The sequence below is a fragment of the Akebia trifoliata genome, chromosome 6 (assembly GCF_017979445.1).
Source record: "Akebia trifoliata isolate Shusen 1 chromosome 6, ASM1797944v1, whole genome shotgun sequence".
NCBI classification, from domain to species: Eukaryota; Viridiplantae; Streptophyta; class Magnoliopsida; order Ranunculales; family Lardizabalaceae; genus Akebia; species Akebia trifoliata.
Window position 1 is genome coordinate 14773533 of NC_141380.1, and position 57579 is coordinate 14831111.

Genomic DNA, 57579 nt, shown 5'->3' on the forward strand with positions numbered 1-57579 from the left:
ATGAGGGTATGTTGAATATGAACACCATTTTACCTTTTATCAGAATGGATTGCACTAGAATAAATCAGAACTTACTGTCAAAAGTGAACTTCAAAGCCAAAGATCATCAAGAATGATGTAATTAAACCGTCGATAAAGATGCCAAGATTTGCAAGAAGGGATTCCTCATAAAGGATAAAGGATTTTCTCGGAGTTTTAGAAGAAGTGAACAGTCGAATGCGGAAAACTTAATCATATTCAATTTTACAAAAGAAGATTGAAAGCGGTTTATTCTCAAAAGAAGATCTTGCTCGACAAAGTAATCAAGACATCGAGTTCCCAGAACCATGACCAGATCAAGTAACTTTCACTAAATGAGGCCTTCTTTGGTCGAACCCTTCTCTTATCTTACCAAAAAAAAAATCTTTCTTTAGCCCCTCGCAGCCTTTAAAAAAAAATAAAAATAAATAGCCTCTTCTTTCTAAATCACACCGACCAACCTTGGGAGGGAATCTTAGTATGAACTACGTTTTGACCTGATCCCAAAAGAAAAAGAAATATTTGGGGTACGTAGGCAACCTGAGAAGTTACTTCAGGCCCGGTCACGCAAAGAATAAGTGTATTCTCTTAAGAAAAGTGTCATCTAAAAGGAAAATCCCCTATCGAAAGGTTCAAAAGAAAAGAATGTCAAACTAAGGGCATTAGAAAAAAGAATCAAAAGAATTGATAAAAATAAAATAATGCCAAACTAGGTGCATTTAAAAAAAATCAAAATAATTGACAGAAAAGAGAGAATATCAAACTAGGGGTATTTTGGGAAGTTGAGCCTTATATCTTTTCTTTCTAAACCATATCCTGAACCCACCTATTAAGTCCTCCTGAATGCTAATTAATTCGGTTAAGGTGCAAGGAACCAAGAAGTTGTCGAGTTGATTTTTCAAGATCATAAAAAAAAAAAAAGTCCGCTAAGTCGAAAACCCGGAAATGAGACTTAGGCAAAATTTAGGGCATAACCATAAAAAAGAAAGTCTGCTAGGTTGAAAATCTGAAAAGACGACCTAGGCAAAAATCAAGGCATCATCAGAAAAAGAAAAATAAAGTCCGCTAGATTAAAAACCTGAAGAGGCGATCTAGGCAAAAATTAGGGCATCATCAAATGGGAGGAAAGGTCCCATCAAGAAGAAAAATTCAGAAGGAAGCTTGTGCAGAAACTAGAAAATGCAGAACCATTCAAGCCACAATATACACTTTTTAGCCAAGAGCTCACATCCGACGAAGATAATGTTGAAGTCGAAAAAATCAGAAGTCATCTTGAACATTGTAGGATTTTCAAAAGTATGTTTACTTGTTCAAGTGTTCGCTAATGGAAGATGTAGAATCATCAATCACTTTGAAGAAAAAGATCTTCTATTCTAATATTTATCAAGATTTTTTAAGTCTAGCTCAAGCATTTTTCAAAAGAAATTCAAAAGAAAATGATCAATCCCTTATTGCACATATGATAACCTTAAGAGTCTTAAATTTAAGGGAATGTCAGTTCTTCTATCTATCATACATCAGAGTCCATATTTTTCAAGCGTAATCCATTCCATCAGTCTCGTAGTCAAGTTCCAGTTAAAACCAACCTTGAAACTAGGAGCATTTATTGAAAGTTATTTAATTCCAAAGTTTTGTTCTTAATCACATGATGAAAAAGAAAATCTTATTTAAAAGTCCGATGAATTCCAATGACAATTATGAATCCAGATGCATGATAAGCCAATAAAGGCCCGATCTTTCAAACTTTGAGCTCGATTAATAGGATTGTTTGAGTTCTTATAAATCTAAGCCCGAGAAACGAGGCTTAGTAAGTTCAAGTCCGAGAAACGAGACTCCAACTTTTTGAATTATAGAATGAATAGGCTTTTTGAAGTGCCTGCAAACCTAAGTTTGAGTCCGAGAAACGAGACTCCAACTTTTTGAATCATAGAATGAATAGACTTTTTGAAGTACTTATAAACCTAAGTTTGAGTCCGAGAAACGAGACTCCAACTTTTTGAAGTGCCTAAAAACCTAAGTTCGAGTTAGAGAAACAAGACTCCAACTTTTTGAATCATAGAATGAGTAGGCTTTTTGAAATGCCTAGAAACTTAAGTTCGAGTCCGAGAAATGAGACTCCAACTTTTTGAATCATAGAATGAGTAGGCTTTTTGAAGTGCCTATAAACCTAAGTTCGAGTTCGAGAAACAAGACTCCAACTTTTTGAATCATAGAATGAGTAGGCTTTTTGAAGTGCCTATTAACCTTAGTTCGAATCTGAGAAACGAGATTCCAATTTTAATAAGATTGTTTAAGTTTCTGTAAACCTTAGTCAAAGTCCAAGAAACAAGACTCCAACTTTGTTTGAATCATATTGAATTAACAGGATTGTTTAAGTTCTTTAGCCCGAGAAGCGTGGCTACAATAGGTTCGAGTCCTATAAACGAGACTCATACTTTTTCGAACTCTAAAAAAGAATTTCAAATAGGATTTAACGAAGTTCCTACATTGTTATGACTCCAATTACCTCATTGTTCAACCTTGTCATGATTGCTTTTGTTGCATAATCACATTTCAATTTTGAATCATTATTGTCAGTGAGAGAAGATCTCTAAGACCTGACACATTTTTACTCAGTTTCACACAGTACACACACTCACACTTGCACTTTTTAGTCAAGGAGAATTCTTTAAAATTCAAGAATCTGACACTGTCAATGAGAGTTCTTGCTCAATGACCTGACAACCTTTTAGTTCGAAAAGAGTTTTATGCTCAAGGATCTGAACACCCCGACGAATTGCTAAATCAGGCTGCAAAATGAACTATCACTAGCTTTGGCATTCGGACATCGCACTATCTACCAAAATAGATTTGCTATCTAGTTTGCTTCAACCCTCTGCCAAAGAGGGGCATCTGTAGACACCCCATTTTTGCACTCGCCTGATTAATTAACTCATCAACCCGATTGCAACGGTTCCCAATGATAGATGTTTATTCCAATGTTTTATTTTGTTAGCAGATATGTTTCAGAAATCCGGATGAGGTGTCTCAAATTGACAAAACCTTAAAAATCACGTTACGCTAGGAAAATATGACCCTAGAAACATAAAAATCATCATCTTGTAGACTAAAAATAAGCTTCACGATAAAAATCACTAAAAATGACCAAATTACCAAAATACCCCTAACATCAAAACAACCCTAGAGCCTACGTTACGATTAGAAAAACTCATTCAAACACATAAAATAACAAATCGAAATCAAATAAATTATTTCACCAATTTTCACAAAATTCGACAAAATTACAAAAATGCCCCTCATAAAGTTCACGACCATTTCATATAAAAAACTTCATAAATGACAAAACCAACATTCCCATTGAATTCCTTGTGAAAAACGGATTTCAAAACATTCTGAAACATTGAAAAATGATTTAAAACGTAAAAAAACCTCTCCAAGGGTAAAACGGTAATTTTATAATTTTAATAATTAAAATTTTCAAAATTAATAAATAAAATATTAAATAATATAAAGTGAAACATTAATAAAATTAATTTAAAATTTGGAACCAAAAAATCGATCAATTAAGCTTTCAGGCAAAATTGTTGATGGTTGCTAGGATATTTATTCAAAGACCCCTTTATCTGAGAACCCAAAGAATTAAATATATAATAAAAGGGGATTCTTCAAAAATTAAAGTCAATCAAGTAAGACTAAAGTCAAAATTAAAGTCAATATATTAAAAGTCAACTAAGTAAGATTAAAGTCCAAATCTTAAAGTCAATCAAATAAGACCAAAAGTCAAAATCCTAATAGAGTTCTAATTAAATAATAACTCTATTTAATAGAATTCTAACTAAACTATAACTTTACTTAAAATAATTCTAATTAAAATATAACTCTACCTAAAATAATTATAATTAAAATACAACTCTAACTAAAAGAATTATAATAAAACACTAATTTTATCTAAACCAACCCTTAAAAAATCTATAAATAAGGGTCCTCACACCCTATTTTCGTATCAAAGAAAAAATCCTAGAAAAAGTAGGTCAAGAAGCCTCTACAACCTTCCCAAAATCCTAATTTTGAAATCCCAACTCCTTACCTAACACCCATACTTTAATTTTAGCTTGAAAAATACCTAGAAGTCCTTCAAAAACACCCTAAAAATCCATAACAAATTCAAAGAATCCAGATCCAAGAAGGAGATACCTTGCCTCGGAGATCAAAAATCAGATCCGGAGACAGAACGAAGCAAGGAGTATGGTACAAGGAGCAGTTTTATCAGATTTGAGGGAATAGAATCTTTGCATATCGAAGGTAAAATTTCTGTTATTTTTTATCTACGTTTTGTCATTAGCAATGTAGTCTTATTTAGGGATAAGTAGAAATCGGCATTGGCCGGGCGGGGTTGGTGTCTAACCCCTTCCAACCCCGTAACGTGATCCCCGGATTCAGTTTTTCTGTAGTAGATTAATTTTTTTATCCGTTTAGAGTCATTATTCAGTTCTTATACCGTAATAACTAGGTGGCGACTCCCAAACCTCAAGGGTCAAAAGTGGATCCGCGCACCCCGCGAATCGATGGCGCTTTCGGGAACATCTAGTTGGTCATATAGATAATTAGAGTCCACTACCTAGTGAGCACTGGGGTTATGCTTAGTCGCATCAATCCGTATAGGTTGTATATAGATTTTGGATCGAGAGTTAAGACTTTGTTAGCGAGTGGACATTTTTGTAAATCGTATATATTGTTACACCTTCCACACTCTGATTTACATTTCGTGTTCGTTGTACATTTGACTTCTGCTACTATTCTGTTCGTTTATATATACAGGATGTTTTCTATAAGATTTAGCAAGTAGTAGTTGTGTCATGGAATGCTAACATAAGTAGAAAAAATCATGTCAAAGTCTCGAGGCGCCACCTAGTACCTTGGGATTTGACATGAGGATTTGTGTTAGCGTTGCGGGGCACCACAAGTTGTAATTAGGTTTTTTGAATCAAAATAAAACCGAATGGGACCATTGATAAATATCATGCTAGGCTTGTAACAAAAGGATTTCATCAACAATATGGGCTAAATTATGAAAAGACCTTTAGTCCTGTAGTTAAACCAAGCACAATTCGTTTGGTTCTTTCCATTGCAATATCTAAAAACTGATCAATACAACAATTAGATGTCCAAAGTGCATTCCAAATGGAAAATTGAAAAAGGAAATCTATATGGCTCAATCCAACAATTAGATGTCCAAAGTGCATTTCAAATGGAAAATTGGAAGAGGAAATCTATATGGCTCAATCCCTTGGATTTGTCAATCAAGATTTTTCAACTCGTGTATGTCATCCACATCGCTCTATTTAGGGTCTCAAACAGGCTCCTCGAGCTTGGTATCATCGATTAGGCATTTTTTTCTGTCATATTGGCTTCATCATATCCAAATCAGACAACTCTTTATTTATCGTGCAGACCTCGCATGTAGTTGTGTACATTCTTGTTTATGTTGATGATATCATTATCACAGGATCAAGTACAAAAGTTATACGCTCCATCATGGCAAAACTTCTTTTAGATTTTCCTATGAAAGATCTTGGCCCTTTCTCCAACTTTTTGGGAATTGAAACTTTAAGAAAACGGAATGGGTTCTTTCTTTACCAACATAAATATATTGTAGACTTGTTAACCAAGTACAAAATGGATGGTGCTAAACTAGCTTCAACCCTTATGGTAACCAAAACAAAACTCTCAAATCATTCACTCGGCCTGACATAGCATTTTTAGTAAAAAAAAGTTTGTCAATTTATGCAAAGTCCAACTGATGATCACTGGATTGCAGTCAAACGAATTCTACGTTACCTAAAGGGCATACCAACTTATCGTATATGGATTCATCCATCTTCGTCAATTACTTTGCATGAATTTGCTGATGAAGATTGGGTTGGTTGTCCAGATGATAGTAGATCCACAAGTGGCGTATGTACTTTCTTTGGTCTTAATCTCATCATCATTTGGAGCTTCAAAAAGCAGGCACTGTCTCTCTTGGTCGAGCACAAAATCTAAATATCGTGGTATTGCACTAGCTACATCAGAAGTTACTTGGATCTAATCTCTCTTAAAAGAATCTAACATTCCTCTTACATCTGCCCCAATCTTATGGTGTGATAATCTTGGGGCTACTTATCTTTTCTGTGAATCCGATATTCCATGCGCGCACGAAACATGTTGAAATAGATTTTCACTTTGTACGAGAGAAGGTTGCACGCAAAGATCTCAGGGTTCATTTTATCTCTTCCAACGAACAAATTGCAGATATTCTCACCAGAGGTTGAGTATGTCTCGCTTTCAACAACTTTGTAGGGGTATATCAAAGATTCTCAAGATTTTGTGATGGATCACACGGCTTTTGTTTCTCAATAAACTCAATCAACCGTGTACACTACAACTCCTTAATCTTAGCGAAGATTATCTTATCTAAATCTCTCCTACTTGAAGTTAATCTCTTATAGTTATAGATGGATAAAATTTGTTGTAAATACATCATAAAAAATAAAAAAAATAATTGTATAAAACCTCTCATGAATATTAATGTGAGTTCTCAATATTTTTAAAGAGTCATTACAAGCCAAGATAGAATTTAACCGACTAGAAAGTTATGGATGGCAAAACATTCGAGATAATAGGATTTTGCAGCATATAAAGGAAGGCCGCCTATGATCTTTATCTAAGTATGTCCCAGTCACATGATACGAACTTAATAAATTCACTGCGCCAAAAGAGTTCCGCGCACATAAATTATGCCCCACCAAAATCCAAAGCAAACGGTCACATCGAGTGATTCAAATTAGGGAATCCACGTGTCTCTTAAATGCCTACAGCCTACTGGACCCCGACACTAACGGTCAATTTTTTCACACTTTAAGCGTATTTTTTTTTTTTATATAATTTCAAAAGGCTTAAAAGTTAAAACCCAAATCAATAATTTATTAATTAATTAATGCAAGTAATATCAAAATTACATTACCAACTTTCTCTAGTGGGAAAGTAGTGCGTACGTTACAGCCACGCCGGATAATCTAGAGAATCTGGTCGGAATATGATGGAAGGCGTCGGAAAAAGTTGATGGAAACTGATGGCATGTCGTCACGAAATCTTGGGTGGCGCAAGTAATAGAACCCCATGCCAAGCACAAATGCCCTGAATGGCACCACATAGAATATCAAGGATGCAAAAAAGCAAAACACCACAAATATTCCAGTCGCACGTGGGTCTCTCCAATTGAATAAAGCCTCCACACGCTCACCCTGAGCTGCCACATCACCAAGCAATGTCTGGGCCCTCCCAGCTAGGGCCCGCAATCGATCATACCTCGTTCGGATCTGTTCTAACGATCGTGTGGTTGGAAAACCATCGAATTCCTCATCAAGTTCATCTGGGCCCACAGCATCAACATAAGACAATCTTGGGTCCATGTTGGTTGGTAATCTAGGTCGATTTCGAAACCTCATGCCAATAATGAAGAACAAATACATGAACAAAGTTGGGAGTATTAAATGTGGGCATAAAACAATGGACACGAGTAGCAAATGGACTAGCACGGTTGTGGATGGATGTACCCACGTGCGAATCTCATCAAGCCACCGTGCGAAAGAAGCCGCACGTGATAAGCAACCCACAACTCTAAACCAATTGGCCTTACTTCTCCTCATGCTCCACACGTGTGTATCCGTGTCTAACATGAACTGAACCACTTCTTGTCCCATTGGTGGCTCAGATCTCGATAACCGAATTGTTACCATTCGCATTGCTGTGTGTCGTAAGATGTCTTGCTGTGCGGGGCCCAGTGGTCGCACGTAGTGCATTCGAGGGAGCATTGGGCTATTGTACGCCTGGAGTAGGCTAACCCATGATGAACATGAGAATCTCACAGCAAGCTCGATCTCACCCATCTTCTTGGGCCCACTAGGGTTCAACACAGTGAGTGAATACGAATTCATGTACACTCGGTTTGTATCAAGCGTAGATAACCGTATACGTACTTTCCCTATACGTACATCTTTCCCTTGTTTACCAACTTCGTCTCGCTTGTACCTGCCATTATCGAATACGCCTATGGTGAGTACCGTACAAGGATCGTATACGTCCCACGTGTACTGCTCGTGCCAGTGTGGATTAAATCGATCAAGGATGGTACGTGTGCGGACCCACTTGGGTCCATACTTGGCAACCACATAAGCATCAGTTGTGCCACGTGTCCCATCTTTGGTTTTAACGGGAAGCAAATTGGTGGCCCCACGAATACCTACTTCAAGTAAGCCAATTGGTGGCTTAGCTAGCTGCTTCGCTGCGGCTCGAACATCACTTGTCACGTGTGCTGCCTCATCCAGCACGTGATACCCTCCCTCTAAACAAACGCGAACGTGGATTCTCCCTGCGTACGGTCGATTCTCGTCTCCGATTAAATTATACCATTTGGATCGGACCTCCATCTGATTATCTATGCGCCTATCAACACTTGCCACGTGTACTTTCGCATGGCCCACTGACTGACTACTAGATACATCTTCCACGCTTATTACCAAAAACGGCTCAAACGGCTCGGCTGCGACAAACACGAGATCTTCGTTCCAACTTGGGTTAGTCGAGCTGGAAGAGCCGATCGAGATTCTAGTCGTTTTGAAAATCTGAGCGCCAAGCTGAGCCTTCACATAAAGTTCTGGAGACCGAACCTTAGGCTTGGTTTCCGAACCAAGCTGCAAATCTTGGGTTTGGATGACCGTTAGCCTTAGATACCACAGCTTCGGAGAAAGGTACACTTTTGCTCGTGTTTCCGGTATCAAACCCCCGGAATCTGACTGCCACGCCTCCTGAAAAGCCTCGTCAGCCTGAGTTCCGATCCAAACAGCTAACATGACATCAGTTCCATTTGAATTTTCCGGCGATCCTTCAAGAGTATACCATTGTGGAGCAAGAGGACTGTCTGGTGGTACTCGCTTGGGTACTTCTTGCAGATCAAATGACACCGTACCCAGAGAAGTTTCCTTGATTGTATTCGTATCCGTACCCGTATCTTCAACGGTATCTTTGTTTTCTATAGATACGGATACCTCCAAAGCAGTTGAGTTCAGTCCCTCCTTGTCAAAGGCGAAGACTTGATCCCAATTCTTATCTGCTACACTCTTCGTACGGACACTGTGAGTGCCGATAACGAGCTTGGCGTAAATAGAAGATGAATCGAGATCCGTATCTGTACGCTTTGCTTTGAGTACGCGTACGTAGAGAAACGGCATACGGTCTACAAGATCGTATGTGCTACGGCTGCGATCGCCACTACCAAGTGATCGGATCTCCAGATCTCTAACAAGCTGTTTTCCAGTCGAAATCTTATCTTTCTGCACCTTTGGTTTCATTTCATGAGCGATCGGAGGATTCTTCACCGGTTCTTCCGGTGGCGCAGCCACCAAAACTTCCTCCAATTTCGAATTTTCTTGCGATTCTGTTTTCGGATTTTCTTCTTCTTTTGTTTCTGGTTTTTCTTCCTCTTTTTTCTCTTCTTCGATCTTCTCCTCTTCTTTCTCCTCAGATTTCTTCTCCGATTCTGGATTTGGCGCTTCAGATTTCTCTAGTACGGTCGCTTCAGCTGGCGGCGCTGGCAGACCATCATCTACGTAACAGACTTTCAAGCCAATCTCGCCTTTGATCTGCGAAAAAACGCTCCTTTTCTCTAAAGGGTAGTAAATTAGGGTTTCAGATCCAGATTTCGCGAAACTACTACCAGAGATCTTAACTTTACCAAGAAAAGTGGTTCGTTTTCCAGTCTTCTTGTCGTTATAGATGTTGAGTTCTAGGGTTTCAGAAACCATGGATTCTGGATCGTTAACTAGAAATTCGAGCTTCTCGTCCCACTGTGGATTCAGATCTCTACATTTCGTCTTCGTTCGTCGCCTCTGTCCATCGAAATCGACAAGAACGTAAGGGCTCGAAGTTCCTTGTCCGTCCTTCGGCATTAGATTTCTCGCATTGCAGACTTCAACAACAACCTTTCGATTCAAATTCTCCATGATTTTCACCTCAAGAAACTGAAATTTCGGAATTCGAAGTAGATTTTCAAGAGAGAAATCAAAATTATCTGAAAAAAAAAAAATAATTTAGGGAAAAATAACTGAGAAAATTTGAGGTCTGAAACTTTGAAGTGTTAGATGTCGTTTAAAACGAAGACTGTTCTTTATATAAAGGAGGAGGAGCCTATTGCCACGTCATTAAGAACACGTCAGATCACATGCCATGTGGAAGACATGAATCTCGAACAGTACATTTAGCGAAATAGATCTTAATATTCTATTACGAAAGTGCCATTTGTAACGGCCCCTTTGATCACGATAAACGTATGACTGAAGGATTAAATGTACAAACATGTAACTTTCGTGTCCAACAAAACGTTAAGGGTATATCTGTCATTTCCTAATATGTACGTCTAGTTATTCCTTTTTAGCGAAATATTACCGTTGGTTGGACTATATGACATGTTAATTGCCTATAAAAAATTTGATTTCTAGAAATAAAGATCATTTTGGTAAGCTTGCAAAATTGGTTGAGCTTTGGCTATCCCCCTAATGATAGGAAATAATCTGATATTTATGGTGCTATTCTTATATTATAGCTAAATCTATTTGTTTGGATCAACTCAAATGATGGACCTATCAAAGTGATTGCTTAATTCTATAACAGCCCGATTAGCTGATCAAAAGCATCTGAATAATACAATCTTGACCGATGGTGATTCTTGGACAATCAAAGGAAAGCAATCGAACGGTGATCAAAGGTGGTTAAAAGTTTGTAATTACTGAAAACAATGACTTGGTTAGAAACCTGCCAAAGGAAAAAAAAAAATAGCATTTAGATCATCATATCAATGGAGGCTTGTAATACATAGGCATGATGTACAAGTATTATTCAAAGTTAGACTTTTTTTTTTTTTTCTTTTTAATCAATAAGCTTATTTTTAATGAGATTAATAATTTGAAACCAACAGAAATTAAACATAGGTATAGGGATACGGATGGTATCATCATCTATAAACTTTACCAGTTAAGCTTCTTTGCATGTATGTATCATCCATTAGATATCTCCACTCTGAATATTTTGATTGAAAGGGCTCACAATGGTTGATTTTTTTGGGATCCATACAACTTGTTATTTGTATCACAATTTGTCCAAATATTAGTCTTTTTCTCCACCTTGAACTTATACATGTCAAATACACACCAATGTTCAAATTAATAATATTTTTATAGTTCAATATAAATTGATAGACTATCTTCTTAATATTAAACCCTTTTAGTTAATGACTTAGCCTTTACTGTCTAGTATGTTTACTTTCCAAGGAAGGTACTGGATAGCTTAGTTGGTAAAGCCTATGAGTACTGATAGCATGACCTAGGTACAATTCCTTTCATCTGCGAGTTATTGGTCTCATTGAAGTAAACTTACGTGCTCGGTGAGGTTCCTCTAGATCCTTTTCTATTTTATAATTGATTTATCGTCTGAAAAAATCTGAAGTAAATTATCAATAATTATCCCTAAACAATATATTTTGTGTTTCCCCTCTTTCATCTTGAATCTCCCCAAAGTAATGGTCGTCTTAAGGTGACTCTTAAGTCCAATACAAGGAGCTACAAAAAAAAAACACTCAATAGATATGTACCAAGGTGAAATGTGAGTAGACACATCCCAAGGACAAACATTTTCCTATAATTTTTTAACTGGATTAAGGGCTATGTCTTACCCAACTCTAAAATCAAGTGAACTGCAAAGTTTCTCTAATAATTATGACTCAATTGAGTAAATCAAGTAAAAAGAGTTTGGACATTTTATTGGGTCCTTGATTTGGATTTCTACTAATTTTAGAGCCCATTTTGTCTCATAAGGGGTTATGCCCTGGTTCCTCTGTAATTCACTTTTATCATTTATTTAATTCATTTACTTGCTTAGCAAAAAAAAAAAAAATAGTAATAATAATTAAAAATTCTAAAAGTTAAGGAAAGATCTTATCAAATACTATGAGGTATCATCTCTGTAGATCGTTGGAATATAATCAACTTGTATCCTTTCCACAAGGAGATCAATCTCAACAATTAGTGACCCATATCATAAGGTATGTATGAAAATCAAAATTTACTTAAATTGAGTAATTTTTTTGAAGGGTGTCTTTGTAATAATAAGTTTGTAAAAAGGCATTTTTGGTAACTAAATAATTGAGAATGCAAAGAGAATATATGTGCATAACTTAATAAGTTGGTTTTGGGCTCAGTCTCGCTTGGCCTTCTAAGAGGGGACAAATGACCACTTGTCTGCGCATATGAACGTTGGCTTGTTCATGTTCTTAAAGTTGGTGGGGTAAGATTTAAAAAATAGCAAAGGTGAACTTTCATTTTGTATAAGGGCGATCTTAATAAATATGTAAATTTATGACTCATACAAAGGGTGTCAGTATATTATAATGAACTTCGCAGTGGGCAGTAAGGTGTTTGGTAAGGAAATTTCAAATTAATGTATGTTTTTTATTTTTCTTTTATTATTTTATAATTATTAAAGGGGCACTTACGTCATTACAGTGATAAAGGGTAATCTAATCACTTAAGTTGTCAAAAGGTTCAAATATGATAACTCATGGGATCTCCCATCCGTCAACCGTAGTATAGTATGAATCGCAATTAATATAACAAATTCTAAATATGGGTCGGGAACCATATTTATGAAATACAACGGGTAAGATTTATTGCATCCAGATAATATAAATCTCATGAATATTTATTTCGAGAATAAATCTCAACCGTTAGATTTTATGTACATTGTTGGGATCATGAGGTTGGGAGTTTGCAAGATTGGGGTACCTCTACTCGATCGTAGACCTACCCAACTTGTGAAATGTGATTCCTTTAGGAAAGTTCAATACCTTTATAGCTCCATTCCTTAACTATCCATGAAAATTCAGGGGATACATATTCGCATATCCCATAAACTACAGAAAAGAGATCGTGGAGGATATGACGATTATCGAAGGAGGATGACCATAAATAAATAGGACGATTATCCTTTTGTGTTCCTAGGGATAGGATGATTTCTACTTGAATCTCTTTAGGAATTATTTTCTGTTTCGAGGTCAATGACCTTTGCTTTCTTGATTAAAAGTTGAGCCCAACCCTTATCTTCTTGTTCAAGAAAGAAATCTATCCTTGACGCCAGATTAATAGTTAACTCGTTAATGCGCTCGAAGTATTCAAAAATTTCATTTATTCAAATGAGAGGACAGACGTTGTTCTAGACTTGGCAAACGAACTCGACTCATAGAAAAGAGTAGACTCAATCTAAAGAAGTCATGACTTTGCTGAAAAAAAGAACTCGAGCTAACCCAAATTACTCATGAAAACTCAAGATAACTACCCACAATGGGCTTGATTAAGACTGAGACATTGCTTACAATCGACAGGATTGAAGCACGATGATCTTCAGGGAACAACTGTGTAATTTTGAAAATTTCTGAGGTCATTTCTGACAATTCATTTGGTGTTGATGTTCGTTCTAACTGACCGGACTAGTGACCCTAACAAAATGACGAACGATTGAGCTTAGATACAATGATAACCCCATCAAAAGTGAATTCCAGTGTTACCCCCTTGATAACATTTTAATAAATCCTGAGATTTTATTGAATTTGTGCACCAATCCATTAAACAATCCATTCATGCAATTCTATTGCACTCTTGAAAATTATTAACAAATAATGTTTTTAAACTTTCACAAATCTGATTATTTTTTGCAATCATTTTCTTTTTAGGAAAATATATTTTATTAATTTTTCAAGGTCCATGCAAAAAAAAAATAGATTTTTTGTAAAATTTTTTTCTTTTTCTTTAGAAAAATAATATTTTAGAAAATTTTCAAGGTCCATGTAAATCATTTTTCCTTGAAAAAAATAGATCTTTTGGAAAATATTTTCTTCTGAAAAATATTTTTTTATTTGGAAAACATTTTCTCTTGGAAAATCTTGTTCTTATAAAAAAAAAATTTTGGAAAACATTTTTCTGAAAAATACTTTTTTCTAGAGAACACTTGTTCTAGAAAATATTTTTCTGGAAAATACTTTCATTTTGTAAACCATTTTTCTTCTTTGAAAATGGGTTGAAACCCGAATTTAGAAAAGAATTTGATTTCCATTTTGATTTAAATGGTCCGGCCCATCATGATTGTTGGATCGAGATAGACTGGGTCATTATGAATTATTACAAAAAATGGATTATTTATTGGGTTGGTGCACCCATTTTAATTAGGTAAAATAAAAAACTTTAATCCTTGAGGACAACCATACATTCTGATCTCATCATTCACATACATGCATCCTGATCTCATCATTCATATGCATTCATCATTCACAAGATCTCATTCAATAAACAATTCGGGAACACCCACGATAAGTTCGAGTCGTGACCTATAGGGGAGGTTTCTAGACTCTAAGCTTACTATATGCTATGCATTTTTATCTGGTCACATTTGCCCAAGTACACCTATATACCTCTCGAGCGTACTCAATCAGACGGTACATGGTGACTTGGTTTGATATACCATATAGATGAGAATCTAAAATTTCAACTCACTTCTCTGAAGCAAAAAACAACCAGTTTAATCCCCAAATCAGAGGTGGCACGCGATGTTTGAGCAAAGGCACTTTTAAATTACCTCTTTTCTAGAATAGACTTAGTCTATCCTCCTAGTACCGTAATATATCGAAGCAGGATCTCACTTAGGCACTGGTTTTGACCAAGAAGTGCAACTGATATACTTGGATCATCTTTGATATACCTATGGGTAAGAGTCAAGAGTTGTAGCTTTCATAAATGGTTTGACATCCCATGAGGGGACTGACCAGTTACTAGTACTACGTTGGCAAACGGGACATGTGACTGTGTGACTTACAATATATCAAAGGCTCAGGTCACTCTAGCTTGGGTGCATCGATATACCTTTCAAAGTCACCTGATTAGACGGTACTGATGCCCTAGTTTAATATACCCTAAAGTACGTGACTGGAGTTGTGGTTTTCATGAATGAAGTCGCATTTCTGAAGAGACCGGGCCACGCACTAGTGCCACGTTGGCTATTAGGGACATGCAAGCGTGCAAAGCAGTAAACATGCTAGTAGTGTGTGCAAAACAGGATGGGGTGTGCCCGGAGCCTTTTTCAAACAAATGGGCCCATGGGCTTGATCATACTATCACAATATGGATTTCAAATATTGAACAAAATATAAACAACATCCATTCAATTCGAGATCAAAGCATGCACATCATCAGATCAGGGTGTATTAGATGAGTAATCATAGAATATTTAATCAGATCTAACATTCAAATCAAAATAAAATTAATCAAAATAAAATTTTTATTTTATGGTCCAATCATTGATCACTTTTGGATGATCCAAAATTCCCCACGAATATTGAATTGAGGACATATTGGTATTGGTGGAGATAAGGAGTGATGAAACTTTTTTTTTTTTTTTTTTGTGAAAAAAAAAGAAAAAAAAAATTAAATTTGGTATTCAACAAACTTCTCAATGAGCACTGGGGTTATTTTGACTAACACATTAAGATTTCAAATTTTACGAATAGTCATTAAGCCAACGTGATCGATAATCCAATGTCACGGCCTTCTAAATTTCAAGGAAAATGTTTTGATCCAAAATAATATTAAAAAATAATGAGCTTAGATCCAAATTCTTGAAAATTTATAGCTATTAACTTTCAACCAAAGTCCTAATATTTTATATTAAAAGAGAAAGAAAAAAAAAATTCTTTCAAAATTCATCGAATCGGTGACATTGGATCATGTCACGTGAGAGCTTAACGACCCATAGCAAAAGTAAAACCTTACTAAGTGAGTTAGATTATACTGTTGTGATGAAAAATCCTTAGTAAGGAATGTGATTTCCAAAAATTTGAGGTGGGGCCCACGGTATTGTAAATAATTAAATACTTATTAAAGACCATATTTGAAGGATTTTTAATCTTAAAAAACATATTCGAAGGATTTTTAATTTTAAAAACGAACAAGTGGGTCCTATCCAAAGTTTGTTTGGAGTAACAAAAAAAAAACTTTTTTTTTAAAGAAAGAAGAAAGAAGAAAGAAGAAAAAAAAATGCCAAATGGCGATATTATGAATGATCCACACACGAGAGAGATGTTTGTGATCAACACCATAGTTTACTATGAACTTTACTAACAGAATCACCATCCATCATATTCTTGTAGTGGCCACCCTTACCAATCCACTCACAACAATAGCAGAATCCATGATTTCAAACAAAATCATCAAATTTGGATGTTTCTTTGAACGACTAACACCATCTCACTAGCCCATCAACCGACCATTAAATCACCTCCATCTCAATCATGCAAAGAAACCCCATAAAACCCACGTTCCTTTTAATCTCCTTGGCTTCTCTTCTCTCACCTCACTAGTCAACAATTGTCGAATTTCAACCTTTTTCTCATTATCAGACGACTTGACTGCGTGCGCACGATCTCACCAGTGGAAGTATAGCAAACACAGATAAAGAGAATAGCCTTGTTGTTCTACAATGCACGCTTCATTGGATCTACATCCATCGATACTATGATCGACCGAGAGAGAGAGAGAAAGACGTCACTCCGTTTATTTCTTGTTTCTTCTTCACAGATAGATGGAAAATAATTTAAAAAAAAACTTTTACTAACCGCACACCAAAAAAAAACTTGTTGCTGTAGCTATAGCACGCTATGGACAACAATGTATGAAAACTCTTTTTTTTTTTTAAGGAAAAAAAAAATGAATTCCACTTTTTTTAAAAATAGAAAAATCGAACTCTGTTTTATAAAAAAATAAAAAATAAAAAATAAAAATTGAATTCGGGTTAAAAAAAAATAAAATTAAATTAAAAGAGAAAAATCGAATTTTGTTTTTATATTTTTTTCACATCAGCCCATGGATTGTTTCTCTCTCTCTCTGTTTTGATTTTTTTTTTTAACAAAACATGTGAAATTCAATCAGTGAGTGATATTTGGGCGCTAAGGGCAATCCATTTAACCAATTGGGTATCTCAATATCGTCCATCAAAAACCAAGATTTATAGAACCAGAACAAGAATGATCAAGATTGAGAAAATAGCGTTGGATCTAATATAGTTCTTTTAACAGAAAATTTCCAAGAATAAACAAGTTGTTTATCGAATTCAAACCGTAGATTGAAGTATTGGATTTAAGAGTTCTTGTGATTTGAAACTTGAAGCACAAATCTTGAGAGAGAGAGAGAGAGAGAGAAAGAGATAACGTTTTTTTTATTTGCTGTTTTTCATTTTTTTTTCTATTGGAGAAGGAGATAAAAAATAGCAGAAACGGATTTTTGCTAATGGCACACCACGTGTAAAAAAAAAAACTTTTGCGATTTTTTTTCTTGAAATTTTCTCCTCGACACGAACAACATTAAAAAACGTACTTTTTTGTTTCTTAGCGCATTACTGACAAATAATTTATTTTCACAACTTGACGCATATGCCTAGTAACGCATTAAAAAAAATTCATCCAAGATTTTTTTCTTTAAAAAAAAATCATACCTCTCATCGTCCTCAATTTATGTCAATTTGAATCTATCATTATTTAAGGTTATCCCAAAATGACCCTAGATTGAATCATAAAAAGTGATATTCCAAAATGACATACCCAAAATCAATCCAAATAATGCCAAAAATAAATAAATAATAATACAACCCAAAAATATAAAATAAATCAAATAATGAAAATAGTTCAACAACCATTTTTTTCACAATATTATCCTTTTGAGATCCTGCATTATTTAGGGTCAGTTCGGATGATCCTAGATTGAACCATAAAAATGTGCCAAAGTATTCGGAATCCAAACAAATAATCAATAATTAAGTAAAAAAGAATGATAAAAATAAAAAATAAACAGATAAACAAATAACTAAAAATAAATTAAAATAAAAGGTCCTACTGGCAATGCTTCCCATACTTGGGACTTTTCAAGTTTGATCCTCAATAATCCCCAGTGGAGTCACCACTGAAAGCGCCCTCGATCTGCGGGGTGCGTGGATTCGCTTTTGACCTTTGAGGTTTGGGAGTCGCCACCTAGTTATTACGGTCTAGGAACCGAATATTGACTCAAAAAAGTAAATACTATTAATCTATGAAAGAAAAATACGAGTCTGGGGATCACGTTACAGGGTTGGAAGGTGTTAGGCACCAACCCCGCCCAGCAAACACCGATTTCTACTAATTCTCAAATAAAATTACATTGCTAACAAGACCTAAATAATAATAAAAAAATAAAAATAGTTATCTTTTCTGAACACAATGATTTTGTTCCCTCAGATCTGATAGAACAATTCCTTGTACAGTATTTCTCGTTTCATTCTGTTGTCGGATCTGATTTCTAATCTCCAAGTTGAGGTATCTTCTTCTTGGATGTGTGAATTTTTTAAATTTTTTTTAATGGATTTTAAGGTATTTTAGAAGAGTTTTTAGGTATTTTTTGAGCTAAAGTTGGGGTATGGATGTTAGGTAAGGAATTAAGACATCAAAATTAAGGTTTTGGGGAGGTTGGGGAAGCTTTTTGACCTATTTTTCTTAGATTTTTTTTTAAGATACGAAAATAGGTTGTAGGGACCTTTATTTATAGATTTTTTTAAGTGCCTTTTAAATAGAGTTAGTGTTTAATTATAATTCTTTTAGAGAGAATTATTATTTAATTAGGATTATTTTAAATAGAGTTATTATTTAATTACGTTTGTTTTAAATAGAGTTATTATTTAATTACGTTTGTTTTAAATAGAGTTATTATTTAATTAGAATTCTATTAGGGTTTTAACTTTTAGTCTCACTTGATTGACTTTAAGATTTTGACTTTAGTCTTACTTGATTGACTTTAAGATTTTGACTTTAGCCTTTTTTGATTGACTTTAGTCTTACTTGATTGACTTTAAGATTGACTTTAGTCTTACTTGATTGACTTTAAGATTTTAATTAAGATTTCACTTTACATTAATTAATGTTTTAATTATTAATTTCAAAATTTTTAACTATTAAAATTATAAAATTACTGTTTTGCCCTCGAAGAGGACTTTTTTGCATTTTAAGTCATTTTTTAATATTCCATGATGTTTTGAAATCGATTTTTCGTACGAAATTCAATGAGAATATTGGTTTTTATCATTTATGAAAAACATTTGTGCAAATGGTCATGAACTTTATAAGGGGCATTTTTGTAATTTTGTCAAATTTTGTGAAAATTGACGAAATGGTTTATTGGGTTTCGATTTGTTGTTTTATGTGTTTGAAAGGATTTTCCTAAGAGTAATGTAGGCTCTAGGATTGTTTTGAGATTAGGGATATTTTGGTAATTTGGTCATCTTTTAGTAATTTTTATCGTAAAACTTCTTTTTGTCTGTAGGGTGATAATTTTTATATTTTTGGAGTTATATTTTCTTAGCGTAGTGTAGTTTCTAAGGTTTTGTTAGTTCGAGATACCTCATTTGAATTTCTGAAACACATCTAGTAACAAATAAAACATTGAAATAAACATCCATCATTGGGAACCGTTGCGATCGGGTTGACGAGTTGATTAATTAGGCGAGTACGAAAATGGGGTGTCTACAGCGCCACCTATCAACTGAGGATTAAACTGGCTGCTTTTTGACTTTAGAGATTTGAGTTGGAGTTTTAAATTATCACCTATACGGTATATCAAACAAAGTCACCACGTATCGAGAGCTATATAGGTGCACTTGGGCAAAGGTAGCCAGATAAATTGCATTGCATGTAGTGAACCTAGAGTCTAGAAATCTCTTTATAGGTCATGACTCAAGCTTATCGTGGGTGTTCTTGGGTTGCTTATTGGAATTGGACTTTACAAATGGTTGAGATCAGGAAGTTATAGTTTTTTCCTCAAAATAACCAAACTTTTTGTTTAATCAAAAAGTTTAACTCAAAATGGACCGGACCATTTAAATCAAAATGGAATTCAAATTCTTTGCTAATTCGAATTTCAACCCATTTTAAAATAAGAAAAAAAAATTTCGGAAGAAGAATATTTTTCAGAAAAAATATTTTCCAAAAGAAAAGAAAATGAAGGAAAAATTATTTACAAAAGATCTATTTTTGCATGAAAAATTTTAAAAATATTGTTTTTACAAAAAATCTATTTTTTGCATGGACCTTGAAAAATTACCAAAATATGTTTTTCTAAAAAGAAAATGATTGCAAAAAATAATTAGATTTGTGAAAAATTTTATTCAATAATTTTCAAGAGTGCAATAAAATTATTTTCCTTCTGAATAATCATTGAATGGATAAATTGTTTAATGGATTGTTGCACAGAATTCAATATAATCTTAGGGTTCATTTAAAATGTTATCAAAGGGTTCATTGAAGCCTCAAAGTTTTCTTATCTTTTCTTCCTTCATTCTTCTTCTTTTTCTAAATTTTCTTGAGTCCTTAGTAGAATGAGAAAGTATATATATATTTTTTTAGAAAATTAATTGTAGAGTAAAAGAATGAGAGGGAGTTTTTTTTATGAGACTTGGTAGGGAGAATTGGTAACCCATTTTGGGAAGATAAGGGGGTATTTATAGGTATTTAAATTTTTGGGAAGATTAATGAGATGATGACATGTGTTAAAAGGATGGGGAGATGGGGTGATTAGATGAATTGATTGGTGTGAGTAGGTGTTTGATTGGAGAGGAGGAGTGTTGGTTAGGTTTGTGAAAATGGTTTTATAAGAAACGATTAGGGGAAGTGTGGGTTGTGGTGGAGTGATTAGAGAAAAGTGATGGATAAAGGATATGGGGTGGTTGGTTGTGTTAGAGAATGGTGAGGTGGGTAAGTTAGGGAAGGGTATGGGTTGAGATCATTTTTTAGCGAGAGATGATGTGGGTAGATGATTGTTAGAGAAAAGTGATAGAGGTAGGTGGTTAGATGAGGGAGGTGAGAGGGGGTGATGACATGTGTCATCTTTGGTGATCAAAATGGTGATTGGTTGATGTGGATAGTGATTTTTAGGTTAGGGTTATGGGTTAGATATGGATTGGATATGGATAAGGGTTTGTAGGCTTTTTAGTAGGTTTTGGGATTGGGTAGGGTTGTTTTAGGAATTTGAGGGTGGGTAGGTTTTAGGGTTTAGGTGATATGGGATTGAATTTAGGTTAGGGGTAAAGTGAGAAATTAATTTTGGAAAGTTATAGGTTTGTGGGCTTTAGGTGGGCTTAGGGTTTTTTTTCGGATTCAAAGGTGGAGCGGTGAGGTTATGGAAGATGGTAGGTATCCCAAGTCTCATTTTACATTTATTTATATTTTTAGGGGTTCTGAGAATCATTGGATTGATTGAAAATCACGTGTTGGCAAATTGGGCTTTTTAGGCCCGTCGACGACTTTCATTGAAAATCGGGTATTTTTGGTCATAGGAACGAAATGGTGAAGGTAGGGGTACACCAAATCTTTTTGGGTGGGCCCACTAGGCCCTTTGGGGGTCATAGGATCCTCTAAATCAATCAAAATGTTGCATTTCATTGATCTGAGCCTTTAAGGCCCGTTGGCAAATTTTGTTGAAAAAACGGTGTTTTTGGGCCCTTTCGAGTAGGGGCTTATTCAAATTAGGGTGTCTATAGCTGCCCTTCTTTGCAGAAATTACGTGCAAAGAATAGACTAAACCCCTATTTGTATGGGCCAGAAAACTTTATAAAACAGAACTTTGAATTACCAATTGAATCGATGATTTTTGTAAAAAATGGTTACTCAAGCATGGGGTCTGACAGAGTTTTACCTTATTAATTTCTTGATCTCGATGGCGTGGAGCTCGTGTAAGATCTCGGATTTTGACAAAAATTCGAGCTTTGACAAATCGAAGTTGAGTATAACTCGAAAGGTTTTTGAAATTCTTTTTGATTTTTTTGACTTTTTTGCAAAAAAATATTTTTTTATTTTTGATTTTTTTTGTATTTTTGTATTTTTATATTTTTGTATTTTTGAATCTTTTGAATTTTTGATTTTTGTATTTTCTTGATTTTTTTTTACTAGAAGGTGTAATGGGGTTTGAACAAGCTGGTGTTCATACTCTCCTTGTCTAAGGTCCCGTTGCAATAAGACTTGATCAAGGTTATGTTGACGTGTTAGGTTCCCGAACTCAACCTTTTTTCGATTTAGGGAGTATGAAATGACTCCCACTATTGAGGAGATTGAAGTATTGTTAGGTCTCGAGATGTCGGGTGCGATTGTTCCACCTTTGCGCGATGGTTATCGAGGTGAGGCTTCAGACTTCTTGGGGATAACTTGTAAGTTTTTGAAAATCCCAGATGACGGGTCGATTTTGAAGACGATATCTAGATCATTCTTGGTTGAGCGTCTTACGGATCCCTTGAGGTTTGTTTGTTCATTTTAATGCCCTCACTTTGATGGTAGTGAGTCAACTCTTGTTTCTAGGTGGCGGAGACTTTATGGACCTTTCCCTCATTCATGTGATACAACTAGTCTGGGAGGGACGCTAGTTGGTCCACATGCTTTTAAAAGAATTCTCCCAATCTCTTACGGCTTGTAAGTCCAGTCATGATCGGATTTTTTGAGAATGTGGTCCACTCCTACAGGTAAGTTCCAAACTTAGCATATATTTATAATTTAAATTTTAGTTTTCAAAAGTTTTGAATGCTCCTGTTTCTATAGCTTTGGTTTATGGATCATGTGGCTTCGACTGAATTCGTTAACCGTCCATTTTGCGTTAATGTCGATCTTGCCTCATGATGTTGAGGCGAGTTGCTCATTAGATCTCAAGTGGTAAGGAGGCGTGGTATGCCTTCATTTGCAACCTTGACGATGAGGATATAAGATAGGTCGGTGCGTTCTAACCTCGGGGGTCTCTAGTGATTGCCTTTGACAGGGCCCATTTCCTTGTTTCGATTGGTCTTCATGGGACAACTGACTATGTACCGCTTCGGGTTCTTCAACAATTCAGTTATGATCAGGGTGTGCTCATCCCTGAGAATCTTGGTGAACTAGTTGGTCCCTTATCATTCACCTTCTGAGTCCACTCGTGAAAGAATAGGGCCAAGTTGAGGTTTTGAGTCGACCCGTCTTTGCAGCTCACATATTCCCTTCATACTTACATTGGATTCGAAAACTTATTTTTGGGAGGTAGTCGGTGTCAATAGTGCCTCAAGCACGTCCTGGTGCTTCATCTCTTTTTGATTATCGAGATTGAGTGGAGGAGTCCCAAACTGATCATCATCGAATTCAAGCTATTTGACTCAAATTCGAGAAGAAAATGCAAAAAGAGATTGCTCGACTAATATCTAACCTTGCACGATTAGGATTTAGTAATAGTGGTAAAGTGGCTAGGCTTTGAGCTGAAGTTTTTGAGTTGAGGGACAAGCTTACCCAGAGTCCCCATTTTGATGACTTTGCAGCATATTTTGTGAGTCGTGAAGCTTCGGATGTTGAAAAAGTGATGACTAGCTAGGCTACCCGGATCCGTGCTTTGGAGGAACGCCTTGACTCCTTTTTCATTTCTTACCATGACATTTGATGGGTTGTGTGTTGTATTCCCATTTTTTTGTATTTTCTCGACATTATCTAAATGTATGCAAAAATGTTAAAAGACTTAATGCAAATAAAATAGGTTTTGTACTTACTTGGCCTCAGGTATATCTATTGTTCTTGAAAACACGAAGTTTTATTGAATAAGTCCTAGATTTGTTGTCCTTGGTCAAAATAGTAGTTTTGTTTTGAAATTTTATGAAATGTCGTTATCAAATGAGTATGATAAATTTAGAGTTTGTAAAAATTTTTGGTTGTGACAGTCTCAGTGTTTTTACCAACCACAGGGGATATGATTGTCAATTACTCTTTCGATTCCTTTAGAGTCATCCCCAGTGCCCTGGTATTAGAAGACTATTTTTTGTTTAGGCCTCGAGATTTTCGAAAAGATTTTACCGTTCACAGTTTATACTTTTGCGGGCCAAGAGTTAATTTTTTATTGTTTTTATTTTATTTTCCCTTATTACCCCTGGTGCCAATTACGGTTTTCACCAGACCCGATTTCCATATTTTTGCGTATCGACACCCTTTTGGGATTTTCATCGTGCTGGTGGTTTTGATCTTGCCATAACCTAATTCTTTTACTTATAGCGCCTTTCAGGTTTTTGCTATGTCCTTTCAGACTATGCTTGTAATTTTTGAATTTTTACATTGCATTTCTTTCTCGGAGTCTCTGTGTCTTTGTGGCTTAGTGACTCAAGTTGAGCTGCGAGATCGGCGACTCTACTCTTGTAGTGGCACTTTTTCTTAAGTAATAGATCTAGATTCTCCACTCGAGTTTGCTAACAACTATTCGTGGTTCGACAACTCAAGTTGAGCTACGAGATCGGTTACTCTACACTTCGAGTACTCTTTTTTCCGAATATCAAACCTGTATTCCCCTCTCGAATCTTCCAACGACTAATAAAACTTTAAGGTCCAGACCAAGTCGCAAGGTCATTGGTGCTGCCATTGTCATTGTATTGCCCTAGAACATTCCCTAATCAGAAAGGATTTTTGTTGGGACGAAACGTTGGCTTATGCTAATGGTAGTGGAAAAATACAAAAAGGTTAAGGTGTGGGTCTTTTTAAAGTGGGTTAGACATGTAGTTCGTTTATTTTTATTTCAGAAAGGTGATCTATGTCTCCTCCCAACGTCTCTCGAACTTGTTTAGGCTGGAGATTTGGATCGAACTCAAGATCAAGTGTCTGATTTTTGACTTTTTTGATTTTTTTTGTATTTTTAACCGTTTACAGTTTATCCTCATGCGGGCCAGGAGTACTTTGATGCTTTTGATTTTTGATTTTTTGTTTTTTTTCTTTTTCTTTGGTTTTTTTTGTTTTTGTTTTGTTATGTTGACTTGCCACAGTCTTAGGTTAAGAAATGAATGTGATGGCTCAAAAAGGTTGACTAGGGCTGATAGTTAGTTTAGGATAGCAAAGATGGCCTTTCGTCATCTCAAGATCAGTTTTTAGACGTAGTATTTCTTGATAGTATCAACATTGATCGATTACTGGAAGACTTGTCCGTCCATTTCTATAAGAATCAGAGCTCCTCCTATCATCACCTTCTATACGATAAAGGGTCCCTCATAGTTTGGTCGAAACTTTCTCCTAGCGTCTTCTTAGATTGGCAAATTTTTTTTCAAAACAAGGTTTCTTGGCGAGAAATCTCTAGGTCTGACTTTTTTGTGTAGGAGCGAGCTATTCGTCACTAATAGATATGTTTGTGGTAAATAACTGCAAGGCGTTTTTCTTCAATCAGATTCAGTTGATCAAACCGATCTTGAATCCATTCCATTTCATCTAATTCTACTTCCTTTAAGATCCAGAGGGAGGGAATCTCAACCTCGATGGGTAAAACTGCTTCCATTCCGTATACTAGTGAGTAAGGAGTTTCCCCAGTTGAAGTCTTGAATAAGGTTTGATAAGCTTGAAATGCAAAAGGCAACATGTCATGCCAATCCTTGTATGTAACATCCATTTTCTCAATAATTTTTTTAATGTTCTTGTTGGCTACCTCGACAGCTCCATTCATCTTGGGTCTGTAAGGTACAAAATTGTGATGAGTGATTTGGAAGTTTTAGCACATCTTGATCATATCCTTGTTTTTGAAATTTTTTTGCATTGTCAGTTACTAACCCATTGGGAAGCCCATATTTGTAGATGATGTTGTTCTTGACAAACTTCAAGACGTTGTTTTTCATGACATTGGCATATGAAGCAGCTTCTACCCATTTAGTGAAGTAGTCGATAGCAACTAGGATGAAACGATGCCCGTTTGCAGCTTTTGGTGAGATCTGCCCAATGACGTCTATGCCCCAGAGTGAGAAGGGTCAAGGGGTGGTCATATTATGTAATTCTGATAGCAGAACGTTAATCTTGTTAGCATAAATCTGACATAGATAGCATTAGTGAACGTGCTGATAGTAGTCACTCTCCATTGTTGACCAGTAATATCCCCTCCTCATGATCTTCTTGGCTAACATATGACCATTCATGTGGGGTTCGCAGATTCTGCCATGTACAGTCTCGATTAATAGTTTTACTTCTGCTTCTGCCATGCATCGAAGCAAGACCTTGTGATGCAATTTCTTGTATAGAATATTGTTGCTCAAGAAGAATTGTCCTGCCAATTTCTAAATAGTTCTTCGATTATTAGGCGTTGCATATAAGGGGAGGGTTTGATCTTCGAGATATGCCTTGATATCCGAGTACCATGGCTTTCCTTCAGATTCTTCTATTTCGACAGGTAGACAGTAAGCTGGCTCATCTTGAATCCCTATCTTGATAGGGTCGATGATTAAGTCTTTTGAAATACTGATCATGAAAGCGAGCGTAACTAATGTATCTGCGAATTGATTCTTAGTTTTTGGCATATATATGAATGAAATCCTATTATAGCTTGAGCTTAATTCTTCAAGATACTCATGGTAAGGGATCAATCTCTGCTCTCGGGTCTTCCATTCTCCAATCGTTTCATAGATTACTAAGCTTGAATCTTTGAACACATCGATTTCATTTACCTCGAAATATAGTGTTGCTTTCAACCCTGCTATGCATGCTTCGTAATTGAAATTTTAATCTGATGGCTATTGGTATATGGGACTCGTCCGACTTGATCAAAACTATCCTATTCCGTTTCCTTTCTGATTCGCTGCTCCATCGAAATACATTTTCTAGCCTGGCTCTTCGTTACCGTCCTCAATCTCAATGAGTAATATGACTTCGTCGGCAAAGTTCATCTTCAATGGCTCATAATAGGACAACGGGTGCTTGGCTAAATGGCTTAAATGGCTTACCCTTTGATGGCCTTTTGAGTGACATAGGTGATGTCAAATTCGGATAACAATAGTTGACATTTTGCAGTGCGACCAGTTAGCGCTGGTTTCTTGAATAGGTACTTCAAAGGGTCCATCCTCGCGATAAGCATAGTCGAGTAACTGAGCAAATAATGATATAGTTGTTAAGATACCCAAACTAATGCATAGCAAGTCTTCTCAAGCGTTGAATATTTTGATTCGTACTCAGTAAATTTATTGCTAAGATAGTAGATGGCCTATTCTTTTCGTCCTAATTCATCATGTTGTCCTAGTACACACCCCATTAACGTCTCTTGCACCGAGATGTACATCAGCAGAGGTCACCCTAACGTAAGAGGGACCAAGACTGGTGGATTGAACAGATATTGCTTGATCTTATCGAAAGCTTCCTGACAGTCCTTGTTTCATTTCTTTGGCATATCCTTTTTAAGTAGCTTGAAGATTGGCTCACAGATAGGCGTGAGTTGAGCTATGAACCGGCTGATGTATTGTATTCTCCCCAAAAATTCTCGAACATCTCTCTCTGAAACAGGTGCCTTCATTTCAAGGATATATTTAATTTTTGCTGGATCTATCTCGATGCCTTTTCTGCTGACGATGAACCCCAGTAGCTTGTCCGAGGTTCCCCCGAATACACATTTTGCCGGGTTGAGCCTAAAACTGTACTTCCTCAGCCTGTCGAATAATTTCTTGAGATTTACCAAATGATCTTCTTTTATGCCAGACTTAGCGATCATGTCGTTTGCGTAAACCTCGATTTCTTTATTAATCATATCATGGAATAACGCGGTCATTGCCTGTTGGTAAGTCGTCCCTACGTTCTTCAGCTCGAATGGCATGACTTTGTAGTGGAAAGTATCCCATGGTGTGATGAATGCAGTCTTCTTTTGGTCTTCTTATACCATTTTATCTGATTATAGCTTGAGAAGCCATCCATGAACAAGAACATGTCGTGCCCTACTGTACTATCGACTAGAGTATCGATGTGTGGTAGTGGAAAATCGTCTTTAAGACTGGCCTTATTCAAGTCCCGATAGTCGACACACATTTGCACTTTTCCATCTTTTTACGGTACTAGAATGACATTAGCTAACCACTCGAGGTATGTAGAGACTGCGAGGAATCCGACTTCAAACTGCTTCATGACCTCATCCTTGACTTTGAGGGTCCATTCTGATTTCAGCCTTATCAATTTATGCTTGATTGGCTTACTTTTGAGAGCAATTAGCAGTTTGTGGACAATAAGATCAATGTCTAACCCAGGCATATCTCTATATGACCATGTAAAGACATCTTGATAGTTCTGTAAGAGTTTGACCATTTCTTCCTTTTGTTGTTGTGTCAATAAGGCTCCGATCTTGACAATTCACGAGTCCTTTTCGGTACCAAGATTGATTGAATCTGTATCCTCAATTTTTGACTGAACACATTTTTCGTGACGTTCTACCAAGTCTTTGATTTCTTTGGGTAGGTATTCCATTTCGTCCTCAGATTCTTCTTCGATCCCCATGAGGTCAAAGTCGAGGTCAAGATCAAAATCATACTCGTCCCTTTCAAATTTCTTTCCATCTAGATACTCATTTGATCGAGACAAATCTCTTGAAAACTCTTTTTTTGATGTTTGGAAGATATCTATTTTTTTGCAATTTTGAAAGGTTTTTGATTTTTGAGATGTTTTTAATTTTTTTAATTTTTGAAGAATATTCATTTTTTTTTCGCTTTTTGGATATCTGAAATAAAAAAAAATCATGCAAATTCATTAGTAAAAATAGGAAGCCCTCAAAATAGTCTTTATCCGAGGAAGAGGGCTCGTTATGATCCTTGGATAAATTAAACTTGTTTAATGGCATTTTTTTAGAGGCCTCGGCAACTTCAAGAATTAATGGGAATTCCTCCCAGTTGTTCAAGACCTCCCCTTCTTTGACGGGGCGGATAAGGTGGGAAAGTGGTTTGTTTGATGGTTCGGAGATGACCATGATCTCCGGTTGAATGTTGTTAGAGTTGGGCATATTCCCTCCCAAACTTGGTGAGATGGTGACTGATGCCTAATCAATGCCGATAGGGAAGGGTGATTCATTTTCTTTGCTTACAAGGGATTCGACGGGTGTAGGTTCTCCTATTGTTTCTTGTAGACTTTCGTTGGAATCACCATTGAATAAGACATCAATGTCCTCCACGAGGGATGGTTGGGACTCAACAACTAAGTCTTCTGGAATGTGCTGGGGTTTGAAACTTACTATTTTCTTCTTTCTGGCTGACTTTGTTGGCAATTGTTCCAACAGACTATCGGGTCTGACCTGAGATTTCAGGAAGCTAACGCTGATATGAAGGACTTTACCCAGATTCTAAACATTTGGTTCACAGTTTTATTTTCTAGTTAACCGGAGTTATCTTTTTTTTTCATTCATATTTGATATATATTTTTTCGTGGGTCTGAACCCCAAACCGAAATAAGGAGTGTGCTTCTTTGTTTCAATCGGCGTGGCTTTCCCTTTCCTCTAGGTCCTAACCCTTGCTTGGGTCCGTAACATGCTTTCTTCAAGACTCTGCCAACCATCAGATTTGCCCTTGATAACTCTGTTTTTACCTTCTATTTCCCTTTTTCGACATGATTAACAGTAGCAAATTGATAGGAGTAGTATAATACTTTGTCCTTTGTCATTTCTATATCGATAAACGACACGTCTAGAGCTCTCCCAACTGGGATAAGATTTTCTGCTACAATCGATATCATCCTCTGCCCCATGATAAACTTGACTCTTTGGTGCAAAGATGAAGGTACTGCCCTAGCAATAAGTTAAATGTCGTCGGTATCTCCATGACCTCAAACGTTACCTTGAACATACAAGGGCATATAGTAGTTGGTAGGTCCACTTCTCCCAAAGAATCCCTTCTTGAACTATTGAAACCTCAGACGACCTTGTTGTTGGGTTTGACATGCGACCAATCAGCGCTGAGCTTACAGAAGATTTTGAAAAGACAGACATTGAGAGTTGAGCTGTTATCAATTAATACCCTGGCAACCATCATGCCCTTGCACATGACCATGATATTTAAGGGTTCAACGTGTTCCTGTCTCTCCGGCACGAACTGTCTATTCTAACTATGCTGGCAAGATAGTTGTAGGTACATACAATTTTTCCAAAATTCTCAACAATGGTTCTTGGTGTTCTTCAAACTTTTGCAGCAGACCTAGAATGTTGATCTGAGCTGGTTGTTTGTTCAATTGGTCCACTTATTATGCTCTCTTACGAATGAGCTTAATGAAATCCACTGCCTCTTTTTCTGATATCTTCACATTCTTTTTTGTCTTGTCATCTTTGTGCATCTTGTCTTTTCCCTTTACTTTCATTTTCTTCTCGTATTCTATACCTTTTGTTGTTTCTTTCATCTTTTCCCTGATGTTAACCCTTTTTACTGGTAATTTTTGGCACCTTCCTACCCTTGTCATGTGACCAATGTCAGCTACCATTGCCATCTTCATCGTCTCGACTCCTGTTGATATGATGATAGTTGTTTCTTAGCTCCATGGGTCCACTTGATTATAGCTATGTGGGAATGGTTTAGGAGTGCGTATGGTCATTGGAGATGGGTCGGGTTTTACTTTGAGGATAAGGGGTGGCGGTTATGTTTTGGCTATTGTGGTGATAGGAGGAGCTACTTGAGGGGTTGATGGAGTATAAGGGATAACGAGTGATGGTCGTGCAGATGGAGCATATGGTACGTGAAGAGGAGGTCGAGTGGTATTCTGGGGACTTGCAATGTATAGGGTATAATGAGAGGCGATCGGGTAGTGACATTGTGACAAGTGAGATGGATGGTGAGCTCAGCCATTCTAAATGGTAGTCGGGGATTTTGATGTGAGTTTGTCGTGTACTGGTCGATGGTGCTAACTATTGGTGCTCCTATTTTTTTTGTTAGATGGACCCTGATATTTGATCCAATAGGATCTATTAGGATTGATGGATTAATTTCCAGTTCTTCTTTTAGAATGAAGTTTACCACACGACCGTTCCCTCATCCGTTGTTTGTAGGCAGGCGATTTTTGTTGATGTTTTACTACTGATTGGGGTTTGCTGGTCCATCCACTATGAGAGCTCATTTATCTATTAGATTCTACACCTTATGTTTGAGTTGCCAGCACTGATCGGTAGAATGCCCTGGCGTACCCATATGAAATTCACAAAATAGGCTAGGGTTGTACCCTGGTCTTTTCTCAACTTCTGGGTTTGGTGGCCTCTTAGCGAGAAAATATACCCTAAGCAAGATTGGGAGTAATTTTGATAATGCCATTGGCAACCTAGTAAACACTTTGTTAACTCTGTTAGATCGTGCTTGCTGACCCTACCTGTATTGTGGTGCCTGTTGTGCAACTAGTGGAGGGTTGGCCCTAAATGGGTTCTGAGGTGTAGGAGTCCATACTGGTGGTGGCGTTGGAGCCCATGAGGTTGGCGAAGCTTGTGGTCTCGGTGCTGGTGCCAGGATGAAGAGTGGTCAGTTTGGTTGTACATTGTTAACCTGTGTCTATTCTCTCTTCTTTGCCACAGGCACTGACTTTCTCTGAGAAGGGATTCTTGCTACTGTCCCCAGGCTTATAATGTCAAATATCAGACCGGTTTGGATCCCGTCCTCAACCTGATCTGCTACTTGCACCAGATTTGAAAAGGTGCCTGTAGTATGTCCCACCAGATAAGTATAGAAAGAGTGCCCTAGTGTTGAGCTAACCGTAATGTTCATCTCTTGTTCAGTTATTGCGGGCTTCACTTGTGAAACAGATTCCCGCCATCTCTAAGCATACTCTTTTACCGTCTCCCTTTGCTTTCGCGTCATTTTGGCTATGTCATTCCAGTCTAGACCCATATTTGTGTTGAACGGTAATTGTGCCAGAATATTTCAATCAAGTCCTGCCAATTCTTCATGAGTGTGTGGTCCAATCCGAAGAAACACTTGAGAGTCGGCCCTATCAGACTCCTTTGAAACAACTGTACTAACAACTTGTCATCTTCACCGTACTGACACATGGACCCATAGTATAACTTTAGATGCGACAGATGACACCCTACTCCATTATATTTTTCAAATTCCGGATACTTGAACTTGGCCAACAACTATGCATTAGGTTGCAGAGGTCTTTAAACCGAGTTCCGCTCATAGTATTGAGGCCTTTCATTCTCCTCATTTCTTCTTAAAGAGACTCGATTTGTTGCACCATTTTTTTGTCTGTCACACTTTTGGCCTCTGTGGCTCTATATTAGCATTCGACACCAAGAATGACCACCGGGGGTGGTTGATTATGAGGAATATAGAGAGGGGGCCCTTGGTATTCTGAAGCTGCGAGTGGCAGGGTGATCTGTGGCCTTTGTGGAGGTTGGTTGGGTAAATCTTGATTTAACCCTGATTTCTGGTGTTGAACTGTTTGGGCCTGTATAAAGCTGGCATTAGCTAACACGGCACTCAACATTTTCTCTTGCCTCTCAATTATTTTCAATAATGTTGTTATTCTTGTATCAACATCTGATGTTTCGGCCATTGTAGGTTGTATTGCTTCGGAAGTACTCATGGTAGCGGTTGAAGATCTAAGAAAGTATAGAGGCACCTCTGGCTGCTTATACTTCTTTCGTTTGGCCACCTGTGGGTATAGAAGACCAAGCGCTACTATCATGTTTTCAAAAAGAAAAAGGCATAATGTTTTACTAGGTCGAGTAAGGTTATTTATAATAAAGCAAACGAGTTTTAAAGAAAAAGGTAATTCTCAGCACGGAGCCAACATCAACACGGAGTTGGCATCAGCACAGGGCTGGGTTGTGTATTTTTGAAATAATTATATCAGTACGGAGCTGGCATCAATACGGAGTTGGCATCAGCGCGGAGCTAGCATCAGCATAGAGTTGGCATCAACATGGAGTTCGCATCAACACAGAGCTAGCATCGACACAGAGTCGGTAAAATATTTTGAAATGAGAATTTTATCAACATGGAGTTGGCATCAACACAGAGTTGATAAAAAATTTTTAAAAAAAATTACATCAGCACGAAGATAGCATCGACACAGAGTCGGTAAAATATTCTTGAAAAAGAGAGTTATATCAACACGGAGCTGGCATCGACACGTTGTCGGTAAAACATTTTTTTTTTAAAAATTACCTCAGCATTGAGCTGTCATCAACACGGAGTTGGTAAAATATTTTTTTAAAGAATTACCTCAGCATGGAGCTGCCATCGACACGGACTCGACATCAACACAGAGTTGGCATCAGCACAGAGCTGGCATTGACACGGAGTTGGTAAAATATTTTGAAGAAAGGAATTACATCAGCACGGAGTTGGCATCCACCCAGAGTCGGTGATTTTTGAAAAAGAAACTACATCAACACGGGGCTAGCATCGACACGGAGTCGGTAAAACATTTTGAAAAGAGAATTTCATCAGCACGGATCTGGCATCGACCCGGAGTCGGTAAAATATTTTGAAAAAGTAGATTCATCAGCATAGAGCTGGCATCGCCACGAAATCGATAAAATATTTTGAAAAAAAATTTACATCAACATGGAGCTGGTAAAATATTTTGAAAATGGAATTTCATCAGCATAGAACTGGCATTGCCATGGAATCAATAAAATATTTTGAGAAAGTAATTTCACCAACACGGAGCTGGCATCGACATAGAGTCGGTAAAATATTTTGAAAAGAGAGTTGACTCGGCATGGAGCTGGCATGGACACGGAGTTGATAAAATATTTTGAAAAAAAATTTACATCAACATGGAGCTGGTAAAATATTTTGAAAATGGAATTTCATCAGCATAGAACTGGCATTGACATGGAATCAATAAAATATTTTGAAAAAGTAATTTCATCAACACGGAGCTGGCATCGACATAGAGTCGGTAAAATATTTTGAAAAGAGAGTTGACTCGGCATGGAGCTGGCATGGACACGGAGTTGATAAAATATTTTGAAAAAAAGAATTACATCAGCATGGAGCTGACATCGACACCGGATCGATAAAATATTTTGAAAAAAAAATTACATCAGTACAAAGTTGGCATTAACATGGAGTCGATAAAATATTTTGAAAAAGTAATTTCATCAACATGAAGCTGACATCAACGCGGAGTCGGTAAATCATTTTTGAAAAAGGAAGATTACATCAGCACAGAATTGGCATCGACATGAAGTCAATATGACAATTTGTAAAAGTAGATTAATTGAAACAAGTTGAGTTGGAAAAACATCTTTTTTGTTAGCCCCCAATTTAGTTCTCTGAAATCAAAGTCGACCAGTCAGATCCTTAGGGAAGAGGTGGCGCACGAGGTACTCTTAAATCATCTCATTTCCTTGAATAGACGTAATTGATCCCCCTCGTATTAACAGGGCAAGATCGTTCTAGACATCGACTTTGATCAAGGATTGCAAGTAGTGCTTTTAAATCTTTTTTTTTCAAAATAATATTGGAAAAAGATTGAATTCATTTGAGTTGTTTGATTGATTTTCATCCTTGTTAGATCACTGATGGATTATGAACTTGATTCGAAATCGGATATGGGTCGTGAACCCAATCTGAGATGGATATGGGTCTTGAACCCATATTGAATGGATACAGGTCGTGGACCCTGTTTGAATAGATGGATACGGGTCGTGGACCCAGTTTGGATGGACATGGGTCGTGGAAGAAAAATAAATCTAACTAAAGATTAAAGAAAATTGAAAGAAGAGAAAAGAAAAAAAAAAAGAAAAAAAAAAAATATATATATATATAATATATATATATATATATATATATATATATATATATATATATACATATATATAGAGATATATAGGGGGCAATTCAAGGGACATATGTAAAAATAATGGTTTTTCAAAACATGGGTTAAAGGTTTTGGATTGAGCTAATTTTTTGCGAGGATGGTCACTATGATGAAAAGATCATCCTCACAAAAAATCAGCTCAATCTAAAATTTCTAAATCCATCAAAAGTGATTTACAAATTATTGACAAAAATTGGTAAAAAATCGACGATCCACATTCTAAATCACTTTTAATAGGATTAGAAGTTTCATATTGGACTGATTTTTTTTTTCGGATGATCTTCCCATCATAAAGATCATCCTCACAAAAAATCAGCTCAATCCGAAACTTCTAACCTATATTTTAAAATTTTATTAATGTTACATTGTTTTTACATATGTTTTTTCATATGTCCCTTGATCCTGACCAATATATATATATAGGGTCCCGTTCAACAACAAACATTTTGGCAAAATATTTTTCAAAACATGGGTTAGAGGTTTTTGGAATGGGTTGATTTTTTGTGAGGATGATCTCTACGGTGAGGAGATCATCCTCACCAAAAATCAGCCCATTCCAAAACTTCTAGCCCCAGTTTACAAGTTGAAAAATCATGGACCGTCCATTTTTTGTAAACCATTTTTGATGGGGTTAGAAGTTTTGGAATGGGCTGATTTTTTGTGATGATGATCTTCTCACTGTAGAGATCATCCTCACCAAAAATCAGCCCATTCCAAAACCTCAAACCCATGTTTTGCCAAAATGTTTGTTGCTGAACATTTCCCATATATATATATATATATAGGATGGCGTTATTATGACCCCTATTACGACTCATATTGCGACTCACCGTTTGTTTTATATGGGAAAAAATGTTAGGAATAGGCTACTTTTTTGTGAGGATGATCTCTGTGATGAGGGGATCATCCTGGCAAAAACTCATCCCATTCCAAAACTTCTAACCCCATCAAAATTGATTTACAAAAATTGGACGATCTAAAAATTTTCAACTTGTAAACATGGGGCTAGAAGTTTCATAATGAGCTGATTTTTGGCAAGGATGATCTCCTCACCATAGAGATCATCCTCACAAAAAATCAGCCCATTCCAAACATTTTTGCCCATATAAGACAAAACGGTGTGTCGCAATGTAAGTCGTAATAGGGGTATACGGAACCCGACCCATATATATATATATATATAGGGTCAGGTTCAAGGGCCATGTGAGAAAACATGTAAGAAAACTTTCGGCGGTAAATAAAATTTTAAAATATGGGTTAGAAATTTTAGATTGAGCTGATTTTTTGTGAGGATGATCTCTATGATGGGAAGATCATCCAAAAAAACAATCAGCCCAATCTGAAACTTCTAACCCCATTAAAAGTGATTTAGAATGTGGACCGTCGATTTTTTTTCAATTTTTATCACTAATTTGTAAATCACTTTTGATGGATTTAGAGGTTTCTGATTGAGCTGATTTTTTGTGAGGATGATCTTCTCATCATAGTGACCATCCTTGCAAAAAATCAGCTCAATCCAAAACCTCTAACCCTTATTTGAAAAACGAAAGTTTTCTTACATGTTTTCTCACATGGCCCTTGAACCTGACCCATACATATATATATATATATATATATATATATCCCTATAAGGAGCAGAATAGAAATATTAGTAAAAATGATAGTAAACAGACTCAAAAACTAATTCTGACTTATCAAAATCTTGCTGACTTTGTCACATTTGAAATAAAATTTCATTCTACCCTAAATCGATATACTCTAATAGTTAATCAGAGATCGGAACAGAAAGTTACAGTTAGTTTAAGTTCTGTTGTTTGGGGTAAAGAACAACACGAAAATGATAGAACAGAAAAGTTAGTAGAAATGATAGTAAATAGACTCAAAAACTGATTCTGACTTATCAAAATCTTGCTGACTTTGTCACATTTAAAAGAAAATTTCGTTCTACCCCAAATCGATATTACTATAATAGTTAATCGGAGATCGAAGCAGAAAGTTACTGTCAATTTAAATTCTGTTGTCTGCATGGCAAATAAGTTGATTTTTGTTTTTTTAAGTTTGTTAGTCCAAACTAAAGGCACAATGCCTTTGGTTTTATGCTTGAACCATAAAAAAATAAAAATATTTTTTTCATTTTTTGATAATATGCATGACTGTAGACACCCCAATTTGAATGGGCCCTCACTCGAAAGGACCCAAAAATAGTAATTTTCCAATAAACTTGGCCAACGGACCTCAAAAGTCCAAATCATTGAAATGTGGCGCTTTCGTCAAAATTGAGGCCCCTAAGACCCCCTAATGGTCTAACAGGTCCACATGCAGGGACTCAGCAAGCTCCCATCTACCCCGCTCCATTCGAAATATCAATTTTTTGACAAAAATTGGCCAACGGGTTTCAAAAGTCCAAATTACTAAAAAGTGACGTTTTGATCAAACTGAGGCCCCTAAACCTTTCAAGGGTCTAAGGGACCCACCGAAGGGATCGGACCCATCCTATGTTTTCCTAAACTTCATCGCTTTACGCTTACATCCAAAAAATACCGAAAGCTCGATAAAATTCTCCAATGAGCCCAAAAAGCCCGATTTGCCAACACGTGGTATTTTTTATCAAATCAATGATTTCAAAAAATACAAAAAAATTAAAAAATAAAAAAATGTGAGACTTGGGATACCTACCCTTCATCTACACTCCACTGCTTCGCCTCAAAATCCACAAACATTTTAAGCCCATGAACCGGCAATCCTTCAAAAATCAATTTTCAACCTTACCCCCCTTAACCTAAAATTAATCTCATATCACCTAAACCCTAAAGCCTACCCACCCTCAAAAATCCTATCCAAAACAAACCCTACTCAATCCAAAACACACATAAACAATCTTCAAAACCCAAGCCCAATACACTAAAAGCCCATAAACCATTATCCATACCCCATTCATTATCCAACCGACAATCCTAACTCATTAACCACTACCCACATCAACCAATCACCCTCTCAACATCAAAAAATGACACATGTCATCATCCCCTTTCACCTCCCTCATCTAATCACCTACCTCCATCATCATTCTCTAAAAAATCAACCAACCACATCGCTTTTCCCGCCAAAATCACCTCAACCCATTCCCTACCATAACCTATCCCCATTATTTAACATCATCAACCACCCACACCTCAACCCATACCCTAATCCATCACCATTCTCTAACATCATCAACCACCCATATCTCCTGCATCTGAACCCATCACTTTCCCTTAAAACACTCCAACAAAATCACCTCAACCCATACTTCCCTCATCATCAACCAACTAACCCATACCCTTCTCTCTAATCAAACAACCACTATCAACCAATCAACCAATCTCATCACCTTACTCTCTCATCACATTTGCCACATGTCTTCATCCCCTTAATCCTCCCAAAAACTAATCTACCAACCTCTCTCCTAAATCTACATACCTCACATCTTCAACCAATCTAACACTATTTCTCTAAACAAACCCTCTTACACCCCCATTCCTTCCATCAACCATCACTCATTTCACCCCACCAAACACTCTACCCAAACGGATTTGGATAGGATCCAAACCATTTGGATCTAAACCTCACCCACTTTTACTCATTACACAACTACCCTCACTTACACTCCAAATTTCATATCCTTCACTTCAAAAACCCATGCTATTCTCTATTATTCCAAATACTCACCCCATTATACCCCTAAACATCCTCCCAACACCTATAAATACCCTTTCCCTTCTTCAAAAAATGGTTACCAAGTCTCCCTAAGAAAAAATATACTCTCTCTACTTATCCCCACTACTCTCTCATATCATCTTCAAAAAAAGAAAATTTCACTCTCATAGTTCATTAAGGACTCAAAAGAATTTAAGAAGAAGAAAATAAGATCAAGGATACAAGGTGGGTGCAACAAATACCCCCCCTTTCTCTCTCTCTCTATCCTCTCTTCCTCCCTCTCCTATTATCCCCATCTTCTCTTCATCTTATTTTTAAGATGTGTGGTCCTCAAGGCTAAGGATCTATAAGGATCATCTCCATCAATGAGATGATCCTATGATCAAGCCGAAAGCAAACCCCTATCTAGGGTACAAATGCATGACACGTGGCGCTTTCTTTTTCCAATTTTTTATTATCAAATGACCGAGTTCTTTGAGGTTACCGCCACTTGACGGGGAGAAAGGGGTGCCTAACGCCTTTCTTTTTCTCCAACCGAGCCGCTTACCCAAATCTCAACATTTGATTACCCCTTATCCATCGCGAGTCACTATATGCCAAAAATATCAATTTTTAGACAATGTACATCGAGTGACCATTCACACCCACTTACTACAGGAATGGTGGTGACTCCAATCTTTAATAGATGTGGCTGTCGTAATGACGAAATCCATGTATCTATAGCTGGCGACTCTGCTGGGGAGCCATGGTTCATCCCTCGTGATAACTCGGTTGTTTTGAAAAAAAAAATTTTATTTACTAACATTGTTCGTTTATTGTTTCCTATGTTTCCTTTTTAATTTTCTTACGTGACCACATTGTAATATTTATTTACTTTCGTTTCTTGGATTGTATATTTGTATGGGGGTCGATGAAAAGAAATGAAAAAAAAAAAAAAAATGTCACGTGCACTTGCGAGCATAGCCCACTTCACAAGCCACCCCACCCTCAATATACTTAGCCCCGATGCTTAGTAGTTCCACGGCTTGAGATCGTTATTTCAAGTGTCGGGAATGAACACATCAAACCCGATCACCAACCAACGACGTACGTACTTCAGTATGCATCGATGTTTGAAGATCGGGTAGCCGTGAAACCACCTACTAGCTGTATGCATATGCACGATTAGACAATGCTAGGACACAAGTTTCAAGTCCACATCGACCCCTAAAGCTAAGTTGTACTTGTTTAGTTGCGATCGGGCCTCGAAGCCCAAGTTGTAAGCCCACTAGGCCAAGTTGTATAGGTTAGGTGTAATTTTCTTTTTTTGCTTATTCCCTTAGTAAGAGGGGAAAAATCAGCTTTTTTATTTATCATGCATATCATCAAAAAATAAAATAAAATAAAATAAAACAAAACAAGAAAATTGAAAAAATGAAAAAATGTAACTTTTTTTTTTGCCAAAGTCAAAAATCAGAGGCAATATGCCTCAAGTTGGATTAACAACCATTAAAAAAAAAAAAAAAAAAAGCCAAAAATTCGTACTGGTCCGTATTTCAAGTACGGTTTGGCATATTTTATACCCATCCGTGTTTGAACTATGGATAAATAAATAAAAAAATTTGCTCATTTTGTTCTCGACATCAGTCTTGACAACTTTTGTTCTCGGGTTTATTTTTCTTTTGATGTTTAAGGCATGAAAATACTTAAATGAATTATTTTTTAATTAAACTTAGGGCCTACTTCTCGTCGTTTTTCTTTTTTTGGTCAAAACAGAACTCGCATACATTTTATCGATCAAAGTTGACCCTACCTAACGTGGTATACTATCAACCTCGCCTACAATCAAATCTGTTACCGTCCATCACCAATCATAAAAAATGGGTCCACGACCTGCACCACTTAGACTGGGTCCACGACCCAGATCCATTCAAACTGGGTCCACGACCCAGATCTATCTCAACTGGGTCCCCGACCCAAATCCATTTTAATTGGGTCCCCAACCAACCCAGATCCACTTAAACTGGGTTCACGACCCAGATCCATTTCAACTGGGTCCACGACCCAGATCCATCTCAATTGGGTCCTTGACCCAGACCCAGACCCATTTTCAACTGGGTTTACGACACAGATCCCATTTCAACTGGGTTCACGACCCAGATCCATTTCAATTGGGTCCACGACCCAAATCCATCTACAATTGGGTCCATGACCCAGATCTATTCAAATTGGGTCCACGACCCAGATCCATTTCAACTGGGTCCCCAACCTAGATCCACCACGACTAGGTCCACGACCCAGGTCCATTCAAACTGGGTTTACGACCCAGATCCATTTCAACTGGGTCCACGACCCAGACCCATTTTTAATTGGGTCCACGACCCAAATCCATTTCAAACTGGGTCCAAGACATAGATCCATATCCATTTTAACGGGGACCACGATCCATCTCAATTGGGTCCACGACCTAGATCCAAACCCATTTCAACTGGGTTTACGACCCAGATCCAGTTCAACTGGGCTCACGACCTAGATCCAAATCCATTTCAACTAGGGTTTATAACCCAGATCCGTTTCAACTGGGTCCATGACTCATATCCATTTTCAACTAGGTTTATGACTCAGATCCATTCAAATAGGGTCCACGACCCAAATCCATTCAAACAGGGTCCACGACCCAGATCTAGATCAACTGGGCTTGCAACCCAGATCCAAACCCATTTCAACTGGGTTTAAGACCTAGATCAACTACAAACCGGATCCATATCAAATTTCAAACCAAGTTCATGATCTAACAAAGATAACAACCGATCAATCTACTCAAATCCATTCAACTTTCTCAACAAAAAGAAAAGAAAAAAGATTTTAAAAAGTGCTAATTGCAGTCATTGATCAAAGTCGGTGCCTAGAAAGATCTTACCATGTTGATACGAAGGGGATAGACTACGTCTATTTAGGGAATGAGATGATTTAAGAGTGTCATTGTGCGCCACCTCTTCCTTGGAGATCTGCCTGGCCGGTGTTGATTTCAAATAACTGAATTGGAGGCTACCAAAAACATAGGTTATTCCAACTCGATTTATCTCAGAAACTGCTCTTTCAAAACATTTTACCGACTCTGTGTCGATGCCAGCTCTGTGCTGATGAAACTACTTTTTCAAAATGTTTTTTCGACTCCGTGTTGATGCCAGTTCTGTGCTGATGAAATTACTGTTTCAAAATGTGTTACCGACTCCGTGTTGATGCCAGCTCCGTGCTGATGAAATTACTTTGTCAAAATATTTTCTCGACTCCGTGTCAATGTCAGCTCCGTGCTGAGGAAATTACCTTTTCAAAATGTTTTTTCGACTCCGTGTCGATGCCAGCTCTGTACTGATGAAATTAATTTTTCAAAATATTTTCCCGACTCCGTGTCGATGCCAGCTCCGTGCTGATGAAACGACTTTTTTAAAAATATTTTCCCGACTCCGTGTCGATGCCAGCTCCGTGTTGATGAAATTACTTTTTCAAAATATTTTTCCTATTCCGTGTCGATGCCAGCTCAGTGCTAATGAAATTACCTTTTCAAAATGTTTTCCCGACTCTGTGTCGATGCCAGCTCCGTGCTGATGAGACTACTTTTTCAAAATATTTTCTTGACTCTGTGTCGATGCTAGCTTCGTGCTGATGAAATTACCTTTTTTTCAAAATGTTTTCCCGACTCCGTGTCGATGCTAGCCCCATGCTGACGAAATTACCTATTACAAAATGTTTTACTGACTCCGTGTCGATGCCAGCTTCGTGCTGATGTAACTTTAAAAAAAATAATAATAAATAAATAAAATAAAAATAAAAATAAAAATTTTACCAACGTCATGTCGATGTCGACTCCGCATCGATGCCGACTCCGTGTTGATGAAACTACATTTTTCAAAATATTTTCCCGACTCCGCGTCGATGCCAGCTCTGTACTGATGAAACTACATTTTTCAAAATATTTTCCCGACTTTGTGTCGATGCCAGCTCCGTGCTGATGAAATAACCTTTTCAAAATGTTTTCCCGACTCTGTGTCGATGCCAGCTCCGTGCTGATGAAATTACATTTTTGAAAATATTTTTTTGACTCCGTGTCGATGCCAGCTCCGTGCTGATGAAATTTTCTTTTCAAAATGTTTTCCCGAATCCATGTCGATGCCAGCTCCGTGCTGATGAAATTACTTTTTCAACAATGTTTTACCGACTCCGTGTCGATGCCAGCTCCGTGCTGAGATAACTCTATTTTCAAAAATGTGTTACTGACTCCATGTCGATGCCAGCTCCATGCTGATGCCAACTTCATGTTGATATCGAATCCATGTCGATGCCAGCTCCGTGCTGAGATAATTCCGTTTTCAAAGCATTTTACCAATTCCACGTTAATGCCGACTCCATGTCGATGCCAGCTTCGTGCTGAGATAATTCTGTTTTCAAAGTATTTTACTAACTCCGTGTTGATGTCAACTTCGTGTCGATGCTAACTTTGTGCTGATGTGATTCTTTTTAAAAAAAATATTTTACCAAGTCCGTGTTGATACCGACTCCGCGTCGAGAAATTACTTTTTCGTTAAAACTCATAATAAACAACTTTACCCGACCTAATAAAAACATCATGCATCTTCATTTTTGTAAACAAGATAGTAACGTTTGGTCTTTTGTACCAACAGGTGGCCAAACGATAGAAATATAAACAGCCAGAGGTACCTTCCTATTTTCTTAGATCATCTACAGTCACCATGAGTTCTTCCGAACCGGCATAGCCCACAACGGACGAAACGTCGGGTATCGATCCACAAATAGCAGTACTATTGAAAATAATTGAGAGACAAGAAAAGATAGTCAATACCGTGTTAGCCAACGCCAGCATCATACAAGCCCAAATAATACAGCAACACGCGTCCGGATCAAATCAGGATTTACCCGAACAACCTCCATAAGGACCACATACCACTGTGCCACCTGCAATGCCTAAATACCAGGGACTCCCGCTCTATATTCCCCAGAATCGACCACCTCCTGTGGTCATTCCTGATGACGAATGCGAGTACAGGGCCACAGAGGCCAAAAGTGCAACAGATGAAAAATTAGCTCAGCAAATCAAGTCTCTGCAGGAAGAGATGAGAAGAATGAAAGGCCTCAACATGATGAGTGGAACTCGGTTCAAGGACCTCTGTTTCTACCCCAATGCTCAACTACCGGCCAAGTTCAACTGTCCGACGTTCGAAAAGTATAATGGAGTAGGGTGCCCACTGTCGCATCTAAAGTTATATTGTGGATCCATGTGCCAATATGGCGAGGATGACAGGTTGTTAGTGCAGTTGTTTCAAAGGAGTTTGACAGGACCGGCACTCAAATGGTTTTCTAGATTAGATCACTCACTCATTAAGAACTAACAGGACCTAACTGAGATGTTCTAACAAAGTTACCGGTTCAATACAGATGTTGATCTAGATCAGAACGACAGGCCCAATATGACAATAAAGTAACGAGAAACAGTGAAAGAGTATGCACAGAGATGGCGAGAGTCAGCCTCAAAAGTAAGACCAGCAATGACTGAGCAAGAGATGAACACCATGTTTATCTCGATACTAGGGCCCGCCTTCTATACTCATCTGATGGGGCACACTATAAGCACATTTTCAAATCTGGTATAGGTAGCAGACCGGGTCGAGGACGGAATCCAAACTGGTCTGATATTTGATTTTACAAGTTTAGGGGTGACAGTAGGAATCCCTTCTCAGAGAAAGCCAATGCCTCCCGGAAAGAAGAGGGAAGAAACACATGTCAACAACCTATAGCCAAATTGACCCCTCTTCATCCCTTCACCAGCACCAAAATCACAAGCGCCATTAAATTCATGGGCACCTCCGCCAGTCTGGACCCTTGCACCTCAGAACCAATTTCGGGCAAACCCTCAACCTATTGTACCATAGGCACCACAGTACGGGTAGGGTCAGCAAGCACGGCCTAACAGAGTTAATAGAGTGTTTACCAGGTTACCCATGTCGTTGTCAGAGTTGCTCCCAATACTACTCAGGGGAGAATATCTCACGAAAAGACCACCAAATCCAGAGGCTACGAGGGGACAAGGGTACAATCCTAGTTTGTTTTGTGAAGTCCATATGGGTGTACCAGGGCATTCTATAGACCAGTGTTGGAACCTCAAGCATCAGGTACAAAACCTGATAGACAGGAAGGCTCTCATACTGGATGGACCATCGAATCCTACTCAACAACAGAACATCAACCAAAATCCCTTACCTACTCACAGTGGAGAGGGAAATGGGCATAGAGTGAATGCCATTCTCGAAAAACCAGACTTTAATCCATCAGCTCTGATAATTCTTGTTGGGTCAAAAATTAGAATCCAGTTTACCCAGGGACCAGAAACACCAATTGTAAATACATGATTTTCATCATTACGACGGTCACATCTACTAAGAATTGGAGTCGCCACCATTCATGTTGTAAGTGGGTGTAAATGGTTACCCGATGTATATTTTTCAAAAATGACATTTTTGGCATTTTTAGTAACTCACATTGGATAAGGGACTAATCAAACCTAGAGATCGAGGTAAGCGGCTTGGTTGGAGAAAAAGGAAGGTGTTAGGCACCCTTTTCTCCCCGCCAAGTGGCGGTAACCTCAAAGAACTCGGTCATTTCAATTTTAAAAAAGTAAAAATTAAAGTGCCACGTGTCGTGTATTTGTACCCTAAGTAAGGATTCATTCTCGACTTGATCATAGGGTCATTTCATCGATGGAAATGACCCTTATAGACCTTTAGCCTTGGGGTCCATTCATCCTAAACCATCTAAAATAAAATGAAGAGGATGGGGATAATAGAAGAGGGAGGAGGAGAGGTTAGAGAGAAAAGGGGGGGTGCACTTTGAACCCACCTTGAAGCTTCTCTTCTCTTCTTTCTTTCTTCCTCTATGTCTTTGAGTCCTCTTGAGTTCTTAGTGAAGTATGAGAGTGAAATTGCTTTTTAGAAGATGGTATGAGAGAGTAGTAGAGATAAGTAGAGAAAATGTATTTTTTTCTTAATGAAACTTGATAACCATTTTTGGAAGGAGTGTAGGGGTATTTATAGGTGTTGGGATGATGTTAGGAGAATGGATAATGGCATTCTTTTTTAAAGATGGGGGTATGAAATTTGGAGTGAGATTGAGGGTAATTTTGCAAAGAATGAAAATGGATGAGATTTTGATCCAAATGGTTTGGATCCTAACCAAATTCATTTGGATAGAGTATTTGGTAGGATGAGATGAGTGATGGTTGATGGGGGGAGTAGGGGTATAAGAGGGTTGTTTGGAAAAGGAGTGTTAGGTTGGTTGAAGAGGTGAGGTATTTAGATTTAGGAGAATGGGTTGTGTAAGAGGTTGGTAGATTGATTTTTGAGAGGAGGAAGGGGATGATGCCATGTGGCATATGTGATGAAAGAGTGAGATGATGAGATTGGTTGATTGGTTGATGGTGGTTGTTTGATTAGAGAGAAGAGTATGGGTTGGTTAGTTAATGATGAGGGGGGTATGGGTTGAGGTGATTTCATTGGAGTGTTTTAAGGAAAATGATGGGTGTAAATGTGGGTTGTAATGTGGGTGGTTGTTGATGTTAAAGAATGATAATAGGTTAGGGTGTGTTGGGTATGGGTTGTGAAAATTTGTATTTCAATACTTCTTAAATCAAATAATAAGAAGTATAAGATGCAGTCCATGACTACCTCTGGAGTAATAAGACCTCTCAGATTTGGGGAATAAGCTATATCACCACTCTTCTAAAATCAAATCCAATTTTTCTTCATATAACAAGTTATCCATGTCCTTGAAAGCAACGTGAATGGTAACTTAGGTTAGTAGAAGAAAGTGCTACAACCTTGGAAGAATTTCCTCTCCTGTTGAAAATTGGAATTCCCATGATTTCCAAATCCTGGAGTTCCCAATGACCATCATGCACCAATAGGAAGCTTCGATTGTCTAAGCAAGCACGTATTCTATATGAGACTACACCCTCATCATAATCATCATCATCATCATCATCATCACTAGCGATAGGAGGAGGAGGACCAATTTCTCAGCTACTCGTAGTTGGAACTTCTTCCGAGAATCATTTCTTCTATTTGGTTTTGTAACCCATGCCAACATCTTAAAGAGCTTGCAATCCATTGCTCTCTTCACCGCATACTTCAAAACCCTCTGCCCACATAACTAAAACTCTCCATATGAGCCACATGTGATACACTACATTTGCATCTGTATAAGCCAGTTCTCTTAAGAGAACAATAAGATCGCCAACCTACAAAAGAATAAACACCCAACCCTTCAATGCAATCAATTCATCCCCCTATCCAAATTGAGACAAGTTGTGTTACATGGTTTTATAAAATCATGATATGGAGTAAGACTATAAAAATCTACATATATTTTATGCAAATATTCTCCACTAGTATCAACCAACCAAAATGCTAAGAAAAGAAAAAGTACAGAGAGGTGTAGTGTGAAGTACCCTTCTGACTCAACCCATAACCAGTCAATCCCTAGTTACAAGAGACTGCAGCAATGTTTTGTAGTCATAGTTCAGTGTCAAAGGCATCTGATAATAAGAAACATGAACTTGTTATGAATATACACCCAAACAGCACAACAAGTAAACAATATAGAAGTTGAATATACCCTATCTGATTTACATCATTTAACAGTTATTAGTGAAATGTAAATTAACGACGTGCTTCAACAACACATTGCACACTATATGAACTAGTTATCACAAGTGAGGAAGAGATACAGGAAAGAAAACTAACAGCCAATATAAGAACTGCACAGTGATTCTAAAGCATAAAAAGAGAAAGAGAAAGCAAAACTCTGTGCATTATATTTTATCAGTAGTCAACTACCATGAAAGAAAAATATTCATTAACATCTGGATAACTGTTTTATATTAGACTTTGATGAGTGATACAATAAAAAATGTGCCAACTTGGGTAAGCCCCTCATTAGTTATATTCAAGAAAATTCCTACTTTTAAACTATAAAGTTTGGAATATCTTGACATGGAACATCATGAGTTATCTTACGATAGCAAGTGATGTCTATCTTTCTCAATTCTTTGTGTTTCATGATGCAAACTTCCAAAAGATCAAACAAGCATTCTTGAGAGATTATGATACTAGTAATGCAACCTTCGAGGATTTGAATTTCACCTCCCACCACCACCCAACGAGGTGAAGAAATAAAAAGAATATATACATGGTGGTCTAAAAAAATTGACTGTGCCAAAATGTCCAAACATTGTAGTGAAAAAAATATATATTGGAGGCATTCATTATTGTAGGAATTAGTGAAAGTAGCTAATACAGTGTCCCTATATAGACCAAATACATGACAAAATTTAGATTCATATGTGAGAGATGGCAGAAAAAAATGGGCTTGTTTTACCCCATTGCTCATGATCTATGTGATCATTGAAATATTACAGATTTTTAAAAGTAGCAAAGAACAGAGGTCTTTCAAATTCAGTATTTCAAATACCATACTAGAATTATAGTATTAGTAAAAAAAACTAATTTAAAGTATGTTTACCTTTGAATTCCTTTTCCAACTTCCAACCTGAAAATTTTGGCAATCTTCATGGGTGATCCCACTTCCTTTGATGATCATTTAACAATGGTTGCAGGAGTAGCATGGAATCAACAATCCATACTTGATTCAAAACAATAGTCCAAGTATTAGAATGTAAGGTATTCAGAGCTATGACTGAAGTTAAAACATATCCATACATATTTTCTTAGTTATGGTGGCTAACATCTTGAAGAGGACATGACCCAAATATATATTTAAAAAAAAACTTCAATCTATGCAACAAACATCCTTGATTGCTTTGTATAGTTTACTTGTAAATAGAATAGTTATACGGGTCAAATTGGACCTGAAACTGATTTGATAAGCATCTGGTACATAACACTTAGGTCTAAAATGTAATAAACACATTAGGATAATGGTGACCATATTTTACATCCTTATTACCTTATGTTTTATTGGTAAAATATGTTCATATATAGAGGCTCCATTTGTTTACATGCTCTGCCCTAGGTCTAAACTGTAATAAACACATTAGAAATTTGCAACAAATTTACTACTCATAGATCATAAAATTGACAATAAACATAAAAGAATAATTCTGAAACAAGAATTTCTATCAACGAAAAATTTTAAAATAAAAAATAGGAATTTTTTATTAAATAACACAAACCTGGCAGTGGCACGGTAGACAGAGTTTTATCACCCATTTTCAGATCATTAAGAGCGGCACAAGCAATGTCAGTAACTACTGGATCCTGAAATGTGTGTACGTAGATGGATCAAAAATCACAGAACCAATTTTTTTTAAAGGGTGCCAACTTAGCTAAGTTGGTAAGGCGTGTGGAATGTTCATCCCACGACCTAGGTTCAAACTTTGTTGAACCCACCTTCACTGTTGACGACTAAAATCCCTTGCTTGCCTAGTGAAAAAAATAAATAAATAAAAAGGATGCTAATGGGTAAAAAATAGATGAAAGGGAACGGAAAACTCATCAATCATTATTTTAATAAAGCAGGTCAAGTAGAAAGTATGAAGCCAGAATAAAAGGAAATTAAACAAAAAGGAGTGTTGTGGCAACCAATTCAGTTTTATTTTTTCAACCATGGCTTCACGCACCTAATACACACAGAAACCATAACCTTCTGAGTTTCCTGTGTCCCTATCCTTAACAAGGTCAAATCCACGCAGAGGTCTGCAAGGTCAAAAGGCATGTTACTATAAATTTCATACTAACAAGCAATTGCATAAGAAGAAAATGACCTAGTAAATCTAGAGATGCTTATGATTGACACAAAATAGCCAATAAGCCAATGCTAATTGGGCAAGGAAGCTCTAGTAGAGTAAATAAGAATTTACAAATAGGATGGCTAGTAAGGTTCATACCCAAAGGATCTATTAGTAAACTGCTTTCAAAGATTTTGAGTTCCTGATGAAGAAAAAACTATATTAGAAATTGATGTTTTTTTCTTTTGTTACTATAGACACCCCATTTTTGCATCCGCCTGATTAATCAAGTCGTCAACTCGATCGCAAAAGTTCCCAATGATAGATGTTTATTCCAATACTTTATTTTGTCACCAGATGTGTTTTCAAAAATCCGGATGAGATATCTCGAACTGACAAAATCTTAGAAATCACGCTACGCTAGGAAAATACGATCCCAGAAACGTAGAAATCATCATATTGCAGACCAAAAAGAAGCTTCACGATAAAAATTACTAAAAATGACTAAATTACCAAAATACCCCTAACATCAAAACAACCTTAGAGCTTACATTACACTTAGGAAAACCCGTTCAAACACATAAAACGACAAATCGAAACCAAATAAATCATTTCGTCAATTTTCACAAAATTCGACAAAATTATGAAAATACCCCTCATAAAATTCACGACCATTTCACACAAATTTTTTTATAATGATAAAAACCAACATTCCCATTAAATTCCTTATGAAAAATTGATTCTAAAACATCCTGGAACATTGAAAAATGACTTAAAACGTAAAAAATCCTCTCCGAGGGTAAAATGATAATTTCACAATTTTAATAATTAAAATTTTCGAAATTAATCAATAAATCATTAAATAATATAAAGTGAAACATTAATAAAATTAATTATAAAATTTAAATCAAAAAATCGATCAATCAGGCTTTCAAGAAAAATTGTTGATAGTTCGCAAGATATTTCTTTAAGGACCCCACCATTTGGGGGTCCAAAGAATCAAAGATATAATAGAGGAGGGTTCTCCAAAAATTTAAAGTCAATCAAGCAAGACTAAAGTCAAGATATTAAAGTCAATCAAATAAGACTAAAGTCAAAATTAAAGTCAATTAAGTAAGACTAAAGTCAAGTATTAAAGTCAATCTCATAAGACTAAAGTCAAAACCCTAATCTAATCAAGCCAATCTCATAAGACTAAAGTCAAAACCCTAAATCAAAACCCTAATCTAATCAAGTCAATCTCATAAGACTAAAGTCAAAACCCTAAATCAAAATCCTAATCTAATCAAGTCAATCTCATGAGACCAAAGTCTAAACCCTAATTGAAACCCTAATCAAATCCTAATTCTCCTAAAAAACTTTATAAATAGGAGCCTCCACACCCTATTTTCGTATCAAAGAAAAAATCCTAGGAAAAGTAGGTGAAGAAGCCTCCATGACCTCTCCAAAACCCTAATTTTGGAGCCTCAACTCCTTACCTAACACCCCTGCTTCGATTTTAGCCTAAAAAACACCCAAAAACCTCTCAAAAACATCTAAAAAATCCACAACAAATTCGAAGCACCCAGATCCAAGAAGGAGATACCTTACCTCGGAGATCAGAAATCAGATCCGGAGATAGAACGAAGTAAGGAATACGGTACAAGGAGCCGTTTTCACCAGATCTGAGGGAATAACACTTTTGCAGATCGAAAGTAAGTTTTTTATTATTAATATTATTTTTTTAATCTAGGTTTGTCATTAGCGATGTAGATTTATTTGGGATAAGTAAAGACCGGCAATGGCCGGGCGGGGTTGGTGTTTAACACCTTCCAACCCTGTAACATGATCCCCGGATTCAGATTTTCTGTAGTAGATTAGTTCATTATCCGTTTTAGAGTCATTTTGGTTCCTAGACCATAATAACTAGGTGGCGACTCCCAAACCTCAAGGGTCAAAAGCGGATCCGTGCACCCCGCAGATCGAGGGCGCTTTCTGTGGCGACTCCACTGGGGATATTGAGGATCAAACTTGAAAAACCCCAAGTATGGGAGCATCGCTAAAATAACCTAGAATGTTTTTTATTTATTTTGTTCTTGTTTATTTGTTTATTCATGATCTGCATCTTCGTTTTTTTATTCGATTATTGAGCATGTGTTTTGATTTTGAATATTTGATGTGTTGGCATATTATTTTTACGGTTTAATCAAGCATTACTTTTATGGCTCAATCGAGGGGTATTTAGAATGATCCTAAATAATTAGAAGATCAAGAAATTTAATTGAGGATGGAATGATGATTAATGAATCACGTAGATTTTTGTTTCTTTTTTTTTGTGTTTTTTTTTCCTTCATTTTTTTTTAAAAAAAATAGAGTTTGTCGGTAGGTGATGTATCTTTCGATTTTTCTTTTCTTTTTCTTTTTTTATTTTTCTTTTTTTCTTATTCTTTTATTTTGTTTTATTTTAATTGTTGTTTTTGCCTTTTTAAGTTTTTTAGGTTCATTAACCATGATATTGGGCTGGGGGTAGTTTAAAATTTTTTGTAAAAGAAAGGTGCTGTCAACAAATGTGGGGGGCTAGTGTGTAAAATAAAAAAATCGATTTTAAAAAAAAAAAAAAATTTTGGGGTTCTGTTTACAGCAACACATAATTGGTGTGTAGTAAATAAAAACTTATTTTTCCTCTTACCACATCATCTTCTTAAAAGGTCCAACTGGTACATTTTACCAACAAAAGCTCCAACCGATCGGCTGAAACTTCGAAGGGCTAATCTCTCTCAAAAATCGATGTGGTCTTTGGCATTTTAATCTTTCTATTACCATCTCATCTTCTTGAGATGATTGAATCAACTTGGGTGCATCGTTTTTGAAAGAGAACAAACACATCTCTCAGTTATATCGGCTGAAACCTCAGCCCAATTAGCGTTAATATCATGTGTAAGAGGGGAAATCGTCATTCTATTTTCGAACATCATCTTCTTAAGATGATGGAATCACTTGAGTTCATCGTTTCTAACAGAAAACAGACTCCTCTCTCTGATATATCGGCTGAAATTTCAGCCTAATCAATGTTAATCTCGCTCGAAATCGCTGATTCAAAGTAGATTATTTTAAAACCGACTCGAATTAAAGGGGTTCATCAGGAGTAAATCGGTTTTTCTTTCTCTATATTTTTCGAAGGAAACTTCCATGTTCGCTGGTTCAGGCCGTGGTGTATTCAGACTTCGAATGAGATGGAGACACGAACCATTCCATGCTAATCAAAGCAAACCCAATGTGGATCGGTTTTTTCTCTTTAAAAAGGATTTTATGGCAGAAATTTCATGTTTTTCTTCAATCCAATTTTCTGATTTTTTGAGAACCTCGATTCTATTTTGGTTTGGAAACGGATAGATTAGTTTAAAGTTAAATATCAGGATCTTGTTCATCGATTCCAATAAAACCAGCCACCAATCAACGCTATAAACGAAATTTTTTTGATCTAATTTCAGATTGTGTGCTGTAGTGACAGCGCACATTAGTCGGATACAGATCTTTCTGACTTAGAAATATTCATCATAGAAATAAATAGGTTCTGATTTTTTTGGTCGGTTTCAGTATTTTTTTTTCTTAGATCTCCTAGGGCCGATTATTTATGTTCCGTTTCGGGTTTGATTTAGAAATTTTTTCTAAGTAATTATCATACTGATTTTGGTTTTATGGAACACATCATATCATGATGTTAATCAATATTTCCTTTATTTGATTCCAAACAAGTTTGGTGTGATTTTTTTTTAGGTTATGATTTTGATTTTTTATACATAGTTCTTTTTTGATTTTGAAATCATTTTAAAAAATAAAATAAAATAAGAAAGGAGAGTTTTGGTACTCCTTGGAAAAAAATTTTCAATTTGTTAAAAGAAAAGAACCATTGTTCCTTACCTCAGCAATCATCATTTCACCCTTAATTTAATACCCTTTTGAGATTTTAAATTATTTTGGACCATCCAAATGACCCTTGATTGAAACACATAAAGAAATGTGCCGGATTAAATGTTTGTTTCTAACATGGATATATGCTTGACATGCTTATCTTTAATCAGGTGATTTGAATAGTGTTGATCTCGATTAAATATTCATGTGATTGGTATGGTGTTTTATTTCGATTAAATATTCATGTAATTCATGTTATAATGATTGGTTTGATTGGATCCATGGGCCCATGTGTTTGGAAAAAGCCCCAAGCACACCCCACCCTATGTTGCACACACCACATGCACGTTTATTGTTTTGTACACTTACACGTCCTATATAGCCAACGTGGTACTAGTGTGTGGCCCGGTCTCTTCGGAGATGCGACGTCATTCATGAAAATCACAACTCCAGTCATGTACCTTAGGGTATATCAAACTAGGGGCATCAATACCGTCTGATCAGGTGATTCTGAGAAGTATATTGATGCACCCAAGCTGGAGTGACCTGAGCCTTTGACCTATTTTGAGCCACACCGTCACATGTCCCGATTGCCAACGTAGTACTAGTACGTGGTCGGTCCCCTTGTGGGATGCCAAACCATTTATGAAAGCTACAACTCTTGACTCGTACCCGTAGGTATAAAAGATAATCTAAGTATATCAACTGCACTTCTTGGTCAAAACCGGTGCCTAAGCGAGATCTTGCCCCGCTGTACCCTACTGTACGAAGGGGATAGATTACGTCTATTCTAGACGAGAGGTATTTAAGTGGGCCCTTGCTCAGCATCGTGCGCCACCTCTCAATTGGAGATCAAACTGGCTGTTTTTGACTTCAGAAAAGTGAGTTGAGGTTTTAGATTATCACCTATACGGTATATCAAACCAAGTCACCACGTATCGAGAGGTATATAGGTGTGCTTGGGCAAGGGTGGCCAGATAAAATGCATTGCACGTAGTAAGCTTAGAGTCTAGAAACCTTCCTTGTAGGTCACAACTCGAACTTATCGTGGGTGTTCCCGGGTTGTTTATTTAATGGAACCTTGTGAATGATGAATGTATGTGAATGATGAAATCAGAACGCCTGTGAATGATAAGATCAAAATGCATGTGAATGATGAGATCAGAGTGTATGATTGTCCTCAAGGATCAAAAATGTTATTTTTGAAAATTAAAATGGGTGCACCGACCCAATAAAGAATCCATTCTTTTACAATAATGACCCAGTCCATCCCGATCCAATAATCATGGTGGGCTGGGCCATTTAAATTGAAATAGAAATCAAATTTTAAAAGAAGAAAAATGGTTTACGAAGGAAAAGTATTTTCTAGAAAAAGTGTTTTCCAAAATAAGTGTTTTCCAGAAAAATGTTATTCTCTAGAAAATAATTTTTTCTAAGAAAAAGTGTTTTTTAGAAAATATTTTCCATAAGAACAAGATTTTCCAAGAGAAAATGTTTTCCAAATAACAAACTATTTTTCAGAGAAAAAATATTTTCCAGAAGAAAATATTTTCCGAAAGAAAAGAAAATGAAGGAAAAATGATTTACAAAAGATCTATTTTTGCATGAAAATTTTTTTAAATATGTTTTTTACCAAAAATTTATTTTTTGCATGGACCTTATAAAATTATCAAAATATATTTTTCTAAAAAGAAAATGATTGCAAAAAATAATCAGAATTGTAAAAATTGTTATTCAATAAAAACATTATTTTCAAGAGTGCAATAAAATTATTTTCCTTCTAAATAATCATTGAATGGATGAATTTTTTAATGGATTGGTGCACAGAATCCCATAAAATCTCAAGGTTCATTTAAAATGTTATCAATGGGGTGATACTGAAATTGGTTAAATTCACCTTCAAAGAGGTTTTAAGGGTTATCATTGTATCTAAGCTCAATCATCCATCGTCTAGCTAGGATTGTAAATCCGGTCAGTTAGAGTAAACGTCAATATCAAGTCAACAGTCAGAAATGACCTCAAAATTTCTCAACATCATCCAGTTGTTATTTGAAGATCATAGTGTTTCAATCCTACCGATTGTAAGCAATATCTCAGTCCTCAGTCCTAATCAAACTCGTGTGGGTACTTGTCTTGAGTTTTCATGAGTCATTTGGGTTAGCTCGAGTCCTTTTTTCCAGCAAGGTCATGTCTTCCTTAGATTGAGTTTACTCTTTCCTATTGAGTCAAGTTAGTTCGTCAAGTCTACAGAGGTGTCTGTCGCCCCTTCTGAATTTGATTGGATAAAGAAAATTTTTGAATACCCTGAGCGCATTAATGAATTAACTAATAATCTAGCTTCAAGGATATATTTTTCTCCTGAACAAGAAGATAAAAGTCGGGCTCAAGAAGGCAAAGGTCATTGACCGTGGAACATAAATTAAATCCTAAAGATATTCAAATAGGAATCATCCTATCCCTAGAGGAACACAAGAGGATAATGAATTTTCTCAAAAATTTCAAAAGACTTGTTCGCTTGGGCCTATGAGGATATGTTAGGTGCAAGTTTGAGTGTTGTCTGACACGGATTATGTGGCGCCCCGCCGAACGCTAACACAAATCCCCATGTCAGATCTCGAGGTATTATGTAGCACCTCGAAATTTCGGCATGGTTTCCTCTGTTTATGTTAGCATTCCAAGGCGTTCAACCTGCACCTGATAAACGACATACAATCCTACATTTACATACATAATGTAATAACGAGCGGAAGCCTATATACATCTAATATCGTACGATAAATCAGAGTGCGGAAGAAGAAAATTTATATATAGGATTATACAGAGATTTTCTCACTCTAACAAAAGTCCTAACGCTCAGAACAACATCTATAATACTACCTAGACAAATTAACACCATTAGAGGGGTGTAGCCCCAATGCTCACCAAGTGACAAAGTCTGGCTATCTATTTGACCCACCAGATGATTCTCACTCGTGCTCTATACTCTCTGTCTTGCCAAGCTTTAGATCTGAAACTAAAAAAATAGAGAAGGAAAGGGTGAGTAACAAGGGTTACCCAGTAAGGAAGCAACAATTTCTGCCAATAACCTCTCCTAACATGAACGAATAAACATACTGAATCATTTTAAAATAAACAAAATTTTACAGAAGAAAACTACGATTAACTGGTACATATAGCCAGGGATGAACAACTAAACATTTTAAAACTCACATTACATCGATCAGCAGTACTCACTATAACATTATCTTTTTATACAAATCTAATTGATCAAAGGGAAATAATAAATATGGATTTCATTTTATATATCAAACTAAACAACAGATACATAATACACAATGGTGGAGTATTGGAATTAGAGAGTTGGGATTCACGACTGGATCGCTCCCAGTCGGGACATGATGTTACAATTCCTTTCTGGCTTTTAGTTCCTGATTTTGTGGCCGGTCGCTGCCCTTACCACGTTTGGTTGACCATTTATCCGGCTCAGGCTGGCCGTTTGACGTGACCGTAAGCAATGGGTCTCTTTTCGATGTGTCAGAACGTTCGACTACTATAGATTGTTAGTGATAACTGACCAATCATCTTCGTCTATGCCTATCAGGCGTGCATATGATTCCCAAATATACAAACCATTCGTATACGACCACCTTTACATTACAAGTTCACTGGTAAAGATAGAGAGGAATATCCTGGATTCCAGTTGTGACTTCACTCTCATACGCGTCCCATACCACGTATGAGTTTGGTGGTCCCTACCGTACATCCCAGGATAATACATCACTCCGGATGATATGACGCACTATCCCTTCAGGCATTCACAAACTCTTTAACAGCTCACAAAATAGCTACATATATATATTATTTTCATTTGAAAATAAAAGAAAAATTAACAATACAAGGTTGAGAATAGATATCCAGTTTCCTACCATGCAAGTGTGGTCACCCGGCCTAAAATAAATAACATAACGGAAAGTAAACAGCGCCTCGCGCTAACAGAAAGGAAATAAACATGCAACCAATAATATTATCCCTGGATATCTGTTCACCAACCTGCACACAACACAACAACGTAAAATGCAGACATCACCCCTCGGGTGTGACTCTGACATTTTACCGTTTCATACCCTTTTTCCCTTTTTTCCGATTTTTACAGTTTTCAATCTCTCAAAAAATATCCATTTTCTGATATTCAGCAACTCAAAATGAGTTCATTGAATATTAAATCACATTTTCCAACTATAGAATTTATTTCTATCAATAATATTGAAAAAGAATACAATTTTTATATCAAAACAGGGGCCGAACAGTGCACAAGACCCAATTTATGGAAATAACCCGTTATAATACTCTACCCACGTATAATTTGTTAAAATACAATTAAACATATCAAACATGCAATTTCTGGCGTGAATTTTGAAATAAACAAAGAATTCTATATTTCGGAAATACATCCAAATTTTTC

At 36.7% G+C, this 57579-nt stretch overlaps 1 protein-coding gene and 1 long non-coding RNA gene across 2 annotated transcripts; both read right to left on the reverse strand.

Annotated features, from left to right (window-relative positions):
- Window positions 1-6960: 6960 nt before the first annotated feature.
- LOC147400298 (C2 calcium/lipid-binding plant phosphoribosyltransferase family protein) lies at window positions 6961-10207 on the reverse strand. Its single transcript, XM_086445942.1, has one exon. The coding sequence runs from the start codon at window positions 10056-10058 to the stop codon at window positions 7074-7076; it is 2985 nt and encodes a 994-aa protein (XP_086302068.1). The 5' UTR covers window positions 10059-10207; the 3' UTR covers window positions 6961-7073.
- Window positions 10208-46570: 36363 nt separating this feature from the next.
- Window positions 46571-48298, reverse strand: LOC147400299 (uncharacterized). Its single transcript, XR_015178990.1, has 3 exons — window positions 48002-48298; window positions 46929-47015; window positions 46571-46718 (listed from the first exon to the last, which is right to left on the reverse strand). It is a non-coding gene; the product is annotated as an uncharacterized LOC147400299 (long non-coding RNA).
- Window positions 48299-57579: the final 9281 nt, after the last annotated feature.

What these genes read in the sequence shown, in the direction of transcription:
- LOC147400298 (XM_086445942.1), bottom strand. Translation starts at nt 10,058, where the DNA reads ATGGAGAATTTGAATCGAAAGGTTGTTGTTGAAGTCTGCAATGCGAGA.